The sequence below is a fragment of the Akebia trifoliata genome, chromosome 10 (assembly GCF_017979445.1).
Source record: "Akebia trifoliata isolate Shusen 1 chromosome 10, ASM1797944v1, whole genome shotgun sequence".
Taxonomy (NCBI): Eukaryota; Viridiplantae; Streptophyta; class Magnoliopsida; order Ranunculales; family Lardizabalaceae; genus Akebia; species Akebia trifoliata.
This window is the reverse complement of record NC_141384.1, coordinates 6400411-6472499: the sequence shown is the minus strand read 5'-3', so window position 1 is coordinate 6472499 and position 72089 is coordinate 6400411. Positions and strand designations below refer to the sequence as shown.

The 72089-nt window shown below is 33.5% G+C and overlaps 1 protein-coding gene across 6 annotated transcripts; it reads left to right on the top strand.

The window, feature by feature from the left end:
• The first annotated feature begins 16994 nt into the window (after positions 1 to 16994).
• Positions 16995 to 70815, top strand: LOC147392987 (calcium-transporting ATPase 10, plasma membrane-type-like). 6 transcript variants are annotated; one of them, XM_086455944.1, is made up of 35 exons: positions 16995 to 17262; positions 24029 to 24201; positions 30955 to 31071; positions 31161 to 31200; positions 32061 to 32176; positions 32273 to 32404; positions 32519 to 32608; positions 40376 to 40445; positions 41653 to 41723; positions 41823 to 41906; positions 42000 to 42077; positions 44355 to 44426; positions 45818 to 45901; positions 45995 to 46077; positions 47349 to 47457; positions 47530 to 47585; positions 47698 to 47740; positions 47840 to 47923; positions 48149 to 48286; positions 51127 to 51189; positions 51279 to 51377; positions 53276 to 53386; positions 53794 to 53964; positions 58217 to 58276; positions 62419 to 62583; positions 64804 to 64920; positions 65401 to 65499; positions 67911 to 68048; positions 68132 to 68232; positions 69025 to 69070; positions 69172 to 69306; positions 69785 to 69892; positions 69980 to 70071; positions 70183 to 70283; positions 70390 to 70815. In XM_086455944.1, exons 2-35 carry the CDS (start codon positions 24031 to 24033, stop codon positions 70422 to 70424), a joined length of 3279 nt encoding a protein of 1092 aa, XP_086312070.1. In that variant the 5' UTR covers positions 16995 to 17262; positions 24029 to 24030; the 3' UTR covers positions 70425 to 70815. The 6 variants fall into 6 exon arrangements, with proteins under 6 accessions (XP_086312070.1, XP_086312069.1, XP_086312071.1 ...); XM_086455943.1 differs by lacking the exon at positions 16995 to 17262 and adding an exon at positions 21437 to 21618; XM_086455945.1 differs by lacking the exon at positions 16995 to 17262 and adding an exon at positions 23604 to 23788 and having other exon boundaries at positions 32067 to 32176.
• Positions 70816 to 72089: the final 1274 nt, after the last annotated feature.

The window sequence follows — 72089 nt, the reverse complement described above, 5'->3', positions numbered from 1 at the left end:
TGGCAAGGATGATCTCCTCACCATAGAGATCATCCTCACAAAAAATCAGCCCATTCCAAACATTTTTGCCTATATAAGACAAAACGATGTGTCACAATGTGAGTCGTAATGTGAGTCTACGGAACCCGACCCATATATATATATAGGGAATGGATCAAGGGACATATGAAAAACATATGTAAAAACAATGTAATATTAATAAAATTTCAAAATATGGGTTAGAAGTTTTGGATTGAGCTGATTTTTTGTGAGGATGATCTCTATGATGGGAAGATCATTTGAAGAAAAAAAAAATCAGTCCAATCTGAAACTTCTAACCCCATTAAAAGTAATTTAAAATGTGAATCGACGATTTTTTGCCAATTTTTGCCAATAATTTGTAAATCACTTTTGATGGATTTAGAAGTTTCAATTGAGTTGATTTTTTGTGAGGATGATCTTCTCATCATAGTGGCCATCTTTGCAAAAAATCAACTCAATCCAAAACCTCTAACCCATATTTTGAAAAACCATTGTTTTTACATATGTCCCATGACCCGCCCTCATATATATATAAGTAGCGATTCACAACCAACATTTGGAGTCAAAAAATTTCCTATATGGTTTAAATTTTTTGGATTGGGCTGATTTGTTGTGAGGATATCACTCTATGGTGTGAATGTCATCCTCACAAAAAAACATTCCAATCCAAAACTTTTAATCCATGTAAGATAAAGGCGTTGGCTCCATGTTGGCTGTCAAACGAGGCCCTACACACACATACATACGCACGCACGTGCGCATGCGTGTGTGCCTAGGACATGAGCATCCTCTTTGGGTTTAAGGGGTGAAAAGGGAGAGATAGTAAAGCTAAAGGTGTATTATTAAGAAAGGGGGAGGAGAAAAAAGACAATGAAGTTAAAATGGGGAGAAGAAGAAGGGCAATAATGTGGGGGGTTGTGTAAACCCCACTCATTTGTCTTAATCTTTAGGGACAACGACTCTGAGGAGTTCTTTATTGAGAATATGTACCGATTAGTCCCTTAGAAAAGAATACAGACCATTTAAGTCTCACTTAATACAATATTCACCCAATAAGGATCTTTTGAAGATTTTTTTAAAAAATATTTGAAATACCCTTTTAACAACTTTACAAAGTGATTTAATCTAAAAATATATCGAGTCAAATAAAATCTTGACCATTTTATTTTGTTGTTAATATTTGAGTCGTCCTAGAGTAACATTGTGGGCGGACATTTCTGACGTGGAAGTATGTAGGAGCCATAGATGTTTTTCATCGAGTTATGAGTGAGGTCTCGATGAAAAGCATCTATGGCTCCTACACACTTCCACGTCAGAAATCCCTTACAATGTTACTTCAGCATTATCCTTGATGTTTTTGTGAAAATAAAAAATAAATATTTTTATTTATTAAAATCTATTTATAAATTCAATATAATTTTATTTGACTCGTTTAAGTAGATTTGCTAATTTTTTAGTTGAATCAATTTGATAAACATTCAAGTCGAGTTTTAAAATAATATTTTAATTATTTATATTTTTAATAAATCTAATATACGTAGATCAAATTATTTTGATGATGATGATAACCATACTCATCTCCATCATCATCAATATCTATGTGAGTAAAAAATCATTAGTTTGGAGAAGAGAAAACAAGGATTTTTTTTTTCATTTAGATATATATATATATATATATTTTCATTATTATATAAAAGATGATGATAATCAAGAGGCATGTCATTAATTTTAAAATATAAGAGCACTTCAAATATTCTTAAATAAACATGTTAATTTAAACCTCAAAATTCGTTGAAAGGGTAATTATGGCATTTTCGCCTCAATTTTTTTTTTAAAACTAATATTTGATCAAATGAGTACTGAAGAGTCCATATTTTTCAGAAGGGACTTTTTTATTCATATTTTCAAAAAAAGAAGTATTTGGGGTCATTCTCCCTAATTTTTATACCCACAAGATGTAGTTAAAGTGAGACTAGCCATTGTATTTTATCATATAAACTGGAGTTTGCCCGTGTCGTAGCATCCTCTTTGGGGTTAAAAGGGGTAAAAGTGGAAACATAGCAAAGTTATGAGGGTATTATGAAAAATGGGGTAAAAGATAAAATATAGTAAAATTGGAGTGATATTATTGAAAAATGGGGAGAGAAAAGATAGTAAAATTGAAAGGGGTAAAGATGAAATCAAGGGATAGTGTGGACCCTAGTCCACCATAGCTGGAGTGGGATATTTATACCTCGCAACTTTAGTTGAAATGAGACCCACCATTATGTATATGTGTGCATACTATTGTTCCTCTTTTACCCTTTTAACTATGCGAACTCTAGTATGTATAATAAAACACAATGGTAGACCCTACTCCTTTATCTCGATATTTATAACTCATAAATAACGTACATAGAGGATGGTTGTCCCTCCTCCTTTGTCTTCTCTTTTCTTTCCATGCTCAAGAATATCCCCAACATTATTGTTTTTTCTGTCATTTTCCAAAAAAATCCTCTACAACTTTCTATATTATTTTTTCTTTGCTCTTTTTTTTTCAATTCCCTTTCGAATTTATTATTTTTCCTCTTTCATCCCGAAAATCCCAAAGAGGATGCTCATGGCATACTCTTTATGGTTAAAACGGTAAAAGAAAAAACATAGTAAAGTTAAATGGGTAGTATTGAAAAATGGGGTAAAACATAAAAGAGAGTAAAATTGAAAGGATAATATTGATTTGAGAGAAGAAAGACAATAAAGTTGAAAATGTGAAGAGAAAATGCAATAAAATGGGATAGTGTGGATCCCACTCCATTATAGTTGAAAAGATGTTTATACTCCCACAAAATTGTAGTTGGAGTAGGATCAACCATTGTGATTTATAATAGAGATTAGACTTTGTCTTTGCCTATGGCACGAACATCCTCTTTGGGGTTAAATAGGTAAAAGAAGAAAGATAGTAAAGTAAGAGGGGTATTATTATAAAATGGGGTAAAATAGGAAAGATAGTAAAAATCCAAGGAATATTATTGAAAGGTGAGGGAGAAAAAGAAAGAGAATAAAAATGAAGGGGTGAAAAAGAAATGCAATAAAGTAGGATAGTGTGGACCCCACTCAACCATAGCTAGAGTGTGACGTTTACACCCTACAAAATTATAGTGGGATTGGGACCCATCGTTGTATTTTATTTTATTGATTGTAAGAAAATACTAGCCACCAATGACGTTGGTGTTGTAGCTTTAAATATACAATTGGTATGAGAAATTTTTTCCTAAGGACTGCTTACCTAAAAAAATACTATGAATCTTGTACTGATCTTGAGAAAAACTATTTCATTTCCTCACATCTCAGTCTTTGGGTGTTGTTCCTCACCCGCCATTAGAGGTTAGAAAAGTCTTGTATTATATGTTTTATCGAGTTAATTCTTATAAACATACATTGGTTTTTATCAACATTACCCTTTTGATGTTAAAAAATGAAATAAGATGTAGAAGAGAAAAAATGGACAAGGCAACCACGAGCACAAGCAAGAATATGATGCGGCACGTCAGAACTTGTCTCGTCTCACAAGCTCATGTAGTGCTCCTTTACTTTTATCTATTTGATGAATTTTTTTATAGATAAAATTTTTCGTGTTGCCATCAGATTAGACTGTTTTCAATATGGTAGGCAATAAACCATAAACCTGTTGTGGTTTGTGAAGCTTGATAGTACTAGTCAACAAGGAGGTACTATTAATCAAGCCACGCATACTCATTGGTTGAGCTATTACTGGTATTATGTAAAACCCTAGCTAGATTTTCTTGGAGGGTATATATATATAAAGATTTTCGATGGAAGGGTGTAATCTTTAATTGTGAATTTTCTCTTCATAGAGGAATCGGTGTGATCCTTGGACATACTTCAATCTCAAGGGAACCACATAAAAATCTCTGTGTAATTGTATCTTACTTTATTGTTTATTTATTGATTGATCTTGGATCAATATCTCTACAAGACCTACCAAGTAAATTAGCTGACACCTTCTACTCAATGATTATCATTAATTATTAATCTAATTTTTATTTATATGTTTTACCTGTAAATTCTCGTATTTATTTTATGTGGAACTAAAATTTTCGAAAAAGAATGAAAATACTTACAAAGAGAGAACATTCTAAGGAACAAGATTATCGCTTGAATATAATTAATCAATATAACTCGACAATAACGACGACCTTAGATACACCCATAGTAACTTAGTTTGGATTTGACAGAGTCAATCTAATTGATTTGGATAAATTAAAAAAGACAAGAAACTTTTGATTGGAGGATAGGTTGAAAAAAATCAAGCGAAGAGAAAGAGTTAGAAAAAATTCACCAACTGTTTCGAAAAAATATCGATGACTTCGAAGAAAAAATGTTTAATTGGATAGACCAAGTAATCATTGATTTTTTTACCCATCCTTTAGATTTTTTTTTCCAATATTATTATTATGAATAATGGTAGGGTAAATATAAAAGCACCCCACAAATTAATAAGGGCAACCCACACCATAGCCAATTGTTTTATCTTATATGGGTTAAAAGTTTTGGAATGAGCTGATTTTTGGTGATGATTTCTATGTTCTCGAGATCATTCTCACAAACAAATCAGCCTATTCTGAAACTTCTAATCTCATCAAAACTTTTGTTTCAACTGTTGATAGAGTTAACTATGAAGCAATGTCGGCAGATTCAGCTATTGATTCTTTCTGTTGATTATGAATCTTCTCGTTTTAGGATAAATTGATTTACAAAAAAATAGTCAATTTATGATTCTTGAACTTATTTTGATGGGGTTAGAAATTTCAGAATTGAATGATTTTTTATGATGATGATTTGTTAATTATGGAGATCATCTTGACCAAAAATCAATTTATTCCAAAAAATTTAATTCATTTAAAATAAAATAATTCGATTATGGTGTGGATTGTCCTTATTAATTTATGGGGGTGCTTTTATAATTATCCATCGTGGAATCTTTTGAGCCAAAATTTGATAGGACTGATGAGACAAAAGAAAGGGATGAAAATTCTTGCCGTGTCATACACTTCTTAGGTGTGTCATTGTCCCTTCTGAGTACTGGCACCTAATTGGGCCTAAGATCACATGTTCTGTCTCCGTCTAGGTTCACCAGTCCAGTACGTACGACAGGCATATTTGGAAAATAAGTGAGGATAGCTGTTATTGGCACTCCAGTTTTTATTTATTACACCCAAATTAAAAATAAAAAAATAAGTAAAAGTTTGGGCGCCGAAAAAAAACTCTCCCTCTTTTAAATTTCTATTTGTTAGTTTAGGACTCTATATTAGCTTAATCCTAAACGTAAACAATTTGAAAGTGTGTTATATTTATAATGCTACGTAATGTTGAAGTGATAATTTGAACCAATTTTTTGTAACATTTGAAAGGTTTGCTTTAAAGAGAGATTTACCTAACACACCTTAACTGTTGCATTTTTATTATAAAACTCCCTTGAAATTTTGACAACTCCAAGGAATTGTACTTTATCATGTTTGTTACCCACCAAACCTTACTTTATCATAATCGTTACATAGCAAGCCTTGAAACTGTGATCTACGTCGCGAAATTCAAATTGGTGGGGTTGATTTGTTACTTAACATACTTTAGAGTGAATCTAACCACATCAATTACTGGCATCCAAAAATATGATTTGATACAATAAAAGACAAAATTTTAAGAACTCTGGAAATTTTTTTTTTAAATTTTTACAGTTAAATTTTAGTCTTAAATTTGAGAGTTCGATAGACATCCATTTTCAATGACTTTGATCAAACTCAAAAAAGATTTATTTTATTTATTTATTTTTATTATTTTTATTTTTTTAACTTTGTTCTTTGGATCTGAGTTTTTTCACGAAAATCTAAAAGACGGTGGTGTTGGATTTCCAGTTTGATAATCCATGTAAGCCCTACAACCCTTAGTAAGATTTGAAATCTTACTAAGTTAGTCATTCTAGCCGAATTCATAAAGTAAGGTTTGTTCATGTAACAAACTTAACAAAATAAGGGAGTTTTTGTAATAAAATTACACCAGATAGGTCTGCCCGGTAAATCTCCCTTGTTTTAATTTTTCATCAGGATGTGATAAATAATTTAAGATATTAGGGTGTAATACATAAAAGTTGGAGTGTCAATAGCAGCTCTCTAAATGAGTTGAGCTAGCCTGACTAACTTACAAAGGGTTGTTGCATCGACATGGATTCAAAAAAAGAATCGAACACCACAGACCTTTATATTACATTAAAAAACTATTCAAAAAAATTAAAAAATCTCCTTTAATTTTATTTGAGTTGTTGAGAATCTTCTTTAATGTATTTGGATCAGTGGTAGGGTTATGAAAACTTTTCTAACCAACTTAATGAGGAAAATGTCATTCGATTTAATTTCCTACTAACTTAACGAGGAAATGTCTTTCAAAATAAAAAAGTTGATAAAGATTAGGTCAATAGAATGGAGTAGTGGGCATTATGTTATAGAGTTGTTGGAAAAATTGACATCGTTTCACATGATGTGTGCACACATAACCATAAATGCTTTCTCGATGAAAAACATCTATGATTCCATGCACACATCAACCTCGGCAGTGTGTGAAACAATATGAATTTTAACGTCACTTCAGTATTTTCCTATTCTCAAATCCTTTGATTATCGGTTTAGAGTTTAGATTAAGAGTCGTGATAATTTGGTGTTCTTTTTTCAGACACCCCATCACAGAACTGTAAATCCTTTGCTTTGAGATACACAAGAAAAAGATTTATGATTCTGTAATTGCCATGCCAGAAAGCATATGGGGGGAATCTGAAGAAAGATTGTCAGATTATAGTCTCCTAGGTCCTTCAAACGAAATAAAATAAAATGATTGTAGTCTATGATCTACCTTTTCCACATATCACTATTTGGTTGAAATGTCCTTTTCATTTGTTGTAAGTTTGGTGGACGACCAATGAAAGTGGAAACCTCATTATCGTATGATTTCATCACACAACCACCAATTTGAGTGGTGGAAAAACCGTCACATATCTAATGATTTCAGATAATCTATTTAGTACGTGGAGTTGGATTATTAAATTCCACATTCTATATTTTAAGTTTAACTTTTAAAAGTTGACTGTGAGAGTTAAGTACAATTTTCATATTATTTAATTGAATATGAGAACTAAAGCTTGCTTGTGCCCAACATCCTCTTTGAGGTTAAGAGGTAGATGAGAAAATGAAATAAAATTAGTGAGAATATTTTTGAAAAAATGGTAGGAGAGGAAAGAAAATAAAGTTGGAAGGTATTATCGAGAAAAAAAAAGAGAGAGGATATTATTAAAAAAGACTTGAACAAATGAAATAGCAGCTCTCTAATCATTGGGAACAGAAATGCTATGTGTTTAATTATATAGATTTAACATGAACTTGTAGAGGATTCTAACTTTAGTTTTCCTATCAATTTAATTTATACTTGGATTCTTTGTCACAAAGTCGAAGTACATGTTTAAAACGACATAGGAAAACTTCACAAAAACGTAGAAAACGATGAAACATAAGACATAAAAATATTTTAAATATTATGAAATATATATATATATATATATATATATATATATATATATGAAGATATTTATTTTAATTTATTATGTATTTCCAATATAACATGTTCTCAAACATAATTATACATGTTATGACTTACGATGACAAAAAAATGCTTACTGGTCAACATATCTTTTGTTCAAAATAATAAACTAATGAAAATAAATGAAAAATCTGACATCAAGATATTATCCTCATATCCCATCGTTCTACATTTATGAATCACCAAATTCTATTTTATTTCAAATCCCACATTAAAAAAAAAAGTGTTTATTATTATTATTATTAATTTTTTTTGCGGTGCATATGCATGAGAAATTAGTGTTATTTCTTTATTTTTTATTTGGGGAATAAACGAGGTTTGGTAGAGGTTGGGTTTATGTTAACTTTTGTAACAGTATCTAAATATAATCAATAATGATGATGATGATGATGAGACGATCATAATCATGATCATGATGATTAAATGTTTTATTATATCAACTCTAGGGTGACTTGTCAACTCTCAATAAGAAATTACATAACTCTCTCACCACATAATTGCAATTCTTTGAAAAAGGAGAGTTACAAAGAATTGGAAGATTACAAGTTTATGAAGTTATTGGTCAAAAACACGCACAAATACAATGACTTTTGTGAGCCTTCAAATTTCTCCCCCTAGTCTTTGCTTCCAAATAGGCCTTAAAAATGGGTTTGAAGTAAGTACAAATGTTATGTATTAATAGAAGTTTTTCATCTATTTTATGTTGAAGTGTCATCTGAAAGTTTTGAGTTAGGGTCCACACCATTACTAGGGGCATGGGGCAAATCATGGTTAATTGTATAGTTGAAGAACTTGAATGGTGAGAAAATTATTTGTGCTGGAAAATACGATTGGAGGGAGGTGAGGGTGTGGGGGCAAAAATTAGAGGGAGGTGAGGGTGTGAAGACAACTGGGGCATATAATTAGTTTTGTAGGGCAATTTGCCCCATCACCATCAGCTCCTTCCTAGCTCACCCCCCCGGCCATTACTATGGACCTCGTTCTACCCTGTCATATTTGCAATATCTTTTCTACAAGGAAAAAAATATACGATAGAAAGCATTAGACACGTGTCACTTTGAAATCCATGTAAATAAGGATGAAAAATTCATACTCGGGAACGAGACATATATATAGGGATAGAAAGGAAAACACTTTGAAGTCTGCATCAAAGTTTTGAAGATACCCTCTCCAATGGATTACACGTGACATTTTCTAGTTATCATTTTCACTCTTATTTGACTACTCTTCTCAACTTCTGGTTGCTGTCAAAATTCCTTTTTGATCCAAACTGATTAGTTTCCAAATTGGGTTGGTTTGGTGTTTAAAAAGGAAAGAAAATGTAACATTGAAATGTACATCAGAATGTATAATTGATGTACATTTTAATGTTATTTCAACATTATCCAAATTTTAAAAAGCTTATTGAATCTTAGCTTTGGACTCAAGAACGACAAAGAGATTGTGTTCTATCTATATTTATAGTTTTAGGATGATCTCCATGTATGTGATCTGAGCTCATCTTAAATACGTTTTTGTGTTTTCTTATTTGTTGGATCGAACTTGAAACCACTAGATCCGTGATAATTGAGTTTAAAACCTTCTTGACACGAGTGAATTTTGACAAGCCCAATCAATAATTCTAGACATTCCAGCCTTGGTAAATCAAAGTCTTAACGATGAGATCGAAACAGTGTTCCAACCGGATTTTGTAATTTAATCAATTTGACAAATAAACATTTTTGTGAGGATTACCATTTTATAAATAGAAAAATTGATATCCCAGAAAAATAAGTGGAAGTTATCGAAATTTTCCATCATGATTGAGTAGGATCCAATCGATGCCTAGCTAGCTGAAAGGAATTGTAGGATCCTACCAAATCTAATACAATAGGTAGGATATTGAATCTTACCGAATCTTTGTTTCAATATTTGATACTAACCTACCCCATCGAATGAAACTTTGTTTGATTATTTTTTTTGTTGTCAATTTTTTTTGGATGACCTCTAGATTAGGGGTTGAGGATTCCATGGTCATTTATAGCCTACTTTGTATGGTATTATTTCTTATATCACGAATCCTCATTTAAACGTTCTTTGAGAATTGAGACCTTATGTTTATAAGAAGAAGGAGAAAGAGAATAACTGAGGTAGTGGGTAGAAGAGAAGAAGAAAGAGAGAGAGAGAGAGAGGGAGGGGAAGAGAAGAAGAATATTCAGTAGGGATAGTGGGTGCGAGGAGTGCACCAAAAAAGATTATGGTGATATGGTGGATGCATTGAGACTCGAGGGATTTTAAAGAGATTCTAGAGTAAGTGAGTGCATAGAATCTAAGCGATAAGTGCAAGGGGAAAGCCCAAATATAGATCATCCCAACCGAATTGAACTTGTACTCAACCAAGGGTGGTTCTATTTACACACTCCAAAATGGCTCATTGTACCTTCTTACTTGTGATACCCACATTAAAGACAAAATGTCTAATTGCACACGCCTAACTCATTTGTTTTTTCTCCAATTCTCGTTGCACCCATCGATAGCCTACCAAACTCCTCTCTTTTTACTCTCTCTCTCTCTCTCTCACACACACACATTTTTTCTTCTATGTATCTAGAAAGGTTTCAATAAATGTTGTAAGCTTTGATCTTACTTTTTTTTTATCCTAACACCTGCAATCGAATTGAAATCGTACACCTGGGAAATTATTGTTTGGTAAGTACTTACCGAATCTATTTTGTAATATTCCTTAGGTACGTATCAAATTTGCTAAAATAAGTTTGATTTGGACCTAGCAAATACTTTTTTTTTATCCTAACACCTGCAATCGAATTGAAATCGTACACCTGGGAAATTATTGTTTGGTAAGTACTTACCGAATCTATTTTGTAATATTCCTTAGGTACGTATCAAATTTGCTAAAATAAGTTTGATTTGGACCTAGCAAATAAAATATGTAAAAAATATTCGAGTTCTTCAATCTAAAATCGTCACTTTGAATATTTTTAAAGTGATTTTCCATTTTCTTTGGTAATTAAATGCAAAAAAAAATTAAAAAAACGATTTAAAGAAACTTTAAAGAATAAGAAAACTTGATGAAAAAAAATCCTAAAACCAAATCTTCATCCATTGATTCAACTTCTCACAAAACTCAAAAATGAATTTGAAGATAAAAAATGTTGGGAAACGTAAGTTAGGGTGTCAATGGGTTGGTTCCGGTTCTCAAGAATCGAATGACAAAAAAAGTATTTCAAATCATTATAATAATAATAAAAAATTCCTTTAAAAAAAATTAACATATTATCAACAAATTTTTTAACTTAGTTATAATTTGTTATACTTAAGATACAAATTAATTATATTTTTTTCAAAAATAAAAGTTTATCTTTGTTTAAAATAATAATTTTTTAGAAGAGTGACTCATTTTAAGTTTCAATCGATAATTTATATAAAAAATTGAAGAATTTTATATAACATGCATTTATTTTTTAAATAAAAAATATCTTAAATCATCTATAATATGGAAATAAATCGATTCTAGGTACCCGCGAGTACCCATTAGATAGATCGCAATGGTTCCAATTCTTGTCGGTTCGGTTCCATTTTAGACCCAGCTCTAATCCGTTCCAATAAAAAAGGATTCGGAATCAAGGTACTTGGTTCCAGTTCTGATTTCGGTAAAATGTGACCCATTGACACCCTTATACGTAAGAGAGAGAGGGAAGTGGATTTTTTTTGTTCAAATGGTTGTGGTGGGTGCAATGAGTAAAAATAAAAGGGTAAAAAGTTAATTTACATTTTTTTTAAAATTATTTTATTTGCAAAAATCACTTAAATTGAGTGCAACGAGCCCTTTAGATGTGTGCAAATAGACTTTCCCTTCAACCATATTTGATTGGAAAATGTTGAAGTGCTATCATTTAACACATTGTTGACGAGGATGTGTGTACGGAATCATAGATACTTTTTGCATACGCTAATGCTAGGGTGACATTGGATTTATTGCGATACACACATTTCTGACATGGAGGTGCACACATAATCACAAATACTTTTACTCGTATCCCAATGAAATAATCTACAATTATGTGCGCACCCCATGTCATAAATGTGAGAATCGCAATAAATCCCATTATCACAAAGCACGACTCTTTTGCATAAATAAAGTACAATGTTAAACAAATTGAATCATGTTGGAGTAACATTGAAATGTACATTGTGGGGGACATTTTTTTGATGTGGATGTGCATTAGAACAATAGATGCTTTTCATTGAGATATGATTAGGATCTTGATGAAAGCATCTAGGCATGCATCCACGTCAGAAATGTCATGTATATCTTAATGTAACTTCAACATTATCCTAACAAATTTGTGTGGATGCTGATGAACCAATGGCATGATAACAAATGCATTGCAAAAAAGCAAGTGGTGGTCCAAAAAGCAAGTGTATTTACAAGAGTTTTAATTTTAAGTAATTTTTAATATATTTAAGGTCATGTCGTTGGCTTAGCACAGAAATTTATTAACAACAAATGTGTACTTCATATATTATATAGGTATGTGTGCACATCCACACCAACAATGTGTGAAACGACTAGGATTTTAATGTCACCTCAGCACAACTCTATCCGATATTATCATGTTTTCCAATCATTGAGGGAATGTCGCCAAACTCGTAGCCTGTTCCCACGTTGCAGGTGCCACGCGGCTTATGCACTCATTCTCAATAATGACTCGTCAAGTGGCATACTCAAATTACTCCATGACGTGGTTAAGTTCAAGAATCATAGATCTCTACATCTCAAGATACACTTTTTTTATATGAAAGTATCCAATCTACAATACCCAAACTTTGCATATCATGGAGTCATTTGAGTATGCCACCTGGCAAGTCACATTATCACGACCCTTACTTATGTTATTTGATGAGTTTGGACAGCAGATCTCCACCGAATTACATTATTTTTAGGTATCTTTTCCTTATAATTTTCGGATCCTTAGTTTTTAAATAATTTGTATTTTATTTAACAGATTTCTTTTATTTAAATGGAGATTGTTTGTTTCTTATTATTTCTATTTTTAAGGGATCTCGAGGCAAGAAAAACAACATCAGAACCCTATGGATCTTTCTCTAGATTGTTCACAGTGCGTGTGGGAAACATGATCAGGTGGGTCCCACTCTGCCGACGGTCAACAGTCAAATCTCATAACACTTGGAACGGTTTGACAACGTCATAAACGCGTTCCGATGCTTATTCATTAATGTTACTCAACCTAACCCCACCACGTGTCGTCATTTCCGCCACTTAAGGTGGAGATAAACGGACGGTTTCTTATTATAACGTGGGAACAACTAAGGTGCTGTTTGTTAAACTGAAAAATAATGCTGAATAGCATTAAGCACTGAAACTTATAAGCGCTGAATTTAATTGCTGAAAAAGTTGTTTGTTTAGATGCTGAATCATGTTGTTTACACATTGCTGAAACTGATAAATTGTCTTGTTACCCTTACAATCATATTATACATTGTTTACATGTTTCAATGCTTATTTATTATCAAACACACAATAAAATATATTATTTCTTATAAAATTAAAATATATTTATTTTTAAATAATAAATAATACTCAAATCTTCAATTTATAATAATATTTCTATTTATAAAAGCCCACAATTTCAAATTAAAATAATAATGTCATACAAGTCACCAAAAATTTAAAATCAATTTTAAAAGAACTTAATTTTGGATGAATAATATTCGATGGAAATGAAGGATGTATAATTATAAAAGCACCCTATGAATTAATAAGGGCAACCCACACTATAGCAATTTTTTGTTTTGTTTTATATGGATTAAAGTTTTTGGAATGAGCAAATTTTTAGTGAGGATGGTTTATATGATATAGAGATCATCCTCACCAAAAATCAGCCTATTTTGAAAATTCTAACTTGTTAAAAATAGTTTAAAAAAAAAAATGGACAATTTACGGTTCTTGAACTTGTTTTGATAGGGTTAGAAGTTTTAAGATGTGCTGATTTTTTGTGAGGATAATCTCCTCATTGTAGAGATCATCCTCACCAAAAATCATCCTCACCAAAAATCAACTCATTCCAAAACTTTTAACCCATATAGACAAATAATTTAGCTATGGTGTGGATTTATTAATTGTAGGGTGTTTTATATATACTTATCCATGGATATAAGAGGTAATATCCTTTAAGAATAAGGGCATACTTGTCCATGCTCAAAAAAAACAAAGGGCATACTTGTCCGTGTTGAAAAGGGAAGTGCTTACCGCTCATCAGCACTTTTTTCAGCATTAAAATAGTGCTGAATTTTTTTTACTTATTTTCAGCAAAAGCACGAATAAACAAACGCGCTATTTTGACAAAAGTGCTGAATTTAATTTTTTTCAGCAATAAGCGCTGAAAAATAGCGCAAACAAACACCACCTAAGGATAATTATAAATGCACCCCACGAATTAATAAGGGCAACTCACACATAATCAAATTGTTTTATCTTATATAAATTAGAAATTTACGAATAAATTAATTTTTGATGAGGTTGATTTACAAAAATAATAGATGATCTGCGATTCTTAAACTTATTTTGATGGGATTAAAAATTTCAGAATAAACTGATTTTCGATAAAAATTATCTATTTATCATAGAGATCATCTCACTAAAAATCAATTCATTTTGAAGGGATATACTTATTAATTCGTGGGGTACTTTTATAATTATTGGACAACTAATCTTCACTCTTGCCGTCCAAATCATCTTTTTGCCATCCAAATCGCCTTCTTGCCGTATCTTTTGACATAATGTGGTCCTAATGGAATACATGTAATTGTTTGCTTTCGAGACTTTGACCTAAAACATAAATATTTCCTTTCGCAAAAGTTTAGAAGTAGCATGAATGGTGCAGTAAAGGTTGCCGTGATTATTTCAATAAAATGAGTTCCACTGTCCCACTTAATACTCTATTTTAAGTATTTAAATATAGAAAAAATATTGATTAAAATGACTATATTAGGTTTGGGTAAGAGGTGGAAAACTAAAAATCAGATTTTACATGTAGAGTGATAGTTGACTTGTTTTGAACTCTTGAAGACTTGATCGGTTGACCGCGACATACATGATTCACGGCCCCACTAACCCCTGAATGGTTGACTAATATATATATAAGTATAAAAAGAGTGGGGATCGATATGGTGATAAGATATCAGGATATAATTAAGTGTCATTAACGTATGAAACTGTTTATGAAATGAGTCTTGATAATATGACTCACCAGGTGGCATACTCAATCGACTCCCTAACGTGGATAAGTTCAAGATACATTTTTTTATGGGAAAGTATAATCATGTATCTTGAGGTGAACATATCTACAGTTCCTCGAACTTGTCATGTCAAAGAGTCAATTGAGTATGCCACCTGACAAGTCATATTCCCACCATTCTTATGAAATATTTACTATTGGAATAAGAGAATGTGGAGTAGAAGGTTGTTGGCATCAAAATTTTCTTTTAAAATTGTCCTCAACTGTAATATATATTTAAATTTATTATTTATAAGGATTTTTTTTTATTATAGGTAAGCTGGTCTTGAGTCCAAGACCTCAAAGTTGTTTTTCAAAGTGTCAAACCAATTGTGCCATGGGTCTAAGCCCCCCAGAAAATTAGGTTCTCTTTTGCTTCAAACGAATAGCACCACATTATTTAATTTGTTAAAATTATAAAACTATATATTTTTTTAAATTAATATTACACTGAAATAAGGGTATAATGAAAATTTAAAATCACACTAACTAAAATTTTAATTTACAAAAATACATTTTCACTATATTAAATTTTAGAATTAGGTTATCTATTTAGAATTTATAAAATAATTATAAAGAAGATTAAGCTTACTTAATTTTAACAACAATTCCGTAGTCCAAAGTTTGGATTTACTACAAAAAAAAAAAAATTCATAAGTTAAATTACCAAAAAACAAATAAATAAATAAATCCAATTGTTCTCGTAAGAAACTAACAGACAATCTTCATAGATAGTAATTGGATTTACGACAAAAAATTGTTACGGGATTAGTATAGAAACAATGTAGAATACAAACATACACACAGAACTAGTCTTTATTTTCAAATTCATCATTATATAAATCAATGGCATTAATATATGAAATGTCGGTCCTTGTTTCTTTCTTTCGTACACTATCCAATTTTGCTCACACATATGAACTAACATGAGATATAAATGAGAAAACTTTGAATAAGAGCTCAAGAGAATGATTATAGTCTCATGAAATCCCTTTACAAACCTAGAACAAATGGGTAGTTTTGCATATATTTGTGTTAGTCTCACAAGTAGATTCAATATATTAGCTTTCTAAATCTAAAAATTATGTAACTAAACCGTTTAAACGTTATTTTAAAAGGTTAAGACATTTTAATTCTTATATTATAATATAACATCCATAAAATGTATTTATTGATCGATAGCTTTGGACAAAGCTGATGGATGATGGTAAACAATTATCAAACATTAAATCATGAAAGATGATACGAGAATAAATGAAGCATTACCATGCAAGATTGTGACTCGAAATTTTTTACTCAATATGTACTCGATCAACATGACAAATGCACAAAATCATACACCTTTTTCTTCGGGAGATGCAAGGAAAAGATCTATGATTTTATGCACTTTCCACATCGACCCAGTACAGACCGAGTGAAATTTTTTTAGTTTGATTATCATTAGTCAAATAAGAATTATGATTCCTTATTTCAAATCCTTTGATTGTATTTGAAGGTTTTTTATTTTTTTCTCAAATTCATTTTTTTTAGTTTGATTATCATTAGTCAAATAAGAATTATGATTCCTTATTTCAAATCCTTTGATTGTATTGAAGGTTTTTTATTTTTTCTCAAATTCATTTATCTTGAGGAATGATCAAGTCATATAAAATCAAAATGTCGCAAATTAATCATTCCAAAAGATTGAATTGTTGTATTAATGGATTTTTGTATTATTCAAATACTTAGTGCTAATTTATGAATTATTCAAAGAATTACTAACTATAATCAATCATGATAATTTGACTACCCCACCAATATCCTAAAGGAATTGAGTATCTCGAGGCATACAAACTACAATTCTCAAACTTGTCACATCAAGATAATGGACTAACAAACATTTTGGTGTGTTTCATGGCAGTATTTGGAACATCATCTTACCCCATATAATGGACACGTGGTACACATGCATGAGGCAATCTACCTAACTGTCACATGGATGTTTGGCACGAGTCTACCGACGTAAGTATAACTCTTCCTCTTCAACTTCTCCAACACAATTTCCTTTGGTCGTTGGGGTTCTTTGCTTGTTTTTGAAGAAAGCGATTTTTTTAAAAATCGATTCCTCAAAGATTTTCGATTGACGAGAAAGCCTCTTTCTCTTTATGCTTTCTTCTTCTTTGAAGTTTGAATTTGAATACCAGATCCTTCACCTTCTTCTACAGATCTCTCTCTCTCTGTTGGCTTTAGATTTTAAATTTGTTTGTGAATCAAACCAATCAGACGGCAGATCTTGGCGATTTCTTTCTCCTTCTTTATAAAGGTAAGATCTTCTTCACGTTCATTTTGTTAATCTTTTAAATATTAGCATCAAACATATGGGTGATATAAGAGAGGGCTGTTTTAGACATTAAATTACAATACAAATCCCTAGGATTATACTGATCTCTAGAAGCTTTGTTTTCCTCATATCAACCGACGTTTGGCGCTACGTGTCAAGCCAAAAGTGCCACGTAGAGCATGTTTAGTTGAAGTAGTTGAACGAATCAAAAGAAAACTGATATCGTGGCAATGTATTATTTATGTAGATTTCATTAGATATTTTCTACTTTGAGTAAGAGACAAGAATGTTTGCGATGTTAACTTTGACAGGAGTCCAACTCTTGGCCGTGCAGGTGTCCCTTAGTTTTCGTTTTTTATTTTTTTATTTTAATATTTCGATAATGTATAAAAAAATTAAAATATTATTATTATTATTAGATATTTAGATCCAAGTAATAAAAAAATATAACAATCAATGAAATAATATTTTTTCTTTCGTTATCAAAATTTAAAAAATAATGCTCTCTTTGACTGCCGCCCCAATACCTCTTTTTCATGGTGAATAAAATATATATATATTTTTTGTCTTTCATTAATGTTGGGGGTGACATTCGATTTATTGAGATTCTCACATCTCTGATGTGGATGTGTATAAATAATCGTATATATATTTTTTTATTTGTATCTTGAGAAAATGAATCTACGGTTATGTGCACACCCACGTTTGAAATGTGAGAATCACAGTAAATCCCAATGCCACCTGGCACCGACTATTTTATCTTTTCTTATTTTAATATTAATATTAATATTACATTGGAAGTGCCCAATCTCTTTCAAAGTAAGACTAGTCCCTCTTGATAAGATGCATCGAAGCACTCAAGTTGGGTTGATTTGATCAAACTCGATCCAATCTGTTCAAGTGAAGGCGGGTTTGAGAATCTTAACTCAAGTCCATTCTAGGCTAGTCAACTACGTACCCAAACTCCAACCAAAGTTGCATTTGGTCCGGTTGGGTTATGTTTTAACATAATACATTGATACATTAGAGTTGGCCCATGCATTGTCTAGGGGTTAAAGGGGAATAAAAGAAGTAAGGTAATGAAATTTGGCGGCATTAATAGAAAAGGGGTAATAGAGGAAAAACAATAATATTGGTAATATATACTTAGAAGGGTTTCTGGGACACACGTTAAGGTGCATTAAATACATATTAGAAATGAGCTTTTGAGAGTATTTTTAGTAGGAAAATGAAGTTTGGAGGTGTATTTAATACATCTTAGCGCATGCCCTAAGACACATGTAATAAAACACTTCTTAAAAGGGAGATAAAAGAAGAAAGATAATAAAATTAAAAGTTATCTAGAGATTCAAGTGACAATTAAATCCCAATCTCTTTTTATGTAGGGGATAAAAAGTGAGGTGGAGTCAATCGTTATGTTTTATTTTATAAATTAGAGTTTGCTCGTGCCTACATGCACAAGTCATCCTCTTTAGGATTAAGGGTGTAGGAGAGAAAAGTCAATATATATTTAAAAAGGTATTATTAAAAATGACTGATAGAGGAAAGATAATAAAGTTAGTGGTTTATTCTAGAAAATGATATAGGAAAAAGGAAATAAGATGAGAAATAATAAACGTAAAAATTGTCATTTAAACCCCTCTTTATATAATGGATAAAATGAGTGGGATCCACCGTTGTGTATTATTATACAGATATTTAGTCTGGGGATACCCAAGAGGTAGGTTGGTGTAAGAGTTCGACCAGTCCGTATTGAATGTCATTTAATGCATATAATGAGGTCAATAGACCTAATACATTCTCAATTTCATATTTGATAGGCAAAACCATAAAAATAATTGGAACATTTTTAATAAAGAAATATAGTTAAAAGAAGAATACAAACCAAATTGCGAGGAATCAGTCAAATTTTTTGATGAAGATATCATAGACCTAGGTTCAATTCCCTCCAGCAACAGGTTATTGATCTCATTAAAATAGGCTAATCAATAAAAAAAAATTAAAAATCAAATTAGGAAGAATGAAAGTTAATCGACTCCTTTATTCAATGAGTTTTTTACTATTGTCAGCTCGAATTAACTCAAATAACCATTTACTTTGAACAAACTATTAACATACCCTTAGGAATATTTCGAAAGCTAACACAATTAGTCAAAAATAAATAAATTAAATTACATTATTTAATTGTGTAATCCTAATCAAAAGAACTAGTTACTTACAACTTAATTGGATCTTTGGATAAAATCCATAAACCAAGTCTTTGGCTTATTATTACTATTATTATTATTATTATTATCAAATTTTTTTTGTGTGAGTGAATGTTTCTCACCCAATAGTCGAGTCATGAGAAATCAACACCATATTAATTCCTCCTTGGAATTTTCAAATGTATCACACTACAATAAAAAAAATCATGATTGAAAGTATAAACATATAACACAAAGTTAGAGAAGTGTAGTTCTATAAAATTATCAGGTCCCCAAATTTGAAATAAATCTCTCTTATTCGAGAAAATTCTAAATTTTCTTATATTCGTTCCTGATTTTGTATTTCTTAATCTTACCACTCATTTATCTCAACGTTTTCATCTCTATTATATTGTAAAGGTGATTTCCAACCGATTCATTTACACCTTGAAATTAATCTTTGGCTTGGTAGACCAAACTTTTCTCCTACTTGCTTGACGTATCTTCTCTAGGGCACCAATATGTTACTTACCAAAGAGTCCCCCCCACCCCCTTCTTTGCTTTGATTTGAGAATTTTCTTATATCACATTTCTTTCCGATATCACAAAGGTTTCAGTGGTCTTTCCTTATCTACTTCCGATCTCTCTTGAGAACTTGAGTTTGTATGTCATTTTTGTTGTGAAGCCCCCTAAACCTAAACCTAGACGGGATTAGTTCCCGCCTAGAATTTCGTCCAAGTCTGGTTAAATCCATGATGACACTTGTTCTACTTGTGACTTTTGCCTTTGTCCTACCGCGGCCTTTATCAAATGGGAAGATATGTACGGTCTAGATGATAGTTCATATTTTACCCTATACAATATTCATTCAACGAACCGGTTTTTCTTACTAATCTATCATTCAAAAACCATAGAAGTGTGATTTTCCTTTATTTTGACGTGTGTATCAAGTGTTTCTTCATGTAATTTACACTACAATTTTATGGGTCACATCCTCAATAATTTTCCATCTTTATATGTAATTAAAATTAAATAATGGAAATAATCTTTATGTAATAATAATAATAATAATAATAATAATAATACTTTCCCGTGAAGTTTTTTTCATAGAATTATGATAAAAAAGGGCTTGGACCCATGGCTTAGGCGGTTGACAAAGTATAACCCAATTTTGAGATTGGATTCAAGTCTAGCTTGCCCATGAAAAAAAAATTGTGGATTTTGGGGTGTGTTTTATCAAATTGATTCGCTAAACCTACATGGCTATGCTCTACAATAAAACCCTTGGATCACTGATGTGGGTGCAAGCTTCATAGTTCATTGTGAAGAGTAGCTGACTAGAGGTGTCAATGGGTCAGATCCTATGAAAATTAGAATCATAGCCACTATGGTTTTTTTTTTTTTTTTTTTTAAGTTTTAAAAGAAGTGGAACTGGAGCCCGGGACCACGGAACAATAAAAAGTCATAGATGCCCGTCGATTTCGGTTCTCAAGAATTGAATGAAAACAAAATATTTCAACAAAAAAAAAAGATTATTTCTAAAAATAACATATTATTTGCAAAGTATCAATTTAATAATAATTTGTTTCACAATCAATTTGGTTCCATATTAAGACTAGGCTGTCATCAGTTCCAATAAAAAGGGAATCAAAACCAAGGTTTTCGATTTTTGTTCCAGGTAAATAGGTACCAATTGACAGCCCTAGCGCAGAGAAGGCGTATGTGGTGATGCTCCACAAAGTTCCATCTAAATTCTTGTGCATGGGACATGCATGCAATCTAAAGAATTTGGAAAATAGGTCTCATCACTACATTCTAGATTATATATGTTAAAAAATAATCAACCCCAATTACCAAGGTGACACTATTTATTTTATAAAATATATCATTTTAATTTATTTTTACAGTTATTTTATTTTATTTATATTTAAAATATATAATTCACTAATTGCAACTTTTTCTTTTGTTAGAAAAAATACTTATGGTGAAGAATATTACACATGCCTATAAATAATCATACGAGTGGGTTCCATATTCACGCGTTAGGTCCCCATTACCTTTTATTCTAATAAATCCTTGTCGTGGTCGACGTATGAGATTGTGAAAGAAGGGATCCAATACAAGAGAGCGAAACTTCCTCAAAGAAATTTAGGTATCACTCACATTGCTTTATTCTTGTATTCCATTTACTTGATCATTATTCTTATGTGGTATTTATGCCGAATCTACCATGCATCAAGGTCTACATTTATCACATAGATCGTAATCGTGTTCGTCGACATTTTAAGAAATTAGATTGATTGCTTTATTTTTTCCCAAAAGAATTAGGCCACCTAACTTGTACATGTTTAGGACCAACATTGCATGTGCATGCATGTGAAATTTCACATTTTGTTACCAATTAAATATTATAGATCTAGCAACTATAGTAAAAATAGAAGCCATGAGAGAGATTTTAAAAATGTTTTTTTCTTTTTTCCATTTAACTACATTAAAGAAATAGAAAAGAAAAAGAGACTTAATAATGACTCCGACTTGAGTCAATTTGATTATATTCTCCTTACCATCAAGAAAAGTTAGAATATTTTTCATATCAAATTAAAGTCACATAGGTATGAATGTATATCGACTTTCGGTAAAAAATGAACACTTTTTTTTACGCTATTAAATGCTTCGACGTGGATAAAGTTTGATATCTTGAAAGAAAGATTATTCTGATTTTGTACTAAAAATATTCCTTCAACATTAGTTAAAAAAAAAAAACTAAATAGTGGATTTCCTTTGGAGTGGAAATGGAGGGTAGGCTTGTCAATGGAAGGAATTAGCTGACCTCATAACGATGAGTCCATATGAAGGACATGGATTCTAATAGGGACTCAATCTGATTGGACAACTTATTTTTTTATCAAAACATGTGTTTAAAAAAATATAAATTAACGGCATATGTTTATATTTATTTAGATATAAACGATGCTTATTATAAATTATAGAATAATGATTTTCTGACCCCCCCCCCTCCGACATATGCCCCATCACAAAATCATAGTTCATTTGTGTTGGGATATCCAAAATTATAAATCTTTTTCTTGTGTATCTCAAGGCAAATGATTTACGGGTCTATGATGGGGGCAAGGGGAGCATATATGTCACAAAGGGGGGGGGGGGGGGTTATCACGACTCTAAGTTATAAATACTTTTATCAAATCAAAATGGGTTTGATTAGGAACAATAAAGAATATTAATTTTTTTGATCAAATCGTAGGTTAACAACACACATATTAAGTCTGTACTTAATATGATGAAACATATAGGATTGCGTCTAAATTTTTGTTATATCTATTAAGTATATTTTAACTTATAATTTTCAAAAAGAATACTTTAAAATTAAATTAATTGTATTAAAAATAAAAATTCCATAAGAACAATATTTGAGATGTTTCCCAAATAATTATTAGTGATACATAGATATCGAAAGTGTTACAAGTGTCGACAAAGCCATAACATTTATATATAAATGAGTCTATGTGATAATTTTGTCAACACCTATAATATATAATGAATACATATAATTATGTATCCCAAATAAAATTTTATAATTTTAACACATCACATCAGGAGAGTAGGACAATAAGGGAGAGTCAGAAAATCTCTATTTATTTTTTTTAGGAATTTTGCACATCCCTCGTACTCACGACTCTTATTGTGGAATTTTTTCATGAAAGTTTTATTTTTTTCCACAAATTTTTTATTTTTATAATTTATTTCTTCTTTAATTTTTTTTTTTTCTAAATTATATATTATATATTTATTATGCAGCCGACGGTTCAACTTCAACGGTTATAACCGTTCTCTTTGGCCCTTAGTTTTCTTCTTATTTAAAGAAAAAATAAGTTTTGGCGTGACGCCCTTTTAAACCTACTCTTGACTGTTTCCAAGGGATACGAAAAAAAAAAAAAAAAAATTATAATCTCAAAAGAAATGCACTCTATGTTACTTTTTACGCCGATCGTACGTCTGACTTTAAACGTCAAACTTCATTTGAGATAGTTTAAGGGCATTATTGGTATTTTGAACCATTAAAGTCATATTCATGATTAAATAAAATGTTTTCTTTCAAAATGGGTTCCTTCCGCGAAGTTTCGTTAAAAGACTGTCGAAGGTAGAAGAAGCTAAGAACAAGGAACTTTCGCGCGAAAGAGGGACGAAGGAAGAAATTTCTCGGAGCAGCAGATGAGCAGAAGAGCGATCGTCTTGCAAAATCACTATTCATTCTTGCAAAACCGCTCATAAATACCATCAAAAGTTACAAACAAATCCTCAAGGTGAGGCAAATCGAACAAAAAGTGCGATTATATTAATTTCTAAAACACAAACCCTAGTTTTACTTTTTCCCCCCCCCCTCTTTTTGGTATATAAGAACCACAAATGCCAACAACATTGTCTGTAGAACCATCTTTGGACCCAAAATACTATACTGTTTAATTCTGACTCCGCTATATTCGTGGAGGTAAAGTCGAGAGTCTTACAGATTTAATTGGCGGTGTCATCTCTCCTGCGAACAGCCATGAACAATTTGGGAGGAAACTCTCCTCACTACCGTCTGCACAAGAATGATTTGGAGGCTGGAAGTAGTAGGGACAAGGATCATGTAGATGATGATGATGAATCTTGTGCGGATCCATTCTATATTACTTCAACTAAGAATGCTTCGATTGAGCGACTCAAACGATGGAGGGTAAGTTTTTAATGGTTTGTCGATGCCAGTAGCTTTTATATCTTTTGTACAATTCAATATTGTTTGTAATGAGAACTTGATTTTATTTGGATTTGATTGTGTTTTAGATTGATTTGTGGTGATAATTATTGACAATGTGACACACTTTGGTGGTGGAAAATTGGCCGTTTGTTTAGTGTCATTGGTATTGTATACACATTTGCCAAAACAGAAATGATAAAATCATCAAGCGACAATTCCTTTCCTTTAAAAATGTGATTGTTCCTCTCCCTCAAATGGACCAAGCCTCAAACACTGAAAGCAGCCCACCACCCCAAATAGAAGAAGGAAGTGATCCCAATCATTCCTAGTCACCGAACAATGGAAAAGGATGTGATCTGCTGTTTCCCCATCACTTTTGCAAAAAACAACAGACGTTTGGCGATATGAAACCCCTCACTGATTGATCCAAGGTTGGATGTCTCCCAAGAGCAGCTAACTCCAGATAAACTCAGAAACCTTGGAGGGAACCTTTCTTTCCCAAACCATACAATGAAGAAATGAGCCAGGACCAATCCGCAAACCTGCACGATAAAGATAACACACTGAAAAACGCCCGTCCCTTGCTCCATTCAAAAGTAAGCAGTCCTCAACCTGGCCATCCAATGGAGAAGCTTCAATACTCGATAAAAGGCTACAGAGAGCTCCCAATTCCCAATCATTGAAGCTCTTTCGAAAACCCAATCCCAGGACACAACATCACCTTCCCTGATCAAGTAAGAAGATACAACTTGATCTTCTTTCAAAGAGATCCCTTATAGCTTTGGAAACTGATCTCTAAGAGGGTCACCATTAGGTCACCAATCCTCCTAGAATTGAACTCTATTCCCGTTCCCAACTTTGAACTTCACCTTCTTACGAAACAAAGGAAATTTTCTCAAGATACCCTTCCAAACGTCACATCCAAAGCTACCTCTAGCCTTGTCACTTTCCGAGCCAAAGTTCTTAACACCATACTTTGCTGCAATAACCTTTTCCCAAAGGCCATCCTCTTCCACTCCAAATCTCCACAACCATTTTCCTAGCAATGCTGAATTCATTAATAAAAACCGTCTAATTCTCAAATTGTCACACCCCAAAATCCTAACATGTATCCCCATGGTTAAGTGTTAGAATCTCGAGATGTGAGATATTTTCCATATAGTTATGAACACATAATTCAATAATTTCAGACAATGATACCATATATTTCAGCAAAAGCATAGCTAAATACAATAAAAATAATAATTTTATCTCACAAATCCCTTTATTTGTATATAATAGAAAGAAATATTGGCACATACTGCCAAAAATATACTAACTTGTCCTTTCAACATAAACCAATCTAGTCTATCTATTGACTCTCACAACATACAAACTTATCGATCTTGAAACTGCAACGATCCTAAATCTGATCATTGATCACTGGAACTTCTTAAAATTGAGATGATTAGAAGGGTGAGGAACAAAGGAGTTACCCAATAGGAAACATATATTTTTAAATCATAGTTCTAACAGATTAACCACTCAAATTCATTTGAAAATGATATAGGTTTATTAAAACATAAATCTATCTAAAAGATCTTAATAATTGTGGAATAAAATTTACCGATCAAAAAAAGATAATTGTGGAATAAAACAAAAGAAAACACCGTCTTAAGTTTGATATATCAAACATATAACATATACCTATAATATAACATACAATGACAAAATACTATAATAGAGAGTTGAGAGTCATGAATGATGTGAACATCTCAGTCAAGATTATTGCTGTCAAATGTGGTCACATATTTGCATATACGATCGCCTATGCTAATTTCAAAGTGAAAATTGCATATGCTACAATCGTATATCCCAAATTATGCTATCTGCTAATATGCGATAGCATATGTGATGATGGAGCTGATTTGATACATTGGGATGGCACGAGGGACGGGGTTTATTTGGTTAGGTCCATGTACGCTATGAAGCTTCCCTCTTCCAATATCGCTTTCCCAACCTCGTTTGTTTGGGGTGTGAAAGTTCCCTCCAAAGTTTCTGTCTTTGTGTGGCAAGCTTCGTTGGAGAGAGTCACTACATTGGATCAGTTAATCAAGAGAGGTTTTCAAACCTCGAATGGTTATTCGATTAGCTTAAGGGAGGGTGAGATGGCAAATCATATGCTCATCCATTGTGAAATTGCTCATGAGGTTTGGGCCTATTTACTTGGCCTCTTTGGTTTAAGGGGGTGCTTCCCGAGATCGATTAAGGAGCTTTTTGAAATGTGGGATTCATGGGGTCATTCATTCAAAGGTGCAAAATGAATCCTTTGGAGTCTTACACCTTTCGCCATTTGTTGGGGTATATGGAAGGAGAAAAATAGATGTATTTTTGAAGGGAAAGTGCTTTTGATTCTTTTGTCCGTTTTGAGTTTCTTGTTCTTTTGAAGCAAATTGTACAAAGTCTTTAAAGGAATCTTCTTTGAGGATTTTGTTGTTAGGTGGGATATGGTTTGTAATTTAGAAGAATCCTAGTGTTTCTAGCTTCGTTTTTGATGAGTTTGTATTTCAGGGCCATCTTGTCCCATTTTTTAACAAAATTTTAACATATCAAAAAAATATTTTTCTGCATTTTTTTTTTCAATTTTTTTTATTGCAGAATATGCTACCGCATATGCGAACAACATGTGTTGGTCGAACATGGTAGCATATGCGATTTAACAACATTAGTCAAAATACGATTGATCTAGTATTTCACTAGTGTGGAACCCACCGTTAGTTCCTGATTCTATGGCCAACCTTTGCTATACTTGGGTGATTGATTTCCCAACTTAGGTTGTCCATTGATCAAGACCTTAAGAAACGGACCAATTAAGTGGGCCATTCTTTCCTGATTACTTTAGACTATGAATGCTCATTGACTAGTCATCTTCTATGGCAATCTGGCGTGCATGCGATTCGCAATAAAACTCTTATCATTTATGCAACTATCCTTACATCTTGTTCTTTATTGAAGATCAATTTTTTTTTTTCTAGATTCTTATTATGATGTTATGTTCTTTTTCATTCCATATTATATAAAAAATTAGATATCGCAACTATTATCCTAGAATAACGTATTGCTCCGGAAGTGACACAAGTTATTTTATAGTCATTTCAACCTTTTTAATAGATCATTAAAATAATATAGAAGTAAAACTTATCTTTTTTTCGAAATATAAGACCTTGTTTTTTCTAGAACATTAAACTTCCCTCTTTTTCAAAACATGCCACGAAAAATAACGACCAGGTACGTGAGCTGAATAACCAACCTATATCTCAACATAAGTACACCCTTTTTCTTTATCTTTCTTTCCCTTTCTTACACGGCAATCAACTGAAACATTTTCTCTTTTTCCCTTTTCGTATCTTACACGATCCTCGGATCGAATCATGTCTCATATATCTCTCTTTCGTGACTTACATGGCATATGCTGAAGCATCTCACTACTAGGTATTCACTCCACATACACACTCAGCTAAGAATCACGTTCTCAATAACATCAAACAAGTTTTAACATCTCCAATGTGAAAAGAACTAGAATTTCATTTAAAAACCAATTTTTTCCCATGAGTCCAAAACTTTAAATTTCCTTTACAAAATTAATAAAACTATTTTTGAAATCATAGTGAAATTCTCAAACGTCAAATGTCAAATTTTTCATAAAATAATTCTCCTACCTAGTTAATTGAAATCATAGAAAAACTTATTTCAATTTTCAATATTTTTCATTTTAAAATTCTTCCAAGTATTCCTTCATTTTTTTCCACAACAATACTTCTACTTCTAAACTAAATGGTTAATCAACACAGGTTTCTGATTAATCATAAACTATGCTCGATTACCTCAAAACCATACTCTACTGTTCCAATTAGTTTAATAATAAGAAACATTATTGGTTTTTATTCAAAATCAATTTTAAAAGAAACATTTTTACAATTAAAACATTTTACTGGATTGTTTTGGTGTAATCAACAAAATCTCCTATAACATAAATACAATAGCGATATATCTAAATTCTAATATAACATGCATGAATTTTGGCAAAATACTTACTTTGAACATAAATTTCAAAATAACTCATTTATTTTGAAACAAAAATATTTTTAAAACAAATCTTTGATTACAATTAAGAAATTGGAAGTTCCCTACCTCATTGGATTCAATTCCTAGCTTCCGAACTCGACATCCTGAATCTCATTCAACTAGTCCTAGCTTTTTATTCACTTTCTAATGAGATCAAAATCTAAATCAAATGTCAAAGAACAAACAACTTTTAGATTTGGCATCTCTCAGGAGGTATAACAAAGAATAAATATGAATAAACTCTTTATAGACATATATTCTTCTAAAACATCTTATTTTATTGTTTCAACTAACTTAATCCATCAAATAAGGTTCACACAAGAAAATACTATATTTCGTGACAGTTCTAGACCTACTAACAATGCCTGATAGATTCTAAAACTCTCCCATTACAACTTTGATTAATCAACCAATTTCCTCGAGATACGTTATAAAATTTCAGGGCATTACAATCTCCCCCCTAATAAAAATTTTGTTCTCAAAAGTTAAGACTGCATTTCACTCTTCAAATAATCTTCACAATTACATCTAAGACATATTTTCACATATCTAACTCTTGTTCGATATCATGATGTCTCCACAAAAATTTATCCCATTAGAACATTATGATCAAGATCTTATCCATCGATGTATATTGTAAATCAAATATCTCATAGATCAATTCTAAAGAATGATCTACGTTGGCCCTTCTTCATGTGATACATTTTTTTTTTAACTACATGGTCTCCCAATTTTAATAATAATTTTACTTTCAGATTACACATCTTCTATTTTCTGCAAATTCCTCGATAGCACACAAAGAAACTTGATCTTTTTCATTTGAATTCCCAAATTGATACAAATATTTGATTCAATATTACTCAGCAGAAATGTCCTAGGTATCTTCTTAACCAATAAGCTAGAATTCTATACGGCGAAAAGCTCAGTATAAATTTTTTTAATTAATCATTGCATCTAATACCTAACTTTCCTTCATCCATTGAAGCCATACATAAGTTGCAATATATCCCATATCCAATCATAAAACATCTTCATTCATGGATTGTCCTTGAATTTTCTTCAATAAGATTACTCTACCAGAATATCAATTATCTTAGGCACGACTGTTTCTATAAAAATGGTATATCCCTTCTTTCATATGCTACAATTAATCTCAACACCATTTAATATTTTAAGCATCCCATTGATTTTAATTATGCTTGTTGCTTATCAAAAAAAAATTATGCTTGTTGCTGAAAACTATGTATGATAATTCAATTTTATGTTGGACTGTTTTTTGTTTTCTCAACCTATCTTTCTCTTTTTCCCCATCCCCACCAGGTTCTCATCCTCACTTCTTACAATTACCTCCACCAATTGAAGACACTCTCTTTCCCTCTATTCACGATTAAACTTTTCATATTGAGTCTATGACAATTTAAGGAATTGGGAAAGACTAATCTAATTATGATTCTCCATTGAAATCTCTGACCTCTACCTATCATCATCATCATCATCGTTGTGGATGCAAATATTCATTTCCTTTCGATTGGATAGGTGCCACGTTGAGGTAATCATAAATCCTAGATCCAACTACGAAAAGAAACATGTTCCAACTAGCTTAGTTGGTAAAGTATATGGGTGATAATACCATAAACCTGGGTTGAAGTCCCACCAGCACCATGTTAACGATCTCAAGAGTTAAAATGAGAATCTTGGAAACGTTTTACGAAGGTGAAATACTAAGAAGTCTAATTAAGGAATTAGATAGGATAGAAGTGTACGTGAAGTGAGCTCGAACTTGTGCTCGTTCTACCACTGACTCTAGCTTTAGAGGACTTAGGTACTTCACTGTGTGGAGATTGAGGCAGTAATGTAAACCGGGACCTTGACAATTCGTGGCCATACTCTCTAGGTGTGTGTAGAAAGTCTCCCTCACAATTGTCATCATCAAGCCTTATACCAAAAAAATTGGGTTGGCTGAATGAATCCTGTTGCTCCATTTTATTCCTCTCATTTCTTCCTATAAAAAATCTGATCTCCAGTGTAACTCATTTGTCAACTCTATCGTACCCACAAGGCATAAATTGTTCAAAATAACGCGTTGTCTTGGCTGGGATGCCTCACTCCAAGAAGGTAGTGTGATGGTCCATAGGTTGAAACTTGATATATATGTTTTGAAACTTGGTATTCTATAATGTGTATTTTACATTACAAGAAATAAAAAACATATTTTCAGCTTAACTTGTTGGTAGTTTATAGTATATGCCCTATTCATATTATAAGAATGTACAATAGTTTATGAATGGTAATTCCTTATCGTCATGGCTTTTTTCCGATATTTTTTTAAGGTTGGCTTTATGAGTTCTTTTCCACCATTTCACTGTTTTTGTCGCCACATCTTGTTTTATTGCTTGGTTCTTTAAATCTTTTCTCTTCCCATTGATGCATGTCCTTTTCGTCTTCTTCTCATACCTCCAAATCTATGTATTCATATATGTTTTATGTTTTCTTGTATCAAACGACACAATATTGGAATCTTTGTTATTGGGAGATGCTTTGTTATAAATGTCTCATGAGACCACTATTTTTCTGTTTAGTTGAAAGAAATGTTTGACTTTAATATACTAACTGGGTTTGTTTTTTTAGCAAGCGGCTCTTGTGTTAAATGCTTCTCGTCGGTTTCGATACACTTTGGACCTGAAAAAGCAACTAGAAAAAGAGGAAATAAGAAGGAAGATCAGAACACATGCCCAAGTCATAAGAGTAATGTTGTTTATACGATCAGATGTTACTTCTACGTAGTTTTAGGCCATCTCATCTATTTTCTAATCCATCATCTCTTGTCGTATTAGGCAGCACTTCTTTTCAAAGCGGCTGGGGAACGAGATAGTGGTACTTCACTCGCTTAAAATTGTTGTGCTAACTTCACTATTGACTAGTTTTGACAAATTGAAGCATCCTGTTCTTTGCATGATTGAATCTGGAATGAAATGTTCTTTTATGCTATGCAGTTACAATGCTATTCATTTGGGTGTTATCTTTGATGTCTTCGCTTTTGCAACAATTTTTATTGTCTTGTAATAGGAATATGATATTAGAAGACATTTAATAGAGGAAAGTTGCTAGGCATATTTGTGTTGTCGTCTTATTATGGTAATATACTTGTTTATATTTTTATGTCTATTACAGTCACAATTATAGTTGTTGCTTTCCAAACAGCTATTTAAGGTACTAGTTTAATACTTTAATTTATGTAAGGGTTTGGATTTTTTTTGGATAATCGTATTACAATGTAAAACATGTTTAAGCACTAAAAATGCATTGTCAATGCTGTTTCAATGAGCATTTTGAATGAAAAACATCATTTAAAAGTGGCCCAGACTTAAATCATCTTGGTTTTTTTACCAACACGTTAAGGCTTCCTCTTGTACTCTTGGGAAAACGTATAAAATAAAAATTGATCCAAGCAACATTTTCAAAATTACTGTGTTTTCCATTAACTATCGCTCTGATTAACACGCTTGGGAGGAAAATGAATGCAAACAAGCCCTTGTATTACTTATTTGACAATGGCTATACATTCTTGTCCCGATTCATGCCTGTTGCATCTTATGATCAGGTACTTAAACTATTATTATTATTATTTTCTTATTGCAGTCTTTTATAGATGTTGTATCCTCATATTTTCGTAGTGTTGTTTTTTCCAGGTTGTTTCTATATATTTGTGTTGATATATGCCTATTTCATCTAAGTGATAGGTCCTCCAAGAGTTCCGTCGTCATCCAGTGGTGGTTATGGAATTGGACAAGAGGAGCTTGCTTCAGTAACTAGGGATCATGACTTAGTTAATCTTGAACATCTTGGGGGGGCAAGTCTATCTACATATAATATTTTACCTGGATTTATTTCTACATCTTTCTCTATGGTTACGTTTCATAATGCACTCACCATTCTCCTACATCAGGTTCAAGGGCTTGCAGATTTGCTAAAAACAAATTTAGATAAGGGAATTACTGGAGATGATGCAGATTTACTTAGTCGGAGGAAAGCATTTGGATCAAACACATACCCTAGAAAGCAAGGAAGGAGCTTTTGGGTATTTTTGGCATATTATTCAACTTCAAAATGTCATCTTTTATTTGGTACTATGTTCAAGTAGGTAACTTGTGATACTAAGCATTAGTTTGTTCATTTTCCTTATGCCCTGCAGATGTTCTTATGGGAATCTTGGCAAGACTTAACCCTTATCATATTGATTGTAGCTGCGGCAGCTTCTTTGGCACTAGGAATAAAGACTGAGGTGAGCTTGACCATAATATAGTTGGTCATTTGTAGTACTGATTTAACATTTAGGATTTTTTTTTTTTGTTGAGCAATGTTGCTGTAATTCCTCCTCGAGTTTTGTGCCGTTGAATCTTGTTGTTCAGTTGGGTGGGTACATTTTGTGACCTAGAGCAACTCTTTTCTGGATAATAAGGTGTAGGTTACACAGCTCTAGATAATGGTGAAATCAGATTCATGTTGCATATCTCAAATCGTTTGGGTCATGCATAGATGGAGATGATGAAGCTACCCTTTCTTGACAAAATTATCAATTTATTGATTTTTGCAGTCCTTACTTCAAAACAATATAGCAATGACTAATGGATTGGAAACTATCTTAAATATTTTATAACATATGTCCTTATGTTTATATGTTTAAACAATGGAGTTAAGCTTTAGGGGAATTTAGTAAGTGAAGACACCATCTGACAGTTATTTCATTGGTCATCACGGCCTTTGTCTTCTTCCAAAAATCATCTTTATTGTTTGTTATATTGAATTAGTTATTATGACAATTTGTGTTAGAATCATAGTTTCAAATTTTGTTCCATCCTGGACTGTTTTGTCCCAGACAATCCAGTTTTGGCTGAGACTTGAACAGAAGATTGACCCTGAAACATTGAATGTTTTGTTGTGTCTCTGGTTGTCTTTGAATGTTTCGGTCGAGACGGTTATTCTCTTGACTGCAGCATTGCCTTTAGATGAGATTTTAACCTTTGATTAGAACACATGTAGAATTCATCAAGCCCTTGGATTGTTAGGTCTTTAATATGTAAGAGCTGTAGTTAAATACAATGGTAAAGAGGAAATTTTTTTACTTGAGACAAAGTGGAAAGGTGTAAAAGAATGATGGCTACAAAGTCTGAATCTCAGGAAAATTAGAAATACAAATGATTATGATACAATACTAGATAGAGATTTGAAGGTTAAAATTTTAGGAATTAGGAGAATAGCTGATTAACCTCAAAGCTTTGGACAGTATTGAAGTTACTAAAGATGTGTATACTGGAGTTATAATTAGTGCTAGAAAATCGGTGGTGAGATGAGAGTGTTTCTAGTCACAATAGTTTTACTACTGGGATCAGCCCCATGTCTGTATCTGTTGAACTAGTCCTGGATGGATTTATTGCTCTTATTCAAGGAGGGTCTGTTGGTTTATGTTATATGCAAATGAAGTTGTGTCGGTTGATAAAACGGGAGAGGGAGCGATACCTTAAAAACTATGGGTTTAAAGATAAAATATGACCAATACAGAACAAATGTGATGCAACTTAACTGAGGGCACCCCAAGAGATGCGATACTAGTTAAGATTGTGATATGTACCTATATTGTATGATGGAGTAGTTTAGCATGGAATCATTATTATGGAGTAGTTGTGTTTAAGTAGGAAAGGTGGCGAAGTGGTGTTATGTATGTGGAATGTGGGTAGAGATTTCTATTTTGTATCAAGTTACGAGTTGTAGTGGGTAGTGTATCTATTTAATTCTCCTAAATTGTTTGAAAACTTATCCAGAGAAAATATTAATAGAATCTTATTAGAGAAAATATCTGTAGAATCTATCAATTAAAAAATAAAATAAAATATTAGTAGAATTTTATTGGTGAAGTTGTGGTAGGTGGATAAAGTGGATGGGTGGGCACTATTTGCAAAGTTTTTTACAGTAAAAATTTTCCAATATAATTTTTGTTGACAAAATCAGTAATGGAATTGTTAGGAGCAAGGAAAATAATTAGTGGTACAATAGCAGATTAGTACATTGTAACATAAACTATGGATGCAACTTGGTACTACCATCAATATGATATCGTGTCGATACACGTAACTTGGCATATTCAAGTAGCTGGATACCAAAGGGTCAAATGCCTAATTTTTTTCTTTCTTTTTTCCCTCTCTTTTTTAATAGGCAAGGCTGTGTCTTTCGTATTACCAATAGTAGAGTTTACCAAGTACCTTGACTTTTATGTATGGTTTGGGAGTTATCATCAATCTTCAACATATTGGATCTTTCTGTGTCTTTGTGCTTGGGTGGTGGCTATATATGTGACTTTGAAGCTAAATGAGTTATGGTATCCATTTAGTTTTTTACATTTACGATTCATATACGTTTATAGTATTTCACTTTCAAGGGAATATGAATTGCTTGGGAAAATGAAATCCACCATTTTTTTCCACCTAGGAAATGGCAAAAAGAGAGTTGGTTTGGAGGTGGGAAAATCATTTTCTTGGGGCGGTGGGAAAACATTCTCTCCTAAGGTGGAAAATCTCTTTGGGTAGTAGACTGAATTCCAGGGAAAATGTGTAATCATAGACCTGAAAATCTCATGGTTGAAAATAAGAAAACAGTAAAAAGTATTTTATTACTAAGCCCTAATTAGGTTTTAAGGTGATTACATGGTCTAATAAGTGAAAAGACTAAAAAAGATAAAAGATCTGTAAAGCTAATAAAATAAGAGTTATTCAACACTCCCCCTCAAGTTGGTGCGTGGATGTTGGCAACGCCCAACTTGGACAAGACACCTTCAAAGGCAGCTTTGCTAACACTTTTAGTAAGAATATCAGCAAGTTGTTGAGATGTATGAACAAAGGGAGTACAAATCTGCCTCGAAACAATCTTCTCTCTGATGAAATGTCGATCAACTTCAGTATGCTTCGTTTTGTTATGCTGAACCGGATTTGCCACTATGTTAATAGCTGACTTATTATCACAATATAGTGAAAAATGGGCTGTCACTGGAAGACACAAATTAGTTAGTAAGGTCTTGAGACACAACAACTCACACACTCCAAGTGCCATAGTTCGGTATTCTGACTCAGCACTAGACCGAGAAATCACATCCTGCTTCTTACTATGCCAAGTTACCAAGTTACCATCAACCTTAGTACAATACCTAGAAGTGGACTGTTTATTAGTCACTAAACCAGCATCATCTGCATCTATCCATTTCTCAATGCGAAGATGACCATGATTACTGAACAAAATACCTCGACCAGGACATCCCTTAAGATATCTAAGAATATGATAGACAACAGTAAGATGAGATGTTCGAGACGAGTGCATAAATTGACTTACAACACTAATAACATAGGCAATGTCAGGACGAGTCATAGACAAATAGATTAATTTTCCCACAAGAATTAGTTATCCTCCAAACACTCCTCAGAATTAGTTAATCTGTGATTCTGCTTAATAAGAGTATCAGCAGGACGAGAACCAAGCTAACTTGAGTCACTGAGTAAATCAAGAACATACTTACGCTGAGAAATAGACATATTGGAATTGGACCACGTAACCTCAATACCCAAAAAATAACGAAGATGCCCAAGGTCCTTAATATCAAATTGACGTCCTAAGTAATTTTTTACCTTGGCAATGCCAACATCATCATCTCTAGTAAGAACAATATCATCCACATAAACAATCAGAGCGACAGTTTTGCCCTGGGAGTGATGTAAGTAAAGGGTGTGATCAACAGAACTCTTATGGAAATCAAACTGATGTATGACCTTAGTAAAACTTTCAGACCATGCGCAATGAGACTGCTTCAGTCCATAAAGAGAACGACGAAGATGACAGACATGTGCAAGAAAAACAGATGTGAGAAGCCCAGGAGGTTGAACCATATAGACTTCTTCCTGAAGATCACCATTTAGAAATGCATTCTTGACATCTAACTGAAAAAGATGCCACCCTCTGATAGTGGCAACAGAAAAGAGAACGTGAATGGTGGTCATCTTGGCAACCGAAGCAAATGTTTCTTGTAATCAATCCAATAAGTCTGAGCATAACCCTTGGCCACTAGACGGGCCTTATAACAAGCAATAAAACCATTAGGATTATGCTTAAGGGTGAAAACCCAACGACATCCCACAGCCTTCCTTCCAGGTGGAAGAGGAATAAGTTCCCAAGTCTGAGTCTTTTCAAGAGTATTCAACTCATCAATCATAATAGCTCGTCACTCAGGATGGGTAATAGCATCTGCAATAGTAGTAAGAAGAGAAACAACGGAAACAGAAGAAAGAAAACTCCGATAAGAGGGTGAGAGGGCAGAATCAGATATATAATTAGAAGTGGGATAAGTACAAGTGTGCTTACCCTTACGAGTGGCAATAGGATGATTATCACAGAGAACAGAAGGAGGCGGAGCTGGAGGCAAGGTGAGCTGATATGGCATAAAAGTGATGGTAGTATCGCATGGATGCCGAGAGAAAACCTGCAGTGGAGGAGGTGATGAACTGACAGGGGATGGAGAAGGAGGAATAGGCATGGGGAGAGGAAATAATAAAGGGGAGGGATTGTCAGGGGAATCTAGAGGAAACCATTCAGATTGAATGCCAACGGACCTATTCTAGTATGGGGTATGCTAAAAAAAGGAAACATCTTGAGAAATGAAACACCGTCGACAAGGAGGATGGTAACAACGGTATCCTTTCTTGGGTAGAGGAATAACCTAAAAAGATACATTTTATGACCTTAGCGTTAAATTTAATACGAGTTTAGTTAATAATTTGAACAAAACAGACGCACCTAAATACATGTGGAGGAAGTGGAAACAAGGGACGATCTAGATAGAGTTGAAAGAGGGGCATGGCAAACTGAAGCACCCGAAAGGGAGTCCGATTAATAAGGTAAACAATAGTAAGAACTGCATTGGATTGGCTCAATAGGATTGGGGCACGTTCATGCTAATAGAGAGTGCACAAGCTAATTCTAGAATATGGTGATTTTTTCGTTCTGATTGACCATTCTGTTGAGGGGTCTTAACATTAGACATTTAATGCTCAGTGGCAGACTCTAAACAAATTTTCAAGACCTCACTATAGGTGTACTCAGTATCATGATTTGAACGGTAGGTCTTGACGGTACGACCAAACTAGGTATGAACCATAACAAAAAATTGCTTAAAGATCCCATAAACTTCATTCTTGTATTTCATAAGATAGACCCAAGTGGTACGATTGTGGTCATCGATAAACAAGACAAATAACGAAAACTAATAGTTGATGTGACAGGGGAAGAACCCCATACATCAGAATGAATTAGGTCAAACATAGTAGGTGCAGTAGTATTCATACTAATAAGATAAGAATAATGCACATATTTAGTTAATTGGCAAGTTTCACAAGAAAAATCAAGCAAATTGTTATTATTAAATAAAGCAGGGAACATGTGTTTCAAATATCCAAAAGAAATATGGCCTAAGCGTAAGTGCCAATCCATTACAAGAGCCTTATTATATTGACTACTACTACTAAGCTGATAAGCACAATGGGTGCTAGGTAAACCGGGTACGTCCAAGAGATACAGGCCATTCACTTCACGTCCAGTGCTAATCGTCCTCTTCGACCCTAGATCCTAAAAGACACAATGAGAGGGATAAAAAATTACACTGCAATTCAAATTTTTGGTAATGTTAATAACAGATATAAGATCAGTAGTAAATTGAGGAACATGCAGTGTGTTAGTTAAGGATAAAGAAGATGTAAAAGGAAAATGATCTTGACCAGCTATAGAAGACAAAGAACCATCAGCCAGGCGAATTTTGCGATGACCTGAACAAACACTATAGGTTTTGAATAGGGAGGACGTACCGGTCATGTTATCGAAGGCACCAGAATCAATGATCCATGGTGAGGAAGTGGTGGAAACATTGTGTGCAGATGCTAAGGTACCTGAGTGAGCGACAATAGAAACCAATTGAGATGAAGTCTCCATCTGATTGAAGAATTTCCTAAACTTGTCAAGCTCAGCCTGGGATAGAGATACCGAATCCGAGGAGGATGTACTAGCTGAAGGAGGTGTTGAATCCGTAGTCGGTTGAGAGACTACATGAACTGATGATCATTGAGATTGTTGACGTTGTTGATTAGTACGACCATGAAGTACATAGCAACGAGCCTTCACGTGACTCAATTTTCCACAATGATCACACTTATGTCGCTGATGGGCAGGCAGAGACCCACTAGGAAGTTGTGGAGAAGGTAGACGAGTAAGCATAGCAGAGTGGTCTCCTGAAGAATGAGGTAGGACAGTTGCACGACAACTTTCATCAGCTAAGACATAAGAATACGCTGTCTGTTGGGACGGAAAAGGATCCATACCCAATAAATGAATTCTCACATGCTCAAACTCCTCTCGTAGACCGGCTAGAAACTGAAAAACTCAATTTTTATCTAAAATCGACGCATATAATATCTCATCAAAGGGTCCTTCCAAGCGTAGGACGAGGAATAAACGGTTAACTTTTCCCATCGAGCACGCAGTTGTGATATATAAATTGTAATTGAAGAGTCTTTTTGCGAAAGATGGGAAATCTCACGCTCGAAGTTAAAGATCTGGAAGTTGTTTTGATGTTGCGAGTAAATGCTCTTTGCAGAATCTCATATCTGTTTTGTTGTCGAGGAGAACATAAACCCAACTGCAATGTGTGGTTGTATGGATGTAACCAGCCAAGAACGGACCATATAATCATTAGCAAACCAGTGGGAGTAAGAAGTGTTGGTTTGTGCAGGTTGTTTGTCCTCTCTTGTGAGGTAACCGATCTTTCCTTTTCCACCAATGAACATTTCAACCGATCGTACCCGAAGAAGATAATTAGGGCCATCTAATTTCACAGTGGTAATTTGAATCCATAGAAAATCGGTTGAGTGAGAAGGAAGACCACTCGAGCCATCACTATTACCGATGATCGAGGAAGAGGACGTCTCAGAGACCATTAAAGAGTCTGTGTACTTTGGTTTGAAGAGAGTACCAAGAGGACGAGGGGACGACTCTCAAAGAGAAAATGATCGCAACCCCCAATTAATTGCCGTAACCTTCAACCAGCACCCATGCTGTGAGTACAGGCTCCAAACAACCCCTGTGCTGGTGATAGCCCTCCAAATAGCCTCTGTGTTGATCCAAACAGCCTCTGTGCTGATCGCAGCCCTCCAAACAACCTCCATACAAATCGCTGGTTCCAAACCCCCACCGCTGTGGTGATCACAGACCTCGGATGATTCATCTGCTGTGTTCGTGGGTTCCAAACGATCTAGAACCTGTTGCCGCAAGCCTTTAGAGCCATCGGTTGGTCTAAAAACAACCCTACTGTTGCTGTAAAGTTTCAATGAGTTTTAACGACTCTATCACATGTTGCGATTAGGGATTGAGTAAAACCCAGTAAGGGTGATGATTTACACTGGACCGAGAGGTTCATTACTAAGCCCTAATTAGGCTTTAAGGTGATTACATGGTCTAATAAGTGAAAAAACTAAAAAGGACAAAAGATCTGTAAAACTAATAAAGTAAGAGTTAATTCAACACTCATTTTCCAGGAGAAATAATTTTTCCACCCATTTTCCATGTGCAATCATACAAACCGTTATTTTGAAATCATTGAAGGCCAGTTTTGAATCATTACCTTATTTGGAGATATTTCCCATACGTCTAAATGACACACACGAGACATATTCAGCAACTTGATTCTCCAAAAGCTTGAACTCATTAGATATTCTAAAACACCTTGATTTAAACGCTTTTGGCTATTTATGAATGTTGATACTATTGAGCCCTAGTTTTACCTTGCATGTGTCTGTTTTGGCTCTTTAGATGTTTAAGACGATCATTCTTCCTCATCTCTTATTTTTTTTATTATTTTGTTTTTCAAATAATGGTACCTCTTCTCTGGATCTTAATGAACTTCTAGCTTTTTTTCTACTGTGTTTCATTGAAATTACTTACCCTTATCCTTCGACTTTATCTACAGGGTATTGAAAAAGGGTGGTATGATGGGGGGAGCATTACCTTTGCCGTTCTTCTTGTTATATTTGTTACAGGTATTTGTCTTCACATTAATCATTGCACTCTTCTACTATTTTATCGTGCAAAAGAATGGTTCAACAATTAATTTCCTTTCCGAGAATAGGGTATTAGGGAACTGTTTTTATTTGGTTAGAGGATTGAGGTCTTCACTTCTGCTCATTTTGGATTTTGTGCAACTGCATTTTTTCAATTCTCAAATACGAACCAAGGAGTTTTTCTTTCCTTGTCAATTTTCATGTTTAATCATGATTGCTTTATTGTAGAATAGTTCTGTCTAGATGGTGAAAAGAAAAATGGAGGCTCCAAAAACATGAATTGTGGGTCCTCAAGCGAAAGTCTAACCTAGGAACTAGGAAGAGTAAATGATATTTTTGACTTATTTGATGCTTTTTCTGGTTAAAGATATTTGTGTTCTTACCTCTCTTATTGAAAAATCATCTTTCTTTATAAGAAAATTATGGATAGGGAGACATACAAACATCGGTTGCAAGCTTATGACTAAAAGCTTTTCATAAGCAGTTTCTCCGAAGTCCGAGGCATGGTCTATCATTATTTATTTTGTTCTTTGTTTTTCAATTCAAATCGGAAATAATCTAATTTTCCTCTTCTCTATACTATTTAGTGCTTTTTGACCTATTCTTGTTGGCTGAGGCTAGCTGTTTGTTCATTGGACAGATGCTTTTAAGAGACGTGAAGTAGTTTGAAATGAATATGATTTATGCATAACAGAGATCACACCTCATTGCTAAAATACTTTATTTGATAAGTTATATTAATTTGAGAGAAAAAAAGGAAGAGCAAACTAAGAGGTCCTAGAGACCTGTCTTGAGAAAAGGAGAATACTGAATCGAGCAGAAGGCCAGACATATTTCATGATCAAGGATGTAGGCCATTAGGTTTGAAGGATAAACAGTTATTCCGTTTATGCAGTAGTTCCATAGTGGGTAAGAGGTGATTTTAATTACTGGCAGATTATATTTTGTCTACCTTAAATTCTTGAGCTGCTTTTATTTGTTCAAAAATGAGCACAACTGCATCCGTAAAATGTAGGTATCCTGCAATGTAGTGGATACCATTCCTCATGTTTGGTTAATGGTTGCATCTTGTCATGCCTTGTCTGCATGATAGGTCTTCCAACTGAATACTCACTATTAGGGGCACTGATGGAAATTAATTTTGTTTTATGAACTAATGGTCATTGTCGTTTGTATTACTTTTCAGCTGTCAGTGATTACAAACAGTCCCTTCAGTTTCAAAATTTAAACGAGGAGAAGCAAAATATACATTTAGAGGTCTGTTACTACAGGGATTAATTCCTCTCTTTGATTATTTTTGTTTTTACTCGTGTGCTAGATGTTAACTAAGATGGATCAATATGAACATTGGTGCAGGTCATTAGAGGTGGTAAAAGGGTTCAGGTTTCAATTTTCGATATTGTCGTTGGTGATGTTGTGACTCTCAAAATTGGTGATCAGGTAAATGGACATGCATTAGTGTTAGGTTGGTTCTCTTGGACATGTCTATCTTTTGTATTGATTTGACTCGCTACGTTGGATCTTTTTTCGCAGGTCCCTGCTGATGGAATTTTAGTTATGGGTCATTCTCTTGCACTTGATGAATCTAGCATGACTGGGGAGGCCAAGATTGTAAGCTTTTGCTACTTACTTCTAGTATAATTGTCATCATTATCATCATCATAATTCACAATGTTTTTTCTGGGTTGTTTGGGGTTGGAGATGACCCAAACCCTAAACTCTCCTACAGTCCTTTTGGTTTTTTCTCATTTGCCAAGGCATATGTTTTCAGATCTTTTATTCACACCTCTGTTCGTGTCATATTTGCATTGAAGGTTCAAAGCACCTCTTCTCATTGATACTGTAATTGATCTTAATCATACATGCCCAAACAAGGGCAGAGCCAGGTAGGGAGGGAGAGGGGGCAGTTGCCCCCCCCCCCCTCCCCTTCTCAATTTTTTTGGATAATTAAGTTATCCCCCTTATATTTTAATGAATATCTGAGACACCCTTCTATGATCAAACTGATCACATGCCCCTCGAACATTCTTGCCCTCCCTCCCCTCAATTTTATGGGTGATTTAGACACCTCCTACCTTTTGGTGGATCTTTACACCCCTTCTGTTTTCAAAATGGTGACATTATTGTCCTCCCCCCCCCCCCCCTCCCTCCTCAGATTTTTAGGTAATCTAGACATCCCTCTACAGTTTGTTGAATGTTTGTGATACCCTTCTATTTTCAAATAATTAACATACCCTCTTTGACTTTTTCTTTTTTCTTGACTAATAAAAAATGATGGTATTCTTTATAACTAAAAACGCTTAATTTTTCTTCTTAAAACCAGTCATCTTCAAGCTTTTCGACCTCTACAGGAAATGTGTTTTAATCTACTTAACCTCATCTTCAATCCTTTGTTTTGAACCTCACCTTAATCTCTTCTAGAAACTCCTGGAATTTTCTATAAAAAAATTTCATCATCTTCTAGTTCAAAAATCCTGTCTTATTCATTAGGTTTGACGGATAAAGAAGATTAGGACAAAAATAAATTTTCCCAAGAGGTTGAAGATGATTGGTTTTGGGAAGAGAAATCAAAGTGTTTTTGGTTTCAGGTTGAAGACGAGGATATTTTTTTTTAATTGATAAAGATAATTTTATTAAAAGAGAGCAAGGGGGTTGAGGGGACTCACCCAATGCAAAGAAAAACTAAAGATGAAGCACAACCAAAGAAACAAAACACAAATACAAGAACTATCACGACAAAGAACAAACCCTGTCCCATCTCGCCACAAAATCCTAAAAGAAGATCCCTTTAAATTCCTCATAAAGTTTGCTCCAAGTGAAAAGAAGCTCTAAGATCGATAAAACCAAACGATCCAACGAAGAAACTTTCCCTTCAAAAATTCGCTTATTATGATCTAATCAAATGCCCCAACAAATCGCAAAATGGACCAAGAACCACTGAATCCGTTTTGAAGACGTAAAAGAACTTCCCCAATCTAGCCAAGATTCCAATATCAACTTAACCGAGCAAGGAAGACAATCCACTAATCCAAAAAGGGATAAAAAAATGCAACCAAATATGGTGGGCCACTTGACAATGAATGAATAAATGGTCCACCGTTCCGCCTGAGATCTACATATCCCGCATTGATTCAGGGAAATAAACCCTCTTTTAATTAACTAGTCCATCGTTGGGAGTCTTCCCAAAGCTGTCAGCCAAAGGAATACCGAAATCTTAGGAGGGGTTTTACCACCCCATACTACAAAATGGGGGAAAGATGAAGCACACCTAGGACCAATACCAGCATACAGAGACCTCACTGAGAATTTCCCATCCCTCGTGCCGCTCCACACTTTCTGATCATCCGAGGAATCTCTTACATAGCTATTCTCCACCAAGCTAAGAAGTCTTCCTAAGATGTCCACCTCCCAATCATTAAATGTTCTTCTAAAGTCAAAGTCCCAGTTTGTCACCCCATTCATGCAGTTGTTGTCAAGAGAAATAACCTGATTTTTTTTGGATGACAACATAAAAAGATCTAGGAAGACGAGGATATTGAGGCCATTTTTTATTATTTTACTAGAGAAGACCGAGGTGATGGGGGCGAGTAGGTGATCTAATATTTTAGAGACCCTATATTTTTAAAACATTGCTCCTTCGACTTGGTATTCTTTTATAGACTAATGAGAAATGACCTAAATACCATTTCTTCAACCTGTAACAAAAAACCCTTGAATTTTCTCCCCAAAACCAGTCATCTTCAACCTTACAGTTAACTTTAGTTTGCCCCCACTATAGGTACAGGAAAATCCTAGCTCTGTCACTGTGCTCAAACATTCCCAGTTGTCTTCCCTTAGTATTTTTCGCTTTTGTTTCTGCTCCTCATGAATCTTAATTTATTTTTTCAGGTTCACAAAGATCGGAAGAGACCATTTCTGATGTCTGGATGCAAAGTGGCTGATGGTTATGGTACCATGCTGGTAAACATCAAACGTCCTTTTTCTTTTGCATGTTGTGCACCAACTTTGATGATCATCTAAATTATATAGCATACACAATGTGATCACATCAATTCATGGGAGTAATTTGGTTTATTATTTTATTTATAATTGGTTTTTGGTTGTTACGTGCAATCTTTGTTATAGTTGTTACGTGCAATCTTTGTTATAGTTCCATATATATCTTTGAAATTAGCAATTCTTGGATATCTTGAACTCTAAATCATTCTTGACCTAGAACACTTAAGAGCTTGGAACATAGACTGGGGGGAAATAAAGAATGATGTGGTGTATAACTGTATATTGGGAGGATTTGTGGTTTATTAATTTAGGAAAAGAAGTTTTATTTTATAGATTGCCTTTTGATCTTTTGTAGATCTCATTTGAGGAAACTGAACTAGTTGCCATTCAAATTTTGGATATTTCTTTGCTAATGGGCCAAACAATCTGAAAAGTTTACTGTCTTTATGATAGGAACTTTATATCTTTAAGAAAAAAAAACTTTATTGATTTAGCAGTGCTTGGAGTAGGGGTCATGTTCAAATGTTTGTTTAACGACATTGTGCCATTGCATGAGAAGATAGGAAGGGGAATTTGTGTGGCTTCAACTGCTGGATTTTATGTTTTTGTGTAGGTGGGAGCTTCTTGTTTTTTTTTTTTTTTTTCATGATGAAATTTATTTAAGGTTTCGTATGGTTCCGCCCAAGAATATTCATTAGAAAAGTTGTAAATGAAACATTACCTAAATCGTATAATTTTTGAAAATATTTTGGATAATTATATGTTGCCACAAAACATGAAATAATACTTACTAAGGAAAAATTTATAGGAAGTGTCTAATAAATTTTTTATTTTTTGAGAGAATTTTCAAAGGAATAATACAGGTGTGGTGCACTCTCTGATCCTTGCGAGCCTTGTATGGTGCTGTTTGGAGTCTGACCTAGCTAAAGTAGGACTGGCACAAAATCTATTTTTATTTAATTTAAAAATTCTATTACTTTAGGGCTATTTTAGACATTATTGACTATGAAGATTATGGGTGTCATGGGTAGTCCACTAAAACATGTAAGGTCTTAGGTATAATTGTGGGGGTAAAGCATTTTGGTATTTTAATGGTTTTAGGTGGTGCAAAAGCTACATAAACTCCAGCATTTTCATTATCTTTTACTTTTTAGGTTCTAGCATTTGAATAAGGCTTTCTTCACCAGAGTAATGTTTTTTCTTATACTAATCATACTGACATCGTTTCTGCTTGTTTTTCTTCCTAAGTTCTACTGTATATTGCTATGTTCGTGGTTGGTTTGCATAATTTTGTTATGAGAACAATTTCTATCTTGCTACACATTTCAATCCCGGATGTGACCTGTGTTCAGGTAACTGGTGTTGGAATAAATACAGAATGGGGATTGCTGATGGCCAGTATCACTGAGGATACTGGTGAAGAAACTCCCTTGCAGGTTTTTTTTTTTCCAGAGATACTGCTTTCTACTGTAATTGTATCACTATATATGGCTTACACCAAATGGCTATTTTTGGATGAGTTATTATAGGTACGCTTGAATGGTGTTGCCACTTTCATTGGTATCGTTGGGCTCCTAGTAGCTGTTGCTGTGTTGGTTGTACTTTTGGCAAGGTAACTCAGGGATCAGTAAATCAAAGAGTCGTGCTAAACTGACTCAAAAAAGAGTCCGGATCTTATGCACTCAACATGGTGGATTGAAACCCTCCTCCCACACCTCAATACATGCCACCAGTGTTTTTAAAAGCATATTTGACTGACGCCTCGAGATGTAGCTCACGTCTCTGATCAAGAGGTGCCAAAATGCTTTTTAAATCATAAATAATATGAGTATTTAATTTATCTATTTTTTTTTTTTTCATTTTTTTAAAGTTAAATATTAACCATAATTCCTATTTTGTCATCTTTTCTTTTTTGCTTCTGCTGCTGCCATGCAAATGATTGGAACATCTAGAAATAATTTTGAATATAAAATAAATAAATGCAAAGAAATTTCTTGACATAACATGATTCATAAATAAATTTTTTAATATTAGTATTATACAATGAATAATTGAAAAAATGCAAAGGACATTGCTGAATTGATTTCTTTCATAAATAAATTATTGTAGTATCTAGTATTATGCAATGAAAGTTATTGAAAAGTTGTATTTAGTTATATTTTTGGGATACATCTAAAACAGTTATTCAAATATAATATTTTTTCTTGCTAAAGTATAAAATTGTAATATTTTCTATTATTATTAATGTAAACGATTAAAACTTGGAATTACATTATGTGGGTTTTAAAGATAATATGGATTTGAAACTTGAAATTTGAAAATATGTGGTGACCATCCTAATTTTTTAATGTTAATTATTTGTATATGTTATATTATTTATTGAAAAATCTTATGCCTATTAGGCTTACACTTTGCAAGCACCTCGCCATGCCACACCTCATCTTATTTCTCAACATCTAAAAGCATTGCATCCATATAAGCTACAATCCAATGAATTAATGTGTAAAATATCTCTTTTTGAAAATTTTCTTGGATTGTGATTTACGTGGCACGTATGGAGGTGTGGGAGGAGGATTTCAATCCTCCACCCTGGGGTCATACGATCTGGACTCCTCACAAAAAAAAAAAGGTCACTCAAATACACTCAACTGACGTGGAATATGTTTTCAAAACCACAGATTTTTCCTCGAGATATACAAGGAAAATATCTATGGTTCTGTGCACATTGCAGGTCAGTTGACTGTATTTCAGTATCTTTTTTGTTTTTATTTTTTTTTTATATTTTGAGTCTGCTTAGTATTATTTGTAATTAAACTCTAGTTTTCTATATTATTCTATTTATATGTATGATGTATCACTTCTATTTTTAATGGATTTGCCCAGATACTTCACTGGCAAAACTGAAAATCCGGACGGCTCTGTTCAGTTTACCAAGGGGAAGACAAGTGTCAGTGATGCAGTAGATGGTGCTATTAAAATTTTCACTGTTGCGGTACGTCACTTGGATAGTTTTTATACCCTGTATTTTCCTGACTCGACGCTGAAAATCATCTGAATATTTTAGGTCACGATTGTGGTCGTTGCAGTGCCTGAAGGGCTTCCTTTGGCAGTTACCTTGACGTAAGTATTTATTTCCTTTTTCAGATTTCTTTTACTTTTGGTTATTATATAGCTATTGCTACTTCACTAATTTTATTGTAATTTTTCTCTTGTTCTTTTGACAATGATACAGCCTTGCCTACTCGATGCGAAAGATGATGGCTGACAAAGCTTTGGTACGCTTCTTATTCAATTTTTTTTTCCATTTCTTATTTTTCTTACTTGAGTTAATCCTGGGGACAATGAATAATGATTTAACAATAGTTGGGGTACAGGTGAGGAGGCTTTCAGCCTGTGAGACTATGGGCTCCGCCACAACAATTTGCAGTGATAAGACTGGAACATTGACCTTGAATCAGGTTGGTACATTGTTTTTTTTTTTTTTTTTCGTTCTTTGAATTTCCAAATTTTGTGCCTGGGCTATTCTGTTCTTAAGGGTCAATTACTTCGGTTTTTGAGAATAGTTAGATATTCATGTTGGCATGATATTATTTTCACTATTCTCCTGTTTTGATGGGATGGTTTGCTTAATATCTTTGAAAGATCAATGGTTTAATGATTTAGATTTTACCTTCTTGTTACAGATGACCGTTGTCGAGGCGTATGTTGGTGAGAAAAAGATTAATTCCCCATTTAACACAACACAGTTGTCTCCTGCTGTATCCACTTTGCTTATTGAAGGCATTGCACAAAATTCTACCGGCAGTGTCTTCACTTCTGAGGTTTGTTTAACATAATTCTTATATGGTTAAACATAACGTAAACGAAACTTTTTCTCTAATTTATGCATTTAAAAAATAATCTCCTTATATTCCCCTTATGAATATCGTTTTATTTAAAAACAGAAGAATGGGATTAAAAAGAACTTGGAAAATTCTTGTCTCAAAATACATACAGCTGAGATGGAAGGGCTTTCTTAGGGGTTCCCAAGTAAACTGGATCCCTAGGAACTGTACTGATCTTTAGAAAATTTGTGTTTTTCCTCCTATCTCAGCTGCACATTTCAAGCTTTGTCTAATGAGATTTGATGTTTGTATAAGTTCAAAGAACTTCGTTTCATCTGGTCTGTATTTTGTTCTTATTTTGAATACAGTTCCATTATTTAAGTTTACCTTAGATTTTATAGCATCGTTGAATTTTCAAATGGATGAATACATTTCTAGATTACTTCTTCTATATGATGCTAAAGAACAATTGGTAAGCAAGGTATTTTGATCTTGAGTTTGTTTTTACCTAAAGTAATGCTTCTGTTTGTGAAGTGATGGAGATATTGAGAAATTCTTCATTGGAGCTCTGCAGAATGATAAACTAAGCATGCAAACCCCCCACCATGCCATCAAACTACAATAAACAACCATATAGAGTGTGGAAATGAATGTCCATGATGTCTTGTTTTATACTGATTTATGTATCCAAAAGCATGACATTTTAAATTAGCTATAACCACCTGAACAGAACATTCTTATATGTTTTTGAAATTTCAAATGTGTTGCAATGTTTCAGTATGCTTCTGAATATACACAATCATTATACCCTATAAAGATAGTATCTTGAGGAATTTTTTTGACCTTTTTTGTCTTTTCTCTTCCTCCCATTGTGAAGAGTACCCTAAAGGGGGTGTTTGATTAGGCATGGAAAATGGATTTTCAACCTATTTTCCATGGTAAATGACGTTTTTCATGTGTTTGATTGGATGTTTTTCATGGAAAGTGAATTTCTACCCTCATCCAAAAATCCAACGAAGGGTGGATTTCATTTTCCTCCTTATACTCATGGGAAAATGAAATCCACCTCCAAATTCCATCCTCAAATTAATGGTCAAACCCTAATCTATCTCTTTTTATTCGTTATCCCCAAACACTACCACCACCGCTAATCATCACAGCCACCGATCACCACCACCACCGATAATTTTGGAATTATGTCACCCGCAACCAGTGTTTTAAAGTTCCTAAGGCGTATTTGAGGTGTTTTGGGTTCTTGAGGAGAGGCATAAGAAATATATCATCACTCATGAGTCATGATTACATTTTAACTTTTAACTTTTTAACAAGATTATAACTAGTCTAGGCCTAAGACTGAAGTTTAGACCCTAAGTATAAACTAGAGGAGAAATATATTAATTAAAAATCATCTCCATCATCTTCACTAGTAGTGTCCTCCAAAGAGACATCAATGAACAAATATTTGTGTAGGGAGAGAATAGGTTTTGAGAGATATTTTGATATTTCTGTCCAAATCTTATATTCCTTGACCTAAAAACACTCCTATTTATGAAGTTTTAGTAATTGAAAGAGGGAGTGGTATATAAGTAACATAAATAATAAAGAAAAAAAGAAAAAAAAGAAAAAAAATACCACTCCTTGGGGTTTTATTGCAGGGTTGAGGCTTTAGCTTCAAATGGCCTGAATGCTTAAGCCCTTAGATGTACACCTTTTATAAGTGATGCTTAGGCCTCAAATATTTTTAAAAGACTTTGCCCTTGAGTCATTGAGCCTACGCCTCACGCCTCACGCCTCACGCCTCGAGGTTTAAGCCTTTTAAAACATTGCCCGCAACAACACTGGAATGTACAAACACAAGAACAAATAACCTGGGTTCACTCCATGGTTCTAGGAATCAGTTCCAAGAAGAAGAGGCATCTCACAACCGATGTTAACTTTGCAAAATTTTGTGACGTTCTTTAGACTGCAGAAGACAATATATACTCTTCTTTTTACGTCCAGCCTTAAACATACGCGAATTAACCTAAATCCCCTTATTTCACCTAAAGATTGCTAATACTAAACAAAATAATGGCTAAAAACTCCATAAGACCCTATGCGCAAAGACTAAAATATCCTCATTGCTCAATTAAAAAAAAAAAAAAAAAAAACTAAGACGCTATTCAAGATCCAAGTGAATTTTTTTCCCTAGTCATATCATTTTAGGACAGTCGAAACCATGTGGCTTCTTATGATAAGGATTGATGTTTTTTTTGTTTTTGTTTTTGTTTTTAAGATTCTTATCATCTGTCTCCCAGCTTGAAAGAAAGGGCTATTTAGGATTCCTATCACCTTTCTCCGTCTTAGAAGTACTCAACCCTGACGTGTTGTAGGCATAATATGATAATACTGCTTATATGTTACCACTTTGAAGTAATCCAAACGCACTCAGACGATGAAAGAACTTTCCACTTCATGAGAAACTTTTTTTAACTACCATTCTTCATAGAAATGATATGTTCTTTAAGACCAAGCTGAAGGAATACTAATAGAGAAGTGGCTAGTAGGGTCTACAAATTGTATATGTTTAGATGGCGTTTTAGATCACTCATCTGACCTGATTAAATTATTAGTCATCTAATTGTCTTAACATAATGGAGAACTCTCTTTAATATTGAACTCCTTAATCTTGATCCCTTTGTGGTTCCATGCTACAACATAACAACTAGTGCTTTATATCTATCCTTCAAACATGAAACATCTAAGTTTTTTTACTTTATTTTTGAAAATATTTGTATGCCTAACCAATGAAGTGGTATCTTATGTGTGAAAATTTGTTATCACTTCCATTTTGACAGGATGGTGTAAAAGAGATTTCTGGATCACCAACGGAGAAGGCTTTACTCTCTTGGGGAGTCGATGTACTTTACCATCCTCCACTCAATGGCTATTTTCCATTATAGCATTCATTTTATGGTGCCGATTTCAGTTTTGTGTTTGTGTTTTGTAGCTTGGGATGAAATTTGAAGATGCGAGATTACAATCCTCAATTCTTCATGTTTTTCCTTTCAACTCGGAGAAAAAGCGAGGTGGTGTTGCAGTGCAATTGGTGAGTGAATTCCATTTTTTGTTTCAATTTCAATAAGAAAAAAGCAGCAGTATTTCACGTGTGCTATAATTACCTCAAATGCACTCGTATCAATGGAATGGCTGTTATTAACTGTAAATCTATCCATAATGCTTTTCAATAACCGAATTTTGTGATACGATAAATTAAAGTGGACATCAATTTTTCCTGAAATAGACCGGGTTTGAATCTCTGTGCCAATTACTGTAAATGCATTTTGCATTAATACTCCTGACAATGTTAGTACACATTTGAATTAATCTAGACAACAATGTCAAAATGGAATCGGATTGTTAAATTATAATTGGTTGGAATTGGGGTTCTTAGGAGTCAAATATTTTTCTCCAAATATAGAATGTGTTACATTTTGAAAAATTAGAAAAATATGATATTTATGAAATCGTCTACATTTTTTAAGTAGTACTTCATTGATCCATTGGCAAATGATCCAAGGACTTAAATGGGAAATTATTTGGATGTGGGAATTGAGTAGTAGATCAAATGATTTCTATTGCTTGGACCTGACATGAAGTGGGTCGAAAAAGAAGACTAGAGGTGAGAATGAGCAGAAGGGAAGGGCGCGGGAAGTAATATGTCTGAGGAAGTGTTATTAATGTCTTTGTCCATTAGGCAATTCACATATTCTTTTCGAGCCCAACTCATTTCATGTGGTGTGAATAAAACAACATCAATTAAACTAGTCATAATACTAGTTTAATACCCTACCTTGATTGGTGTTGTACCCAAGTGTTCGGGATTTACTTGTGAAATATATGTTGCAAAAGATCAGCGTTGATGAATTTTTGGTTAGCATACTCAGCTTTTGGATGATGCCATGGGCTCAAGTTCGACATATGGATTACGGGGGATTGATTAAACTAGTCATAAAATGATTCTTGTGGAAATGCAGGTATCGATATGAATTGAATATGACAACTTAGGAAGTGTAGAAACGACTCATGTAAGGGTAGTTTGGGTATGTAGAAGATACTAATGGCTTTTTTTGTAATTAGTTATCTTGAATATATAAGAGTGAAATAGAGAGAATCTCTCAACTCTTTTTTTCCCAAAAGTTCTCTTCTCGAAACCCTAACTTTAGAGATAAAATCTACTTGGTATCAGAGCAGTAGATCCATAGGACGTGTGTCAAGCAAATCTAGAGACAAGGAGAGCAACTCATTTTTGCATCCCGTGACATCAGCAGTCGTACATGTTGACGTCGTCTGACGTACTATCGATGCTCCGAGCTCAACTGTGAATGTGTTTTTGAAGAGATCCTGATTTTAGGGAATTATTGGCTCAAGTTTCATGTGATTTGGATTAGTTTTGAGTAAGAAAGCACATTACGAGTCTTCACAAAGAGGCCTTTGAAGGATAAGTTGACATGGACTGCCATCATATTCATGACGTACCTTGTATAATGCAATATTTTGTTGTTCTAATGTGTTGTATGGAATCCCTTGCTTGTATTTTCTGGTTTGTATTGCTTACCCAAATGATGGAAAAAAGATTGTAAAAAAAGGATTCTTGGAGATATTTTTTGGGAAAAGTTTTTTTCTCAAAAAATATTCCTACAAACCAAACACAGCCTTTGTATAAAAACAAGACTGGAGCTTGGATTATGTTCTTTTTGCATGAATGTGTCCTTGCCGATGGGTATTAGGTTTTGAAGCATTGATTTTGCAGCTAATGGCTGCCCTCTACTAGTGCATTACATACATTCTCTACAACCTTTCCACATATTTTTTTTGTTCATAAAATTCACTGGCCTGGTGCATTTATTCACATTTGTGGTGAGCTCATCCATGATTGTCATCTTATATTTTTGCTTTGCATTCAATGCTTATGCTAACAATTCTAGTATGTGCTTATAATTGCAGCCAAACTCTGAAGTTCATATTCACTGGAAAGGTGCTGCTGAAATAGTTCTAGCCTCGTGTACTAGCTATCTTGATGTGGATGGTAACACCAAACTAATGACTGAAGATCAGGTAAGCATCCACCAGCTTTTTAACTGCAAACTATGTTTTAGTGGTTGATGTTTGGTTGTTGTAATAGCATAATTTCTGATATTTTCAAAACTATGTTATATTTTCAATTGTTTTATTCGGAATTTAATATTCACATATAAGAATCTCCTAATTATCTTGAGAAACTAAAATTTGAAATTTCTTACAAATCATTCGTAAAATATTTTGGGCTTATTTCTAGGAGAGTTGAAAATTTTTGAATCGTAAAATTTTGGAAACATATGTAGGAAATCTTATATGTTTTGAATTTCTCTTATTTATTCAGACTTTTCAATCTTAATTTGAAAATGAGATATATTAATTTAAATCCCTCGATATTTTGCTTTCGAAAATTTCAACCAAATACTGATATTTCCTACTGATTGCAGTTAATGTATTTCAAAAAAGCCATTGGAGATATGGCTGAAGGAAGCCTGCGCTGTGTTGCTATTGCTTTCCGATCATTTGACGTAGAGAAAGTTCCAAAAGATGAAGAGCAACTGGCAGAATGGAATTTACCCGATGACAACCTAATTTTGTTGGCTATTGTGGGGATAAAGGTATTTGCCACGTACCGTTGATTGATATAAAAATAAATAGGCACATACACATATGAAGATATATTTTTGTATAAGTTATCCATCTTGCTTGGCCTTGGACTTTTTTCTGTTTTCTTTTTTTTTTTTTTTTTTTTTGGGGGGGGGGGTGTATTAGAACTGATCTAACTAGTTGATGAGTATTCTAAGAAAGTTTGCTAAGCTGATGATAAATTATGACATGCTACTACGAAATTATTGATTTAAGTACTCTTATATAATTATCTGCCAGAGAGCAACTCAATTTCAGAAGTTCTTACAGTAGATCTACTTTTACTTGAGTGCTGCATGGTATGGTAATGCTCTTACATGTGTCCTTCCATCTGATCATATTGAATTAGCAAACTAGTAGTTCAAAATTACTTGAAGCCATTTGTGCCATGTAGATGCCAGGTTGTATGTAGCAGTTAAAGGTATGTAAGTGAAATGAGTTAGGATCAAAAAGAACATAGGAATTTTGTTGAGTTGGTGCCATCACTGTATTGGGTTGTTTCCTGGGATGGTGCAAATTATGAGGTGCAAACTGTCATGGGTTCGAATCATTTTGTGCTTTTTCCAAGATGGACCTTCAAACTTTTTAAAGCTAAAACTATCCAGTTCTCTTGAATTCATTTAACCATGATACGTGATTTGTGAATTGAGCTAAAAAAATTCATTTGGGAATACAAATATTTTAGTTTGCAAAATCTAGAGTATTTCAGTTTTGGTCACAGACTTCTTTTCTATCTACCTCCATATAATTCGTATTCACTTTGATAATCTTGTTCTTCCATTCCATTTTATATGGTAGTTTCTATGTTGCTGCGTCCTCATCATCACTGATGCATAGTGCATACTCCTACGTGCAATTTTAATAGATAGCCAACCGTGGAGTGAGGTTGAAAAAGGATTTTACTTCAACTAGATTTGATGATTTTCCATACACTGTAAAAAAAAATCCTCTTTCAGGGATTTTCTATCATTGCCCTACTGTTAGGCTTGTACATTAAGGGTTAGTCCCTCATAGTTCCAAATCAATATACATGTTGCTTACTTAGCCACACAAAAAAAAAAAAAAACCTCCTATGTACCATTTTTATTTCCTCAATTGATTTCTATTTCAGCCATCCTGAAATGCTTTAGGTGCCTTCAACTTGCACCAGAGTACTCCTTGATGGTACTATTTTTGGTCTTAGTTGGGCATGAACCAATGATCCTAGTTATCTCTCCTTAGTTATATTCTCATGGGCATATTATGTCGGGGTTTGGGACTAAGTCAGCAAGTGGAAAATTTGGTCTGTTGCACGTTGGGAAACTTGGGGCAAATAATCAGGGAAAAATGGAGAAAAAATTGAGCTAAGGTTAGGGTTATATAATTATTCGTACTAAATGGTGTTCTCATATGATATCATCAAACCACATGTTAAGTTTTAACAATAAATCACCAAACCCCATATTGATATCGTTCATACATCCACAAAAAGCCAATTTATGATTCATCAATCGGTCAAAACCGTGGAATTCAATGTTGTACTCATTATCTAACACTTCATCATTAAGATGGTACCATCATTTTTTTGTTAAGGTCATCTTCTCTTACTAATACATCAAGGTCATTTTTTGTTTTGTTTTTCTGATTTAATAATAACGTTCATAAAAATCACGACTTAATTGCGACTTTTTCAACAAGTTGCATATTTTGCTGATGTTTTGTCCAAGCCACATCCATTTCAATGTCCTTTTGTTTATTCAACTAGTTCCATTTAAATTTCTTTTCTTGGTTGATGGCATTTTGTCTGGTGAAGAAAATGCTAATTGCTGTTTGATAATGATGTAGCGGAAGTGTGTGAATCAATAAATTCAAAAGGAATGGAGAGATTGTGTTCAATGGAACACACAAAACCAATTTGAATCAATTGATTCCAGTTTGGAAAAGAAGGAAAAACCAGAAAAATAAATTGAAACAAGAGAAATAGTTAAATTCAAAATTTATTGAATGAATTGTTATCTATTGAATTGAATTGTTGAATTTTGTTTTTGAAGTTTCTTATATAGATATCTTCATCAAAATAACTTAGAAACTTTCTAAAATACTAAAAAGTAACTTTCTAATCTATCTGTAACATAATAACAACTTTCTAAACCTATTATTACTCAACTTGGACACTTAAAAATACTTCTAATTATAGCATAAAAATAAAAACGAATTTAAAAAAAATATAAACCTAAAAACAAATTAAAAACTATACGAAATAGAAACTTCCAAAATTGACTATGACATAGAAATCCTATTAGAATTTAGAAAATAGAAATAAATCCTACTAGAATTAAGAAACCACTTAAGAATCTATCTAGTATTTTAGATGTCCTACATTATATAATGTTTATCCTTCAGTGAATTGATATAGGACATTGACATTGAGCTTGAAAAGTTGATATAGGTACTAAGAAATATTTTTTTATAAAGTTCGTTTGTTTTACTTCTATTTTTTATTATTATTGCTAGCATGCAATATAATTGGAATAATTACAAATGAATTCAAATGCAAAATAGTAATATATGCAAATAAAATATTTGAGTTGAGTTGATTTATAAATAATTTTCTCATATTTAGTATTATACAAATGAAGTTCTTGAAAAAATAATATTCAGTTGCATTTTTGTAATACATATAAAATAGTTATTTATTATAGTCTTTCTACTATTTAAATACAAATTGTTACTAATATTTTTTTTCATTATTGATTGTAATGGATTATAACTTGAAATTAATTTGGTTGTGTGGATTTGAAATTGAGAAATATGCAGTAGTTATCCTATTTTTTTAGTTTTTAATATTAGTTATTTTAAATATTATGTTATATTATTTATTTACGCTTTACATGTTGAGGCTTACTCTAGCGGAACGCCTTGCCTCATGCTTTTACGTCTGAATACTTTGCGCTGAAGTTCTTGGTCAATTTTTTAAGATGGTGAAAATGGTGGACCATTGTGGCAAGAAGACAATTGGTTCTCTTATGTTCCTTTTCCCTCATTGAAAGCACTTCCTTCCCATAATTTCATTTTGTTTCCTATTAAGAATGTAAATTTTTGAAAATTTTCCGTATAAAATGGGTTATTAGCTGAAAAATACTCACCCATAATTTCATTTTGCTGCGGTTTAAGAACGTAACTTTTTGAACATTTTTAGAATGGGTTATTAGCCAAAAAATTCTTTTGTTAATTGTAATTGAGTTTGGAGGGAGCAGATCTGGTCATGCCATACATTAATCCAATTTTTGTTTTGTAATGGAATTTGTTTTTTCACTATTTTTCTCATTTTTGAACTGCTAGTTCTGCTTGATTTCTCCATATTCTTTCAGGTTCTATGTACTATTGTTTCGTGATAAAAGAATAATTTTAACTTCTTATAAAAATCATATTTATACATATAATAATAATACATCTAGAATCCATACTTCATTGCTTAATTTAATAATTTTATTGTGCTCTGCTTCACTCAAGGGTGCGCCTCAGTTGCCAGGAAGCCTTTGCGCCTTTCGCCCCCATAACTAGACTGATTATAATTTATATGTGCATATTATGCTAACATGGACATTGGACATATGTTTTTTAATGATTGTTATATTCCTACTGGATTAGTATGCTTTAGTTGGAGATTTTGCCCCTACTTTGGATACCTTAAGTTGATGCAGATAAGAAGTCTATACAAACTGAGTTCAACATGCAAAACAATATCTGTTTGTTCATATGAGCTGTGACTTGTTCGAGGAAAAAATTTACCTTCAAGGAAGTTTTATAACTTCATTTATTACAGCTTTTAAACATAATGTTGTTCTGCTGTTTGCGTACGTATTCTATTTAAGGAGAGGCCTTTGATGTTTCTGAAGTTTTTTCTGTGTTATGGCTATCTTTTACATGTTTCTTAGAAAACCTTCTCAGCATTATTTTGCTATTAGTTGTTAATGAACTTCAAGATACTTCTTTATTGATTGAGTTGCTTTTCTGCTTTACTTACTGCATTTGCTTAGGAGACTTTACCTTCTTTATTTTTGATAGGTAGGAGACTTTAATTTTACCACCCTTTGGTCTTTACTTCAGTAATTGATTTTGTCTTTTATTGTAAGCTGATACAATAAACAACTGTTTTGACTATCAAATGCTATTTGAATAATTTTTATCATTAACTTTTCTTGCTCAAATTTTTTTTTTCCCTTTTTAAATTGGTTTGTGTAGGATCCTTGCCGGCCAGGTGTCAAAGAGGCTGTACAATTATGCACAGATGCTGGTGTTAAGGTAATGCTTTAAATCCGACTGACAATAGCTACATTTACCCTGGAAAATTTGTGACTCTGAATTATCATATGATTTGCTTCAGACTTCTGATATTAATTGTTCATAGTTGTATAGAAATCACCTAATATGATGTAATATACCTATCTCATGCATTTCTAAATTCTTTATTTCGTTGGATCTTTATTATGTTTGTTGCTTGGTTTCTTCTAGATATTTGACCATTTCATAATTGTAGAACACAGTCATTTCAATTGTTTCCGAAGAGGGGTCGGTCTTCTATGGTATTGGTTTTGGCACGCACTTTGCATTGTCAATGGAAACATGTTAGTTTGTGTTTATAGGAAGTTATTGAATTAGTTATTTTGGATAACTTTTTTTTTTTCCCCTTTCCTATTGTGTATTATTTTGAGTTTTAACTAGTGAAATTGTTTTACCACTTGGAATGAAGAGAAAAGGAGAATATAAAATCAGTTTGGCATAGAATGGCCCATGTTGAATGAATACTGAAGGGGTACATTTGGTTATGGAGTAGGAGTTAGTTACCTTCAATAGTTCTCTCTTAGTTCAAGGGGGTTATTGAGAAGTTGATTGGAGTTTAGCAAGATGCTTTTTCAAGGGGAGGCAAGTCTTGGATGGTATGTTGATATCAAGCAGTTGTATGTAATCTAGAATCTAAGATAGGAACAAGGGTTATGTGCAAAATTGATCAGCAAAGGTGTATGATCTTGTAGAATGGAATTTCTTAGACTATGTTATAAGAAGGATGTTTTTTTTCCCTTTAAATGATGAAGATGGATATCAAAATTTATTTCAACATCAACTTTCACAATCTTTATCCATGATTCATGCGAATACTATTGGTTTGTAGTGCAATATTAAATTTCGACATATTTCCACAAAATATAGCGAGATGTTTTCATTTCCACAAGGTCTGACAGAAAATTTAACCACAGATTTTTTCTCCTGTATATTTCAATGGAAACCTCAATTTATTTCGTGAAACATTTCGAAGGATAGTGAACTTCGACTGAAATGTTCTTTTATAAAAAAGGTATTCTAAATATACAGATATAATTTTTAAATAGAACAAAAAAATATTGCTTGTTAAAAGGACTTATAAATTACACATAATATTAGTATTCACTAATAAAAATGTTGCACATAATATTTATTCATTAGTGTAAATGAATTATGATTTGTTAGGTATCACTGTCTTATTTTGATGTATTCGAAGCATGCTAGTATGTTCTTATAAGATTGTGCACACTCCATGCTTCAATTAGTCTGGAAGTGTTGGTAATTTATTCATATACATTTAAAATAAAAATAGCGCATGAATGTTGTACTTAATGTTTTCTTCAAACCATGAGGTTTCCCACAAGGCTATGTCTCAATGTGAGGCATACGCCTTTTGGCCGAGGCACCTGCCTTGTTAATTTTCTATATTTTAAATTATATATTAATTGCATTCTTGTTTTCTTTATCACTCTTCTTTTTTTTCTTATTCTTTTCTTTATTATTTGTATTCTCTACTTTGTTGCTGCTGGCATACAACATGATTAGAGATTTTGAAATAAATTTGAATATAAACTAGTAATATATACTAGGTAAATTGTTGAATTGAATTGAAAATGAACTAGTAATATATATAATTATATTATGCCAATGAAGTATATAAACTAGGCACAAGTTATTGTGTCTTAACTCCCCGATTACCTTCCAAAAAAAAGTTATTGAAAAAATAGTATAGTTATATTTTGCCATAAATAAATAGTAGTTATCTATTGTAGGAACTTTCTATTATTTAATACTTGGAATTCAGTTATGTGGATTTGAAACTTGAAATTCGAAAATATTTGGTAGCTACATTATTCTTTTATATTTTTATATTTATTATTTAGATATGTTATATTATATTTGTATAAAGTCCATGCATGTTACGCATTATGCTTCGAGAATTCTCAACGTCTTTCCTCACGTCTGAAAACATTGATTACAAGAATTCTCAACCTTTTGTATGATTCTATTGGCCCTAATCAGTGTTGTCAAATGTGATCGCATATGCCATTTTCAAACTATTTTTCGCATATACAAAAGTATGCTATCTACACAATATGCGATGGCATACTTTTTGGACACAGATTTTCTTCGTTTTTTTAGTGTAAACTCATTTTTCTCTTCTAAATATCCCACGTCTGCCCCCATACTCCTTTTGCAACATCTCTTTTACCTTCTAATCTCTTTCTTACCCTCACAAAGCCTCCAACTATGAAATCTCATTACGTTTTCTAATACATTCTCACATAATTATAAATATTCTCTAATCTCTACTTTATACTATTACTCTCAAAGTTCAAGTATCAACTTAAGTCACTCTCTCACTCAAGACTCAAAAAAACAAAAAAAAAAAAGAAAAAAAAAAAGAAAAGAAAAGTACTCAACATTTTCTGCATGTTTTTTTTTTTTTTTTTGTTTCTTGCGGGGTATGCCACTGCTTATGCGATTTGCGAAATGGCATATGCGAACAACATGTCCTGGTCGCACATGGTGGATATGCTATTTAACAACATTGCCCCTAATTTGTTTTGGTATAAGTGTGAGTAATGTGGAAGTAGAACTACAACATATGTCCATTGCCAAGGGAATTGGTGCAACAAATTGGTGTAGTGTGGCAGTGTTCCCAAAGTGTGAGCACCTGGGTGATACAACTGCTTCACAAATTTCTTCTGTTGAGTTTCCTAGCACATGGCATATGGTGAACCTTAGGCATATAACATAACAATTCAGTAAGGAACTATTGATTGGACAATTCTCCAGGGCAGAAGCATGAACCATATTTTAGTCCTCTTGTCCTGCATGGAACTGTTGGTGGTCACGGGTGAGTATTCAAACTAAGTAATCTAACTTGAATGATGCAGTCTCCAAAATGATTATTTTGAGAGGGGATGAGCAAATCAGTTAGGTGAGAGAGTATGTTGCCATTCTGAAATGGACAATTCCATTGACATATATATATATATATATATAGGGTCAGGATCCCTTGACTCCTAAGAATGGCTCACTAAAAAAACACATGATCCCAACCCTTTAAACACAAAATCCAATGGTTGAGATTTGTGAGTATCTTGATAACACAAATCTCGGAGATACTTATCCGGAGGATGAATCTCAACCATTGGATTTTTTGTTTAAAGGGTTGGGATCATGTGTATTTTTCATGAGTCATTCTTAGGAGTCAATGGATCCCAACCCTTATATAAGTATATATATATATATAGGGCTTTGTTGACTTGAAAAAAAATTTAACGATCCCATCCGCTTAAGTGCGAAATTCGAAGTTCGGGACTTAACATATCCGCTAAATCATTGAGACAAAGTCACGATTTGGGAAAATTCAGAAAGGGAAAAATTTGACAAAAGTCGGGAAAATTCATTAAAAAGAAAAATATACTGTTAATTATGGATAATATAAAAATTTACATTTGATATATTAATCATTATATTAAACACAATTTCACAATTTCATATTAATATAATATATAAATGTATTTTTCAAAGCTATGTGAATAACTCAGATTAAATCGACGATTGAAAGAATCATGAATTGATCACGACTTCAAAAAATTGGAGTATTTTTTTTCATTGTGCGCCTAACCTAGAGACAGAGGGAGAGTGGGTTTTTTAATAAAATTTAAATAATCTATTGAGATGAAGGAATGTGAAATCTAGTGCGCCTAACCTAGAGAGGGAGTGTGGGTTTTTTAATAAAATTTAAATAATCTATTGAGATGAAGGAATGTGAAATCTAGTGTCGTGATAATGGACAGGTTGATGGTAGGTTTTTGTCGATGCAATGCTTCCTCAACAATCATTCAAATATTTTATGCTTTTTATGAGATTATATCCATGCTAATATGATTCATTGACTAAACTTCTGTTACTTTTTGTAACAATATGGATTGTTTGTGATGAAGTTGCTTCATCATGTAGGCCGTATCCCAGGTATTAGGGCCGGCAACGTAAGCCCTTTACTGCCGTTCATCTCAATCCAGAGCTGTATCTTTTATCTAGGAACACATGTATACTTTTGTGATTCAATTTATCTACTGCAAAATGAGAAGTTTCCCATTTCTTATTAATAGGTACGCATGGTCACTGGAGACAATCTTCAGACAGCCAAAGCAATAGCTTTGGAATGCGGGATACTTGGATCGATTGTTGATGCTACTGAGCCGAATCTCATTGAAGGAAAAGTTTTCCGCAACATGTCCCCTACAGAAAGAGAAGAAGTTGCTGGGAAAATATCGGTATGTTCCGCATAGTCATGGTGTTTATATTGACCAATGTTTTGAATATTGTATTATAAGGTATATATAATCATATATTGAGAGATACAATGTGATTGTGGAGATTTTGACTGTGGGAAGAAGTCTATATTCTCTCTAGTAGTTGGCATTTCTTTTCCTTTCCATTTGATGAATATCCTGTATTATAAGATTTCACTGAAACAAAAACGAAACCAGGATAATGAGGATGTTGATAAGACCGTCCTGGAAAGATTGAGGCTCCCATAGTTGGAAAACTTAAGCATTATTGAACAAACCAAAACTACATACCCCTACATTTTGTCTGCAATTACATATGTGACACTATTTGATAGGGGTGCACATTGGATTGGGTAAATCCGAGAACCAAACCAATCCGAAGTATCTATATATATATATTTAAAAATAAAACCCTTTCTAAGTTTCGTTCTTCTATTCTTTATTTCTCTCTTCTTCAAGTTTGAAGAAAACTTCGTCATTGTTCGTCTCCCTTACCTCATTGGAAAACGAAGAGGTAACCCATCTCTCTCTCTCTCAACTGTGTTAGTATATTACGAAGAGGTAACTAATCAAAATCTTCAACTTCATCTTCTTTGTTTTTTTCTAACAAAAACTCAAAAAATGTACACAAATCTCTTTCTCAACTCTCAAATGGATCTACTCATTTATGGAAAAACACAAATCTCTCACTCTCAACTGTGTTGATTCCTTGTTTTTTTACGAGAACCTTTATGCTGTGTTTGTTAGATGAAATATACTAAACAAACCTAGACTTGGATTCGTTAATCTACCATTTATGAATTAGTTTACTAATCCATCCAAAATACCAATTTTAAAATTGTAATTTTTTTTCGTCTTATTGAGCTTCCTTTAATTTTCAATTTATACAGATTTCAGTCAAAATTTAATCATAAAATCATTTTCATTTTAAAAATAGGCATTATTTATGATCTGATCCAAATGATTCCTCTTTTGAAAGAAAAAACACTAGTTTTTCTATTTTGAAAGTATGAGAACCGAAAACTGATCCGAACTAAGGTTGGTTTGGATTGGTTCGGTTCTATAGGGTAATTGGATTGGTTCGGTTCCAATTTTGCCAAAATCCGAACCAATCCGAACCATGTGCACCCCTACTATTTGATGCCCCTTCCTGGAGTTCTCCGGGCCAATGCATATTGTTAAAAAAAAGTCAACAGATTGGTTGCTTAGAGACACTTTTAATGTTGTGTTTTGGGTTGTGAGATCTTGATAAGTTGAAAGCTGGTTTCGACAACCTTTGTTGGCTGTCAGTTTGTGGACTGTCCTTAAAAGAACCCCAGAGATGGGTACCTTAAACTTATTCTATACTTCTGTACCTGCATCCTTGTATTTCCTGCATATAAATATAGTGAAAAGGTTGCATGGACCAAGGGACCATGTAGAGCATGGACTGACCCATCGGTCCAAATGACAACTCAGCCTCTTGTTTGTGGTCTAGATTGGGCTTGAAAAAAGAAGTCCCACCAAACAAAGCAATTTTTTTTGGTGTCAAATCTTGAGTTTAAAAATTGACAGTCATTGAATTCCTAGATTTAAAATTTAAATCCAACGGTGAAAAAATCTCTTTTTTTTTTTTTTTTGAGATTTCATAGAATTTTATGCTCTACGTACATGTGGTACCTGATGGTGTATTTGGGCATCACATTGACATGTGGTCCATATATATATATATATATATATATATATGGGTCCTGTTCAGCACCAAACATTTTAGCCAACCATTTTTGTCCTAAATGGGTTGATCTCCTCACCAAAAATCAGCCCTTTCCAAAACTTGAAGCCCCATGTTTACAAGTTGAAAAATCGTGGACTGTCCATTTTTCGTAAATCATTTTTGATGGGGTTCGAAGTTTTGGAATGGGCTGATTTTTGGTGATGATGATCTCCTCACTGTAGAGATCATCCTCACCAAAAATCAGCCCATTCCAAAACTTCTAACCCATGTTTTGAAAAATGTTTTGCCAAAATGTTTGGTGCTGAACATTTCCCTATATATATACATATATATATATATATATATATATATTTTTTTTTCCTAGTCTTCATGGGTTTGGTATTGGTATATCAGGCTTCTTCCTAAAAACCAGTAGCCTAGAAGCATATACTGCCGTGTAAGTGGCTTCAGATTGAAATAAATAATTAATTGTTAACTTTAATCTATAGGTCATGGGAAGGTCTTCTCCTAATGACAAACTTCTACTTGTGAAAGCCCTGAAGAAGAAAGGCCATGTTGTTGCTGTGACTGGAGATGGAACTAATGATGCACCTGCACTAAATGAGGTATGCAATTTCTATAGCCATTTTATAAATACACAAGGACAGAAGATAGAAGCCAGATATTCTTGAGATACACTTAGCAAGGCACATGTGTGAAGAGTTTGGAGCCCACCGTATGATTGGTTTCTCATGTCATTTTCTATGCAAAACCAATCTTATTAAGAGCTTGACATATGTTTAGTACCAATCTTATTTAGAGTTTGATATATGTTTAATTGCATTCTTTTATCTGGTTTGAAAAATTGTGGGAGTAAAAAAGTCTAAATTAGAAGGTTAAGATCTTTCATAGGCTGGGCTTAGGAAAATCTCCAATGGGATTCATTGAGTGGTAGATTGAAACCTCATGCCAAGTGTGCAACACAACGGATATGGTTATCCCTGTCTAGTTATTCCCCTTCTTTAGTTTGGCTACAGTGAAGTGTTTTACTAATGTTGCAATTCTGTACATAGTCGCACTTGTTATTCTTTCATTTTGGATTTTAGGCGGATATAGGTCTTGCCATGGGCATCGCAGGAACTGAAGTAGCAAAGGAAAGCTCAGACATCATCATCTTGGACGATAATTTTGCTTCAGTCGTAAAGGTTAGTCTAAAAATTGTAACATGTATGATGTATGTACTGATAATAATATTAAAAAATCATAAAAACCCTAGCCAAAATGATGCATTCACCACTAGTTATTTTCCTATGTTATTCTTCAAAAATAGAAAAATATAATAATGTGTGAATGTAAGTACTTTATAGTCTCTGCATATGTTTTTCTTATTAAGGTGCACGTTGTTAACTTGACAATTTTATTCTCGTCAAGTATTATATATTTGTTTTTAGCTATTGGTCTCTTAGATAAATATTGTTATTGTTTAATGGAGCGCTATTGATCTTCATTTATACATTCCATACCATTGTTGATTGTTGTTTGATGATTTATGGATTTGTTAATCACTTTCTATAGTTTAGATCAAATTTCTTCAATATTTCCATCATTTCTATTTAAATTATATTAATTTTCACACATGTTGAAATTATTCATATAAAATATTTTTATTACCAGGCTGGCCAAAATAGACATCGGAACCAAAATTTAATACCCTGGGCTTGATCCCATACCCAATTGGTTGATATATCCTGCATAAAATGTTTGGATCTTAGCTTACCCTTAAAAAGAATCAAGGGTGTGCTTCCACTCATCCTCTTTTTGAAATGAAGATCCCACCTCAATAAATTCAAGAAAGGGCATTTCCTTTTTTACTCAAGTAAAAGATAGTGGGCTGCCTATGAAATATATAGAGCTCTGTGACTCAAACTCAAATCGATAAGGATGAAGAAAGTAGTTTCTCATCTCATTGTTCTTGTCTTTAAGTTCATATTATCCAGTGCCAGCCGGAAAGCCACCCAACCACTTTAGTCAAGGAAGACATTCAATAAAAACCCCAAAGGTATGTTTACTCATCGAGTCATTCTTTCCTCAATCAATGCAGCTCATATTAGATTGACCCTTGCATTCTCTCTTAGAGACTCTATCATCAAAGAAATGGACGATGTAATTGAGCTCATAGCCGCCCACTCGCTCATATGACCGGCAGGTCAGAATCAGCCCTTCTTTTTTTTTGAGTACGGAATGACTGTCATTCCTTATCCCAGTCTGAATTGGGTCAAGTGAGGTGATCCATTTAGTTCTTCACCTAGTCCGTCTTAGCAGTCATGCTGTAATCACTCAATAGCGGCTAGGGCAAGCGAAGATTGTATTAATTAGTTCCCCGGACATATGTCATTCCCTGATAGAACGGTCTTCTTGCTATTGGTTTCCGGTCCACACGAGCCTTCCTCAAACGGTGGAATAGACCGCTCATGTAACAAAGATCGTTGGTGGACCTTTGTTTTGAGTTAGCGATATCCATCCTCCTCTTTCAAGCATGAGTAAGACTTCCACCACTTGGGAGTGTCATCCATGGCCGTATAAATCAATCTTTGTTATGCTCTTCCTCTGCCATTCCTCATTATGCTTCCTCAATTTCTATATGATTGGAATCCATAGGCTCAATATAGCTGCCTTAATTGGATTTTTCCTTTTGAAGGTGCCTAGCGCTAGCAATTGAAGTGAAACTCCCATTTATAGTCTTTTTAGTTCTTATGTGAGCCTATAATTCTTTTGTGCTAGGAAGTGTATACCTGCTATAATGGGGAAATCTATGGCCAAGCCTAATGGAGCATAACAATGCCCAAACTGTTGGTTGGTACATGTTGATGTGTCTATCTTGTAAGATCTCAGGGGTCACGTTTGATCCGATTGGATGATCGAAGCTCTATTTGTTGTATCCTTTTTCTTATTTAAGTCAACACACAGGTTGTGAAGCCTGTTGATGGTTCTAGTTTTCCATACCTGAGGGATTAATTTTTTCTGATCAGATAATTGTGACAACTTGAGCCATATCTTACTATGGACAGGTGGAACACTTTAACAAGCAACTCCAAAACAAGCTTACACCTTGGTTATGATTATTAAACCTTCCTGGATTATTTGATCCCATAAGAGGTCTCCTCATTTAGTCATATGTGCCATGTACATGGGCTTGTTTATCTGAGAAGCATAGTGAGGGACCTTACACATGTATTGTAACATGGCCTTCTCCGTGTTTGGAATCAAATTGCAGTTGCCTCTTTGACCAGAAGACGGGGGTCATTGAGGCATAGTGGGGGTAAGGGTGATTGGAAATATCGATGTTTCCTTGCATCATGTGTTTCACCTGGTTTAGAAGCAAACTATGGTTGCATCTTTGTCCAGAAGCAAGCGAGGATGGCTTCCTTCGTTTTTTTCTTGGTCTAATAGGCTAAAATTTTCATTTAGAAACTAAAATTGATGTATGTTAAATGAGGGTCTGTTCGTTAAATCTAAAAGGTATATGAGTGTTTTTGTTATTCTAGGTTAATACGGCCTTGCTTACGATTACCTGGTTATTCCTTTTCTTATATTATTTCGACTTTCTGTTGGCTAGGTTGTCCGCTGGGGTCGGTCTGTCTATGCAAATATCCAGAAGTTTATCCAGTTTCAGCTCACAGTTAATGTTGCAGCTCTTATAATTAACGTTGTGGCTGCGGTTTCCACCGGCAGTGTTCCTTTAAATGCAGTGCAGGTTGGTTTTTTGTTCTGTTTTTCTTCCCGAGGTTTATGGATATCTTTTTTTCTTCCCCTCATTTTTTTCCGCTTTTTATGCAGCTTCTCTGGGTTAATCTCATCATGGATACCCTTGGAGCACTTGCATTGGCCACAGAACCACCAACAGATCATCTTATGCTCAGAACTCCGGTTGGTCGAAGGTTAGAATTCTTAGATTTGGAGGTTGCAATATATGTATATTAATTCATGCGGTTGTGTTTAGATGCATAGTGGCAAGGTTCGGGTATAATTCAGCAAGGGGGAAATTTTGAAAATTTCTGGAAAATAGAAAATATATTTTATGGAGAATAAAAAATCTATGTTTCAAACTTTCATTTATTACTTGAATATAAAATAATATTAAAAAAATTTACAAGATTTCATATTATAAAGTTGTATTTTTTATAATAAACATAATTGTAAACAAAATTTCATAATTGACATAAAATAAAAATCTATTTGAAAAAGCTTTGAGAATAAATAGGTAATAAATTGGTGTTTGAAAGAATCAGGTATTAATCGCAACTTTTTCAAAGAATTGCCAATTTTTGTCACGATGCATGTTGTATTCCACATGAGTGACCTTGAACGTGTCCCTATTGTATTCAAGGAAGCAGTGATATGTTGGGAACTTACTTTTGTGCTTATTAGTGGATTTTAAAAATTCTATTCTTGTAACATCAAAAACATATATTATTTGAAGGACTTCCAGGAATATGAAAGATTTATGTGTCCCTATACCTTCCGAATTCATGATCGGATTGTGATCGTCCCTGACTTTTGTATCACGAAGTACTTAGTAGTCCTGTAATATTTTTGTTTTTTTTTTTCCTTTTCTTTATTCTCTAATTTGTGATTGTTTCCCATAGAAAAACATTAGTAGTTTCAGGATTATGAAAATTACCTTATAAATAGCTCTATAATACTAGTTGATGACATCTTGTCTTCATCAGGGAACCACTCATTACAAATATCATGTGGAGGAACCTACTTGTGCAGGTCAGTATTTGTTAATTGTCCAAAAAACTATTCTCGAATTACAACTTCTAGCAAAAAAATCATCTGCATTTATGTTATTGTCAATTGTTGGGTGATTGCAGGCCCTTTATCAAGTTACCGTCCTTCTTGTCCTCAACTTCCGTGGTACGAGTATTATGCATTTAAAGAATAAAGGTCCCGACTATGCTGACAAAGTGAAGAATACCTTCATATTCAACACTTTCGTCCTGTGCCAAGTAAGTCTTTTCCACTAGCAGGACAAATGATTTTTATAAAAAAAAAGCGAATAAAAAAATTAAATGAAAAAGTCTTTAATTGCAAAGCCATTGTGTTAACTAATAATACACCAAAATAGATTGCACAGCAGGGAGGTAATGCCGCGGGATGCAAGACCTGCTTTTGGGCCCTACTCCTCTTGTCATTTTCTATTTCTATAATCTTTCTTCATCTAATTAGTCATTTTCCCACTCTTCTTAAAGTAGAACAGACCTAGAATCGACAAAACATAGGTTATTCTACATCAACTTTGGTATCAAAGTAAAACCTAAAACCTATCAAACCCTGTCACACTTTTCTTGGTCAAGACTGCACAGGGTTATATCAGTTCATAGCTGTTATCAATTCTTTCTCAACTAAAAGCACAGAAATGCCAACCAACTATAGATCAAAAAAGAAACGAGAAAAAAAAAAATTAACCAATTTTTGTGTGTGCAGATATTCAACGAGTTCAATGCCCGAAAGCCAGATGAATTTAATGTCTTTCGTGGAGTCACTAAAAACCGCCTCTTTATTGGTATAGTGGTAGTCACACTCGTAATTCAGGTACGAAGAAATTTAAGTTGATTATCGTTGTTATATTAGAAGCCATTTCTTGTGTGAACTTACAAGTCTGTACCTTGCTTTCTACAGATCCTTATCATCGAATTTTTAGGGAAATTTACCAAGACGGTGAAACTAAATTTGAAGTTTTGGCTTGCTTCCTTTGCCATTGCTATCTTGAGGTTGGCTTTGTTTACTAATAATTTTTGTATAAAAGTTACTTCTGCATTTCAGGTCGAACCTTCCTGTGTTCTATTTGTGACTAAGCTGTTTGATTTTCTTGCTTTCTTTAGTTGGCCTCTCGCTGTTCTAGGGAAACTCATACCCGTCCCTGAAAGACCTTTTAGTGAGTTCTTCGTGAAGTGTCTTTGTTGCAAATGTTGGAGGTTTACTGGTGAGTACCCTCTTAACTCCCATACTCCAAGAATGGTATTGGACTTGTATTCCTTAATGCATGGGGGACTCGATAAGTGATGGATTAACACTTTCACATCTTTCAGGCACACGTAACCAGAGTAGCAGAAATTCAGCCTAGCAAGATCAGCTATGAATATTGGTGTGTTTTCTTTGGTCTTCTGCTGGTGTTTTGTCGATGGTGATAATCCCGAAAACCGGTTATCTTTTATGTAGTTTAGATGCTCCAGTCTATTTTGAGCTGGGCTTATAAGATGGTCTTACTATGGGGGGTAGCCAACAACAAATCTTTCTAACAAGGATAGGTGAAATATAAATATGTGTGACAGTGTGAGTGAGTTTTTATTTCATTTTGTAACTATTATGATTGAGAAATTTGCATTGAAGTGGTTGCTGTCCTAGATGTTGGGGTTGGCAAAAAGGAATCATGTTTCCATGGTTCCACATTATAGCCAATCTGTACTCAATACAATTCTAGTTCAAGGCGGTGGGGTCTATTTACATCTCTATAATTACCCTTGTGGGGGCACTCTGGGGATTTTCTGTGAACCATGGTATTAAATCTCGTTGAAGACCGAAATGACTCGCCTGAGTCATCTTGGCCTCGTTAAGCAACAGGAATGGGAGGGATATACATGGTGTCTTAGCCTTCGCACCATCTCATTTCTTGGACTATATTTTTGAAAACCATGACCGAGTCAACAGTGATTTTGATTAAAATAATTATTTTTTTTAAAATTTAAATATTGATTATATAAATAAATAAAGGTTTGGGATCAGTTGACTCATGAAAAAAAAACACATGATCCCAACCCTTTAAACAAAAAATCCAATGGTTGAGACTTATGAGTATTTTGTTAACACAAATCTTGGAGATATTTATTCTGAGGTTAAATCCCAATCATTGAATCTTACATTTAAAGTGTTGGGATTGGGGTCGTGTGTTTTTTCCATGAGTCATTCTTAGGAGTCGAGGCATCCTGACCCATAAATAAAACATGATTTTATGATTAAACATCTTTTAATCTCACTTATTTAGAACTGAGGTGAAAGGTTTATCTTGTCATTTGAGACGAGTTGACTCGTAGGAGACAAAACTCTCGTCAATGGATGAGAGACGACTAAATGACTTCTGAAACCAGGGTAAGAGTTAGTCTGTTATAGTGATAGAAGGGAGAGTACTATTGGTCAAAATTCATATTGAAAATGTATATTAAATCATAAAAGCACACATATTTGAAATGATCTACTTGTAAAATTTTCAACTTTTACAATTCATTTTACTGTCAGGTAAAAAAAAATTTCAACTGCAAAAGATCACAGTTTCGAGAAATCTTTACCTTGAACGAATGCCTGCCTCGTTTGATCTAACTTGATTTTCTTAAAACACTTTCAAACAAAAAATATAAGCTAGTGCGGTAAGGGCATACATCTACTTAGATCTGTGAATGGATAGTCGGAATTCGAATTCGAAAAATCGGATATTATCCAAAATTTTTGAATATCGAATTCGGATTGGGATGGTTTTAAATATCCTATAGAGTTTCTTCGGATACGAATTCGGATATTGATGAATTCGATTCGATAACATCGGATACGAAATCTATAATCCATAATCAATAAATAAATAAATATTATTTTATTTTAATTTTAAAATAAATGAATTTGTTTTTTTTTCTTAAGAACTTAGAAGTTGTGTCGAACCGATTACAGACCTCATCATCTTCAATGATCTCAGCGGCTCAACTCCTCATCGCGGCATCGCAGTCCAGTACTCATCTTCTCA

Bases quoted from the DNA above. Each gene is read 5' to 3' on its own strand.
- LOC147392987 (XM_086455944.1), top strand. From the start codon at position 24,031: ATGAACAATTTGGGAGGAAACTCTCCTCACTACCGTCTGCACAAGAAT. The intron at 48,287-51,126 runs GTTTGTTTAACA...CCATTTTGACAG, and splicing joins GCAGTGTCTTCACTTCTGAG to GATGGTGTAAAAGAGATTTC. The intron at 64,921-65,400 runs GTATGCAATTTC...TTTGGATTTTAG, and splicing joins ATGCACCTGCACTAAATGAG to GCGGATATAGGTCTTGCCAT.